This window comes from Lotus japonicus, chromosome 4 (assembly GCF_012489685.1).
Source record: "Lotus japonicus ecotype B-129 chromosome 4, LjGifu_v1.2".
In the NCBI taxonomy this organism is placed as follows: Eukaryota; Viridiplantae; Streptophyta; class Magnoliopsida; order Fabales; family Fabaceae; genus Lotus; species Lotus japonicus.
Window position 1 is genome coordinate 32,538,609 of NC_080044.1, and position 70,999 is coordinate 32,609,607.

Genomic DNA, 70,999 nt, shown 5'->3' on the forward strand with positions numbered 1-70,999 from the left:
TAATTGTTAGTCACTTGTAGGTTTCAAGTGCAGTTGTAACTCTTACCTGATTAGTGGATTGCCTTCATTCTAAGAAGGAAGAAATCACCTTAACGGGTGGACTGGAGTAGCTTGAGTGATTTATCAAGTGAACCAGGATAAAATCCTTGTGTGCTTTTCTATCTCTATCTTTTGCACTTAGTTCTCGAAAAGATTTGTTAAAATCTTTAAGGTGGTAGTTTTGTACTGAAAACGTTATTCAAACCCCCCCTTTCTACCGTTTTTCATACCTTCAAGAACACCTAGAGTGTATCTTCGGCATAGCGGGCGGAGCGGTACAACCTAGGGTGGTTGGGACTGATCTGACTATGCATGGGTTTGTAAGCGACACCCGAGCGGAGTTGTCGACACTAGGCCGGTGTAGGACAGACTCGATGGTGCCCATCCCAATTTAACTATCCGGATCATTTGAAACACATTGCAAACATACATGCACCCTAACTGGAATTGTGTGATATTTTCTATTGAATTGTTGATTAGAGCCTTGATAACATGCTAAGTATATACCTTAGGATATGCAACTGAGAACCTATATAAGTATATACCCTTTTTGTCGCATGTTGATTGTATATCTATTGTATACTGTGAGTTGACCTTCGCGCCTTGGCTTTGGTTGTATGTTTGTGTTTGGGCGGTCGGCCTGCTGCCAGACGACGAAAGGAGGTGATGTGAGCAGATGCTACTCCACGTGGAAGAACTATAGAAGACTCGAAGAATAGAGTCGGATGTAGGGCTAGAGCCTTTGGGTAGAAAAGCTTACCGTTATGGTTTTAAGCTTGCAGGATCATTTTATGATTTGTATTTGAGGTTTTGGGTAGGTTCCGGTGCATTGCTTTCCTATGGTTACCCCGTGTGGAAATCATAGGGAGTATATCGGATCTATGGAGTCATTGCATAGTGAGTCCGTTGTTGGATCTTAGTTTATTTGTCATGTATTTTATGTTGTGCCTTGATCGAGGCCTGATGTAAATTATTTACGGTTGGGAGTATGCATTACATATTTTAGAAACACTTCGAAAAGGAAAAAAAATATACTCACATTTATAAATCCCTTTTGGAAAAGATTGCATATTTACTTTAACATGTTACTACCGTGGCACCCGAAAATCGGGGTGTTACATAAACCAGCGAAGAAGAACTTGAGATCCTCCACATCCCAGTAACACATCACGCACTTTATCAGCCCAGATACAAACACTCAAAAAAACTAAACATGGTTGTCAAGAAAAACATGGTTGTCAAGTCTCAGCTCTAACACATCCATCTTTTGCCAACTTATCAGCTTTCTCATTGGCTTCCCAGAATATATGATAAAAACCAACACAATTGACCTGTTTTGACAGATAATCTATATGATTCAGGTCATTTGATAGAGCTAAAGGTCTTCGATCAGGAGAGGAAGCCCATCCCACTTCCATAGAAGAGTCACTCTCTATGACCCAATTACATTTTCCAAATTCTAGATCTTACATAATTCATCGAACAAGAAAAAAACTATTAGCATAAAATTGAAAGGAGGAAAATACTAGTTATGCCAAGTATGGATCAATGCAAGAAAAACCCTATGCTTGTAATTGTTATGAAAAGGTATTAACTGAATTTCATATAAATAAAATAACTTAAATTTTTTGTAGAATTTAAATAATTTCATGGTCAAGTACTATTTAATTGGTTTGGGAAGAAAATTCGAATAAATTCATAAAACATCAAATTTTGAATTTTTCAAGAACCCACCTCAAGTTGAAAGATTTTAAGCGAGCAAATTCCAAAATTGGTTTCCCAGTAACTCCAAAGTCTAAGAAAACTCCCAAATTCATATATATATATATTATGTTAAGTTCAAACGTATCATAACGTTTTAAAATCTAATTTTGATTATAACAATTTTTATAAAAACACTCTCTGTGTCAACTAAGCTTCTTAATTAATTTGAATTTCATGAGAAATTCAATTTGCACGAAATGCTTCAACGTTCAAATCGCCACAAAAAGAAAAACTTTAGAATTCACAAGATTGTTTGGCAAGCAAACGAACTCAAGTCAATGAACAATTGTTCTGAGCGTCCAATGCCAACTCATCAAATCAGACAAATTGAAGACAAATTTTAGGCGCCAAAGACAAAGTCAGATTGCAACCAATTGACTTTTATTCAAAAGAGATCACGTGAAGACTATGTTGCTTTTACTAAAGGCACGCTGACCAACAAGGGAAAAGGACAAGTTGTCAACATCAAATTTCTCAATTGTCTCATGTCTGAAAAGTAGACCAAGTCTATTGCCACCTACTAGCTGACAAACATAATCTTTTCGGCTAAAGGATAGACTTGATTCTGAGCATGCATTCAATGAAGCTACCAACCGAAGCCATTTGAATCAACGGATGAATCTTTTCTCTCAACGGCTAGAATAACAGTTAGATCATGTCTCACAACGGCTACAACACTAGCACTCGAGTATTTAAGGCATCTTGAAGAATGAAGACGTAGAGAATTAACGCAGCAAGCACAATAACTCAAAACATTCATTCTTAAAAGCATTCAAAGCTCAAAGTAGAAAAATTCCTAAGTGTCAAATCACAGCCACTACTTTTGCAAAGTAAAAGAGAGAACCCCGTACCTTAAAAGAGTCAAACCTCTTCATTCATTTCTCTCTTAGTGATCCAAAGTCAAATCTGAACCCAAACTAGTGCTTTAAGTTCTCTACTTCTACTCTTGTACGAAGAGAAACCTTGTAAAGCTAAACGATCTTGAATAGATTGTAGGAGAAGTCCTGAACAATACTTGTAGGAGGAGTCCTGTAGATACTTGGAGAAGTCCGTGATAATACTTGTGGGAGAAGTCCTTGAGAGTACTTGTATTGGAGAAGTCCTTGAAACTTGCTAGTGAAAATCTTGGTGGTGGCCAAGTACTAGACGTAGCCCAATCGTTTTGGGTTAACCAGTATAAATCTCTGTGTAACACCCCGATTTCGGTGGCGTCACTTTAGTAACAAAAAAGAAAACAAAGGCGGAAAAAACGTGAATATTTTTTTTCGATATTTGTTTTAAGTAAATAAAAGACTTGTCGAATTTAAAGACGTATCGACGAAAGATAAACATGACTAATATACAAATATATATACAACCCCCACAGTAAGTAACATGCTACGTCACGAGTAATCCTCCAGTGACGGAAAGTAGTGTCTGTCGGCAAATATATACAGAACAAAATATAAGGTCAGTATTCTGAATACAGTCCTCCAACGAAAGTTGGTCAGCCCAAAAACAGCCCGAAGACCTCCTAGTCCGACCAACTTCCTGTGACTCCCGTAAAGAGAACCACACAAAAAGCTAAAGGTCGGGGACCTACCCTGCCCCAAAATGAGAAAACTGAAGATCAGAGCCACGACGCTACTCCTACCCTAATCCTGACTAGAGGAGTACAACACACCACTCTCAGCTACGCATCACCATGGTCGTCGTCTGAATCTGAATCCAAGACGATCAGGTCTATGACTGCATCGGTCCTCACAGCTGGTCCTGCGGGTACTGTACCCGATCCCAAATCAACAGCAACCGCGACGGTGGGTGAGCTAGAGTCAGATGAAGTCCCTCCTACAGGCAACTCCTCCGAAGGGTCCTCCTCGTCCTCAGGCGACGGTGGTGGTGGTACTACAACTCCAGGGCCACAGTGCACGCCTGGTGGTAGGTTGAAGCTGACGGTGTAGCGTCTCAAGACTCCATGCGTCAAGTTTCCCATTCTGTCGACGCGGTCCTCCATTATTCGCCCCGAATAGATAGCTCGGTGACCGGCAGGGTCGACCACTGTAACACCCCGATTTCGGTGGCGTCACTTTAGTAACCAAAAATAAACTTAATGCGGAAAAACGTGAATATATTTTTTTTTGTCGATGATGCAAACAAGACTGAAATAAATAAACCCAAATGCGAAAGACAACAGAACTAATATACAATATATATAACAGCCCCCGCTGTAAGTAGCAACCTCGTCACGAGTAACCTCCAGTGACGGAAAGTAGAAAGTGTAGCGTCGTCTGAATCAGAATCCAGAACGACCAAGTCTATATACACTACCCGTCCTCCTCTCGCAACCGCGATGCGCTCCGGTGCTGGACTCACGGGCTTAGGGCCCGATCCATGATCATCTATAACAACAACGGTGGGTGAACTAGACTCTGCAGAAGCCCCTCCCACCGGCTCCTCCTCTGAGGGATCCTCCTCATCCGAAGATAACGGTGGTGGTGGTGGTCCTCCTACTCCTGGTCCGCAATGCACACCAGGTGGCAAGTTGAAACTGACAGTGCATCTCCGCAGCACTCCTGACGTCAAGTATCCTACCCTATCTACATGGTCCTCCATGATCCGCCCCGAGTACGTCGCTCGATGGCTAGCGGGGTCTACCACCCACGAACCGGGGTCGTCCTGGTCTATCATCTCGTATCTAATCCCCCCCGAAGGGTGGACCATTGTGAACCAGTCCGCTATGGACATCTGACAAAGGCGTTGTCCGCCAAAACACACACAGAAGACGCGAGGGTCAACTCCAAAGAATTATGTAGATAATAAACCCAATAGGTACAGATAAGAGATAGCCACTTAGGCTTATAGTTAGAGATAACATCCTAGGGTTGCATACTCCACAATGAATGTAAACAACGGTAATAACAAATAGCATGCATCAAATAGGATTAACAAGTATCAATCACACACAGCAACTAAGTCAGTATGCATGTTGCATGAAATGATATGGCGGTTAACCCAGTTAACCAAATGCATTCCGGAAGGGATGGACATCAAACGGATCAGCCCTAACACCAGCCACGGTGGGACCATTTCGGCCCGCGTGCCTCTTACACCAACAACAACGGTAGTCAGATCAGCAGTAAACCCGAAGGTCTGCCATTTCGGTCTGCTACTAAGAGTCACCTACAAGCGCTCTTACGCGAAAATCCGGTCTTATGACCATTTTGGAATCCACTGAGGTCCGAAGTCCGTCTCGTGTTAATACCTCATTAATGTTGCATGAATGCAGGATGATTAGTCAAACAACGTCTCCGACCTCACTCGACACGTCGCCACGTGTTCTAGCTAAATTAATGTCTCTAAAAGCTTACCCTAAGGTAACAGTCGATTCTGCGACAAAAGACACTTCTTCACAACAACACATAACTCATGATGATCTCCAAATCATCCGACTCATCTCCATCCGATGGTCAAAACTGCTCAACGAGCAAAGAGTATCAACATACTCGGAAACTACCCGTTTCCCGGCTTATCCCTCGGATAGCCCAACAACACAACTGCTCCCAGAGCACAAAAGTATCACCATACTCAAAACTTATCAACTTTCTCAACACTTGGATCCGACGACACTTCTCGTTTTCCAAAACTAAGATTTGACTCCTAAGCTTTCCTTCGAGATTATTATCATCATTAAAAGGTTTAAAGGTTGTTTAATGTCTTATGAGTTTTCCTTACAAAATAGTTTCCACTTTTGTCTTATCGCAAATCTTATAAGTTCTCGGGATCTCCTAATCCCAAATGACTCCAGAGAATGTCTCGATCCATGAAAAACCATAACAAGGCCCGAATCTCATTCGTCCTATCAAACTTTTCCCAAACTCTCAAAATAAAATCGGCATGACCTGCCCGCTATCCTCACTACTCAGAATCACAGATATCATTGAAAAGACATAAGTAAATCAGCACAGTCAACAAACATGTCATATATCAACACATTCTAGAATAATCACGTAGCACTTAGCATATAAAGCATGCATCACACATCCTAGATTACCCACTTAGCACGTATCATGTAATTCAATCTCAAAAACATTCAGTAGATGAATCATCTACATTGTCAGCCGAAGCCTCAGAAAACATTTTTCCAGTCAAACACAAACAAGTGCATAAACAGTAAATCAATGTCGAAAGTATCGACCCTAAGCATTAACTAAGGATTCAGTGAGTAGCCCTCACCTGTAGATTCTCCAGGGTGATCTTCGAAAGTTCCTACACAATCGATGCCTTGCTCCTCAGGAAAATCCTCAAAAGCACATTTAGAGTAAAACCACAGAAATCAATCACAATGAGTCAGAAACTCAGCAAACAATACTCACTAAGGTTACACGAAGTAGTATATACTCCGAGGTACGATAATCTAGCGCGAAAGGACAAGTTTTTGAAAAAGAAATTTTCCTCCATCCCCCCTAGGGTGCTCGGCCACTATTGGTAATTAGGTGGGTCGATTTTTCTTCGATCAAACTTGGTTCCTAGGTTATCATTAGTCGTAACTAAGAGTATTCTAAACTCGGAAAAATTATCGGATCAAAAACTGTCGCAGGGGTATTTTGGTCAATATTTTTAGCTCAGAATTTCAAAACTGAAATTTCAAAAAGCAAATTGGATGGGGACGTCACCAACGACGTTTATGACAACTAATCCTACTAGCACTAAGCTAAGACGATAGTTTTCAGCCCAAAGGACGAAGCTTTGCCCCAAAATGGGTATTTTAAGCAGAATTGAAACTCGACGGTAGTTTTTCGAGAATCGGCGGAGTATTATTAGCTAAACGTACTCAGGAGAACGTAGGGAAGATGTTTAGAATAAAAAATGAAGTTATCAGGATAGTTTTTCAAAAACCTCAAAACTATGAGCACAGAAAGACATAGAGAAAAGTTACGGAAAAGACGATCAGAGGTAAGGATTAGCGACTATACCTCGATACCTTCAAGCAGCAACTGTCGAATCAACGATCAAGCAAGAAATGAACAAAATCTTCTCTTCTCCTCCTCCTAGAAAACTCACGGCCTTCTTGGGAGCAAATGGGTGAGTTTTGTGATTTTTTTCTCATTTCCTTGCTATATAGAGGATGGAAAAACGCGGGAAAATGAAAGTTTCGCGATTCCGATTTTTCCGGCTTCATTCTCCGTGAATTCTAAGAAAGGTTTTGGCGACATAAATCCAAAACTCAAAAGAGGTTTCCTTGTATTTTAGGTGACTAATGCAAAGTCGGTGTAAAACTATTCTACCCGATAAGTTACTTTTTGCGTCGGATGTCGGAATAGAAAACTTCCTTCTGAAGAAAGATTGAAATCATCAAGAGAAATGGGTGTACGCGTGTAGAGTCTTCATTTGAAGCTCCGGATAGAAAAAGTCTTCATCATCGGTTGATTTTTAGGGTTTTGAACTATCAGGGTTTTAGTTTCGGCAAACTTCCGAGGATTGGAATCGGACGTTCATAGATCCTAGGGTTTCGCCTTGAAACGCTTGTCATGGAAAGGAATAAGAGAAAGTCTTATATTCCTTTTGAAGGTTTTTCGGAATTATTCCTATAGTGTTCCAAGGGTGGAACTTAGTCTTTTCCTAAGGCTCTCGTCCTAGGCGTAAACGAATAATACTAATCGTGTTATAACATTTTATCGACTTCGATACAATCCTTAGACTTTTCCTGAACTTTCTCCTTCATAAATTTATTTCATTTGGTCAACTCTTGTTCAGGTTTCCCTTCACGATACATCAACCCTAATCGTGAATAGGATTTTATTCACTTGACATAACTTAAAAACTTGAGTCTTACAACCACCCATGAGCCCGGGGTATCCTGGTCCAACATCTCGAACCTAGTCCCCCCCGAAGGGACGACCATCTCGAACCAATCTGCCATCGACATATGACAAAAAGGGCATACATAGCCCCCCATACACAGGTAGCACGCGCAAGGGTCAACTCAAAGAATTACATAATAGTACATCCAAGAGGCAAAGTTTAAGCATTAGCTACATAGGCTTAAATATGGATGACAGCATTATAAATTGTATATCCTGTCAACGAAAATAAATAACATTTGCTGGCAATTAACATATCTCAAACAATGTTAACAAATATCAAATACACTCGACAACTAAATCAGCATGAATGGTGCATGTAATGCAATGCTAAGGAACAAGATGCAATCCGGAGGGATGGGCACCAACGAGTCAGCCCTAACACCAGCCATGGTGGGACCATTTCTGCTCGGGCGTCTCTTATACCAAACAAAATGTAGTCAGATCAGCAGTGAACCCGTAGGTCTGCCATTTCCGTCTGCTACTAAGAATCACCGCAGTGTTCTTATGTGGAAATCCGGGTCTTATGACCATTTTAGAATCCACCGAGGTCCGGCATCCCACCGTGTATTAACCTCAAAATGAGTGCATGAATGCAACGTGATTAGCCAAACAACGTCTCCGACCTCACTCGTCACGTCGTCACGTGTTCTAGCTAACTTATTGTCTCTAAAAAGAATACCCTAAGGTAAATGTCGATTCTGCGACAAAAGACGATTAATTATAAAAAGTATCTCATGATGATTTCTCGAATCATCCGACTCATCTCCATCCGATGATCAAAAACTGCTCAGCGAGCAAAAAGTACCAATGTACTTGGAAACTACCTGTTTCCCGGCTTATCTTTCAGATAGCCCAACAACAAAACTGCTCATCGAGCAAAAGAGCATCAACATACTCAGAAACTTATTAATTTTCCCGACTTATCTTTTAGATAGTCAAACAACAAAACTGCTCATTGAGCAAAGAGTATCAACATACTCGGAAACTCATTGGTTTCCTCAAAACTTGGACTCGGCGACACTTCTCATTTTCCAAAACTAATATTCAAGTCCTAAGCTCTTATTTGCGATTGTGATCATTATTTAATGATTCAGAGGTTGTTTAATGTCTTATGAATTTTCCTTGTAAAATAGTTTTCATTTAGTTTTATCTCTAGCCTTATGAGTTTAAAAGATCCCATAATCCCAAGTAATTCCCAGAGAAGGTCTCGATCCATCAAAACAACAACAAGGCCCGAATCTCTGTTCGTCCTGTCAAACTTTCTCAAAATCTCATGATGAGTGTGGCATAACTGCCCGTTATCCTCACTCTGACGTACAACAGATATATGTGTATTTGCATAATCAAAGTAACACAATCCAACAGTCATGGCACATATATCAACACATCCTAGATTAACCATTTAGCACATAGCATGTGAATCAATATCAACACATCCTAGATTAACCATTTAGCACATAGCATGTGAATCAATCTCAAACATAATTCAAGCGATAAATGATTATCAATTGTCAGCCGAAGCCTCAGAAAACATTTTTCCCAGACAAACACAATCAAGTGCATAAACAGTAAATCAAGTCGAATTCTTCGACACCTAAATCATTATCTAGTATTCAGTGAGTAGCCCTCACCTGTAGGTTTTCCAGCTTGCTCCTCAAACTTTCCTTCACAATCTTCCTCCTCGACTCCACAAAGTTCCTCAAACGAACCTTAGAGCAAATTCACAGAAATCAATCACAATGAGTCAGAAACTCAGAAAACAATAAGTACTAGGGTTACACAAAGCATTATAAACTTCGAAGTACGGTAATCTAACGCGTTAAGACAAGTTTTCGAAAAACAAAATTTTCCTCCCCCCTAGGAGTGCTCTCGGCCACACATCACAATTGTGTGCGTCGATTTTTCTTCGATCAAACTTGGTTCCTAGGTTATCATTAGTCGTAACTAAGACGAATCTAAGCTCAGAAAAATTTTCAGATCGAAAACTGTCGCAGGGGTATTTTGGTCAATATTTTCAGCTCAGAATTTCAAAATTGGAATTTCGAAAAACAAATTGGATGGGGACGTTACTAACGACGTTTATGATGACTAATCCTACTAGCGCTAAGCTAAGTCGAGAGTTTTCAACTTAAAGGATGAGACTTTGGCTCAAAATGGGTTTTTCAAGCAGAAATGAATTTCGGCGGCATTTCGGCGACATTCGGCAAAATGTAATCTGCTAAACACGCTCTTGGGCATGCAGGGAATAAGTTTAGACGAAGAAATCGAGTTATTTGGGCAGTTTTACAAAAAACTCAAAACTTTGAGCACAGAAAGACATAGAGAAAGACGACAGAATCGACGATCAGAAGTGAGAGATAGTATCTATACCTCGAAGTCTTCGATTAGCAACGAACTGTGCAGCAATCGGGCAAGAAACGGCAAAAATCACTTCCTCCTCCTCTCCTTGGGTTGCTCGCGGGTTTGGGAAGAAAATGGGGTGAATGTTGTGAAAATTTTCATTTTCTAGCTATTTATAGGTTTTGGAAAATGCGGAAAAATGAAAATTTCGTGATTCCGATTTTTCCTGCGCATTCCTCCGTGAATTCTAAGATAGGTTCTGGCGACAGAATTCCAGAACTCAAAACAGGTTTCTTGGAATTAAATCAAACGATCCAAAGTCGGTGTAAATCGATTTTACCTGAAAAGTTACTTTTTGCAGTTGATGTCGGATGAGAAAACTTCGTTCTGAAGAAAGATTCAAAACATCGACAGAAATAGGTGTACGCGTGTGGAATATTCATTTGAAGTTCCAAATAGAAAAGGTCTTCATCGTCCGTTGATTTTAGGTTTCTTGAACTATCAGTGATTTAGTTTCGGCAAACTTCCGAGTATTGGAATTTGACGTTCGTACATTCTAGGGTTTCGTATCGAAACGCTTGTTTATAGATGGATAAGAGAAGTTCTAACATTTCTCTGAAGATTTTTGGAATTAGTTTCCATCGTGTCTTTAAGTGTAAATTAGCTATTTACTAGCGTTCTTGCCCTAGGTTTAAGCGAATACTAATCGTGCTGTAACTTTTATCGACTTTGATACAATCCTTAGCTTCTTCCTGAACTTTCTCCTTCATAAATTAATTCCATTCAATAAACACTTGTTCGGGTTTTCCTTCACGTTACATCAAATTAATCGTGAATAGGAATTTTATTCGATTTATTCTAAACTCGAAACTTTGGGTCTCACACTCTGTGTGCTGATCGTCTGCTTTATATTGCTTATATTTCCGCTGCACTAAACGGTTTATGAAAAGTTTTACTAAACGTTTTCAAGAACTAATATTCTTTTTAAAAACCTAAGTTTTAAAAAGTGATTTTCAAGTACACAATTCAACCCCCCTTCTTGTGTTATTTACTTGCATCTCCGTTTTAAGCATTTGAATCAAGGGCCTTATATTCTTTAAATTGAGTATATAATTCGAAGAGTTGTCATTGAAAATTCTTTAAACATGTTTTCCCTTTAAAAATAATCTAACCATAGTTTTCGAAAAATTGAAGAATAAGAGAAAGATACAATCTCCTTCTCAAATCATGATTAACAAACAAAATAACTGACAGATACATGTTATTCCTTAAATTTACACAGGGAAAAGAATATCTGCATAACTAAACTAAATAAAACTATTTATCTTACGATATAATAATATTTGGGTATGAATTATAAAAAAATTAAATAGACGTATGATTGTATAACTCTTTAGATCTTCCAGATTTGATTGGTAGGAACTGAATGTGTAGCTAGGTTTTCCCATTGTTTTTTTGTGATATGCCGCGATGAAATTTCAGTGGTAAAAAACCTAAATAATACCGGTTTATTAGGTATGGATAAAATATTTAGTAATGAAAATGGGCCAGACCTAACCTATCTATTGGGATCTGATTGTGACACTCGGGGCCGACGAGGGCAGGGAGTGATTATCAGTGTAGTGAGGCACGGACAAGGAGCGACTCCTGGCAGGCTTCTAGGCGGAGGGACACATGAATGAACCGATCTCGCACCCGAACAAGAGGTATTCCGAGACTGTATAGGTATGAGACTATACATTTGAGAGGGCATAAAAGATCTAATTGGTACTACCGATGACAACAAGATGCATCTTCTTTTCAGGAGCCTAACTCATAAAAACTTCAAGGTTAAGTGTGCTTGCCTTGGAGCAATATTGGGATGGGTGACCTCTTGGGAAGTTGTCGTGGGAAGTGCATAAGTGAGGACAGAGCGCGCTAAAAAGACTCGTGTTGTTACTATGAGGCCAGTCGTCGGATTGAGATGTTATGAATGGTATCAGAGCCGACCTCTCCCGGTACGGTTCTTCTGTTAATATTAAGGATATTATCCTATTAATATTTATAGGATTTCTAAAAGAAATTTATAGATAGTCCTTCAAAATTCAAACTTGATACATATTTCCTTGAAAATTTAGTGATTAAGCCAATGACTACAGATAGGACCTTTCCAATTTTTACAGTACGATGGTTAGCTGTTCATGGACTAGCGGTACCCACCATTTCGGGGACGAACGAACCAAGCAGAAGATGGTGGGCTTGTGACACTCGGGGCAGATGAGGGCGTGGAGTGATCACCGGTGCAGTGAACCATGGACAATGAGCGGCTCCTAATAGGCTTCTAGGCGGAGGGACACATGAATGAATCGATCTCGCACATGAATAAGAGATATTTCGAGACTATATAGGTATGAGACTATACAGTTGAAGAGGGTATAAAAGATTTGATTGGAATAACTCATGACAACAAGATGGATCTTCTTTTCAGGAGCCTAACTCATAAAATTGTCAAGGTTAAGTGTGCTTACCTTGGAGCAATATTGGGATGGGTGACCTTCTAGGAAGTATTCCCGGGAAGTGCGTAAGTGTGGACAAAGCGCGCTGAAAAGACCCGTGTTGTTACCATGAGACTAGTCGTTAGATCGGCATGTTACATGATTCATTAACTTAATATAGGTAAATATTTAAGAATTATATATCATTGTCAAACATTTGATCTTACATTAAAGACTATTTAAAAGTCTACTTTGAAAGAACATATTTGAAATATGACAACTAACCAACATTAAAATAGGACAATGGACTTATGTTTTCGATATTGGCTGAAAAGTTAAGGCTTAAAATATATTCTAAAAAGTATATAATTTCACTACGTGTTATATATATATAAGAAAACATGATTATTGTATTATTTATATTTCCTCAAGTACTTGATCATGTTGAAAATAAAGTTTGTCATTTTTTCATTGAATAACCCTCATATATAAATCATTGGTAACCTAAATTATTTAGAAAAAAAGATATTGATCAATTTAAGCTTAATGTTCGTCCCTTACTCCTATCCTTAATAAGATCTATTATGTTATATAATCTTGATCATTATAAGTTATGTGCGATCTTGAACTACCCCTTAATTCATGACTTGAAATTTTAACACAACAAAAATCTAAATAACAATGTATTTATATCTAAACCAACTACTTCATGCGCATCTAAAATGCATGTTTCTACCATGTTTTTCATATAGATGTGAAGAAATCTTGCTCCTTCAACCTTGGACATGGTTTTGATGAATACAACAACACTACAAAAGGAGAAAAAAAGATTAAAGGCCTCAAGCAAGAGGAGCGTGTCATACCCTAATTTTATCTGGGCTCAATATAAAAACAAAAAACTATTTCTGAAGAAGATGGGCCAAAAGCACAAAAAGATAAAAACTGATTCACAAAACTATTTCTTTAGATTGCAGATTTGAGACCATGGAATCTAGAAAATCTTCCTTCCCGTTCTTCCTTCCCCCATAGAAAGGCTCTAAAAAATTTCTCCACTTGACCTACAATGCCAATGGGAGCTTTGAAGATGCTCATCAAGTACAACAGTATTGAACATAGAGTTGACTTTATAAGGACTAATCTCCCACTCAAAGATATGTACTTTGAATTCCCAGAATGCACTTTCTTCCTCAGTTTATCTAATATAGATTCCCAGAACAACGCTAGCTGTGGATTACCTCCCAAGGGTGCCCCCAAATAAAGAATAGGAAGTTTGCCTACACTCCAACCACAAGCACCTGCAATTCTCAAACACTCTTCTTCTAGAACATTGCACCCGATGATAGTAGATTTAGACAAGTTGATCTTTAACCCGGAAGCAAAGAGGAAAGTCACCATCGTGTTGTATGATATATCTAATTTGGCCTGGTCATTTTCACAAAACAGAAGTGTATCATCTGCAAATTGGAGATGTTTGATTGATAGGTTTGGACCAATTTTAACTCCATTGAATATTGTATCACCCAACACTTGGTTCAATATACATGAGAAACCGTTTACACAAATGTTAAACAGGAAAGGTGAGAGGAGATCACCTTGTCGTAGACCTTTCTCTGTGGTGAAGAAGTCAGAAGGGGATGTGTTCACAAGGATGGCTAAAGAGGTCGTAGAGATGCAACTTGAAATCCATTTAATCCATCGTTCTCCAAAGTTCATTTCCTTTAACAAATCCAGAAGAAAGTCACAATCAATGTTGTCATAAGCTTTAGCAAAATCCAGTTTGAGGAGAAAACCACCACGTTCCCTTCTATTAAAATAATCCACTATTTCATTAGCTATTAAAATGCAATCAACAATCTGGCGCCCTTTGGGGAAGGCGAATTGGTTTTCTGAGATCAGATCTGGAATGAGATCCTGTAACCTTGATGCTAAGACCTTGGAAATTCAGTTTGTATGCGTTTTCAATTAGACTAATTGGTCTTAAATATAACTTTTCGTTCTTTCGTAGTACTAAATTTATCTATTGTTGAATCAACAATATTCTTTTAAGCAAATTTTATATCAATATATACAATAATAAATTTATGAGAATGTCATCTTCGATCTTGTTGTGAAGTCAAGTCTTAAAAAATTTCATTGCAGAAAAACCTTGCTCTGTAAACATTGTTATTTTTCCAATTTCAACTAAGCCTTGGTAAAAACTCAGATAAACTAGACATTTTTCATAAAATAAAATATCTAGAAACAACTAAATTACAATGTTTGAACTGAAAAAGTAATTTTTTTTTTCAGTTCGTAAAATTATCTACATAAATTTCACAACAAGTTTGCAGATATCAAGTCATTTAAAATTTTCCTTATAATCAGGGGCGGAGGCAGAAATTTCAGAAGGGGACTAAGATCTAAAAGAATATAATTTTAAGAAAATTTCAATTTTTATCAAATAAAGAATGTGCAAAAAAAAAAAACATAAATAGAACAAGAAAGACTCGGCAGCAAAAGCTCCCTTGTTGAAGGCTAAACTTAAAGGGACTTTTTACAAACACTAGACATGCATAATTTTTATCTCTTTTTTTCCAAAAAAAACACAAGCACCACAAATTCAATTTCATATAATCAGACCAATTAAGCAATGAAAAAGCTAAACAAACATAAACCAAAAAATGCTAACAAACCAGACCATCCTAGCATAAACCAAAGAGCCAATAAACAACCCCCTACAATACAATATCCCCAACCAAAATTCACAACGAAGGACAACAAATCAACCAAAAACCCGAAGCACGACACACAAGAGGCAAACAAGCACCAAAAAAGAAACTTCACCCCTTAGTCCACCAGAGATAGCATTGATGGGAGCACCGACCCACACAAACCAAGCAACCCCAATGAAGTGCAAATAAACCGCAAGAGATCACAATGAGGACAAGCATTCCTCTAGATGCCATCACTACTTAAAAAAAATTGTTGAGAAATTCCTAAAATTCAGGGCTGACTAAGCGGGGACAAGTCACTTTTGTCCTCTACCACTGCTTATAATCTAAAACTGAACTAAGTATAAGAAGTTTCAATGCCTCAATATTAAATATTATATTTAATTTAGATGAGCATCACAAAACGATATAACATTCTTCAATAATAGTATCTAATCATTGTATTTAGTTCTTGATGCAAAATCTAAATCATTACCTATATCATAAGAACATTTATATATAAAAACACATATAGTCGAAAGAAAAATTAAAATCCTTGAAAGCCTATTTTTTTATGCAAAATTAAAACACATTTATATGCAAAATACATATTTTTTTTTATAGGTACATCAAAAAGATAAATTACACCCTTCAAGATTTGATTCCTGGATCTCCTCCATCTAATCTAACGGTCCCTTAACTCTTACCACTTAAGCAGTTGAGTTATCATTTGAGTGTATATGCCGTGGATATACAGGTGCCCTAATGAGACGAAATTTACTTTGCAAGTAAAAAAAAAGAGAAAAAATAAAAATAAAAAAGACCAAGATGGATAGTTCCTGACCTGCACTCCACTTTCAGTTCATGGGAAATCTATCGAGGTAATGAAAGTCCATCCCGTAACTCAGTTCTAGATCTGCTTCACCTCTTTAAAGCCCACTCTCTTTAAATGCAACTTCACTCCCATATCCCCCTTTCTCTTTCCTCCACTATTACCACAGATCTATCTATCTCCTAGCTCTAGATTTTTCTATTCTTTTCACCAGCCACAACCAAACTGAAATCAAACTGTTCCCGTTGCAATGTCCCAATACGTGTTCGCGTTCGTGTTCGGATAATCCTATGTAGTTTGTTAGTTCTTGTTTGTTTCAGCAATAACCGTAACCGTAAATTATCACCGCCGTTAGGGTTTTGGTTCCTTACTATGGATTACGGTCGAGACGGGAACGTGGTGCAAATTATCACCACCGGCGGCGGTGGCGGAGGAGGAGGAGGAGGAGGAGGGGGAGATAGCTGGCCGGGGGACCAGGCGGATTGGGCGACGGAAGACGAGTACCGGTACTGGAACGGCAACGAAGACACGGCGCCTTCGAACGGTGACGGGAGGCAGTCGCAGTCGCGGTCGGGGAGCGAGCCGCCGAGCAAGAAGGCTCGGGGCTCGTCTGCGACGTCGTCGTCGGCGTCGCAAGAGCGGTCGAAGGCGATCGGGAAGATGTTTTTCAAGACGAAGCTGTGCTGCAAGTTCAGGGCAGGGACGTGCCCGTACGTCACCAATTGCAACTTCGCCCACAGCATCGAGGAGCTCCGCCGTCCGCCGCCGAATTGGCAGGAGATTGTGGCGGCGCATGAGGAGGAGAAGGCGGTTCTCATGTCGGAGCCTAGGGAGGAGTTTCAGATCCCCACCATCGGGTCCTATGCAGGGGACGTGTCGCAGAGGTCTTACAAGGGGCGGCACTGCAAGAAATTCTATACGGAGGAAGGGTGCCCCTATGGGGATAGCTGCACTTTTCTTCATGATGAGCAATCTAAGAACCGCGAGAGCGTCGCGATAAGTTTAGGCCCTGGTGGTTATGCTGGCGGCGGCGGTGGTGGTAGTGGTGGTGGTGCTGGTGGTGGTTCTGGTAGTGGTGCTGTTACTCCTACTGGTGCTGCTAGTGCTGCTGCTTCTTCTGCTGGGAATGGAGCTAATGTCAAGCCTTCTAATTGGAAAACCAGGATTTGTAATAAGTGGGAGATGACTGGGTATTGTCCCTTTGGCAACAAATGCCATTTTGCTCATGGTGCTACAGGTTTGATTTCTGCCTTCTCCCTTCAATTTCCCTCTTTTTGAAGCTTGTTGCTTGCTTTGTTTTTGTCAGTAACAAACTTTTTAAAACCATTTGAATACAAAATTGAGGTATTGATGTTAGATTACTTTTTGTTTATGAATCATCCATCAGTTTTTTGATTGAGTTGTGTGGCATGACAACAAGTGTCAGTTTATTTTGGTTGATAATAAGAGGCATAATAATCTTTATGTATATATGTTTCATTAAGCATATCATCGAATCCTGTTGTTATGTTACTCTGATGTAGTTATCAATTGCAAGTTGGCAGCTTAAGTAATCTCTGTGATGCTTCATTAAAGCATAAATGCAAACTGGACAAACGTAATTATGATGATAGATATGCAAGATTCCGTATATTTTTTATTCTGAGCAATTAAAGATGTAACAAACTAGTCAAAATTTGCAGCAGAGGAAGAACTTTTATGTCTTGCCTATGGAAATTCGTATCATATTTTGCCAGTGTCACTTTATAATAGGTTTCCTTATTTGAGATTGTGTTACTTTTCCTGCGTACGTCTTGTACTTCAATATCTATGGCTCTTTTTTGTGATTAAAGAAGGCCTAAGCTGAATGAGGTGAAAAAAAACAACACTTTTTAAGTGGGGGGTTCCCAACATTACAGAGTAGATTACACCCTGTAGCTCTCACTGAGATCTAATGTAGATGGGGTGGAAGAAATTAGAGTTTACCCTGATAATTTTTTTGCCAATTGCTGTGTGAACCGTGGAAGGCACATTAAAGGAAAGGAAACTTTGTTAAAAGATACACATACTGACAATCTGTCATTGGAGGTATACATTGAAATGAACCAATGCCCAGATGAGAATAAGTTGATTTAGTTAAGATCCCAAATTTTGGGTTCTGTCCGACTAAGCATCTGTTTGTGATGGCTTCCAAGACCATCACACACTTATATTTCTGAAATAAATATATTGGAGGTTTTTGAATTACGCCTGTCCTGAGGCAGGACAATGCCTTTCCGAAATCCAAAAATTCTATAAAACAATAGTATCTCTTAAGATACATTTCGTGCTAGGTCATGTAAATGATTGCAATACCATTTCATAGTTCATCCTTTCAAAGGATTGATGCTTGGCCTTGTGCATGGAGAACATTTTCTGTGATGTAAGCTCATACATTTTAATTGGCTTAATTTGTTAATTTGTTTCTCTCATCTAAATCTGACTTTGATATTCTGACCACAGAACTGCACAGATATGGTGGTGGGCTTATGGAGGGAGAAAGCAGAGACACTGCATCCGCTATTGCGGCTGACACTAAACAGGGTGTGCCTTCAAAGACTCTTGCTGATAATGTGGTTGCATCAGCTACTCCTATTGCTCACTCAGATATTTATCATATTGGAGTCCCATCACAGAGGCCTTCCATTGTGCTGCAGAGGCCAGGGCAAAGAACTCTTCAGAAGTGGAAAGGTCCCGATAAAATCAGTAGAATATACGGTGACTGGATAGATGACATCGAATGAAGTTATTAACCCTGTCTTCAGAACGAGGAAAATGAGTGATCCTCGCTTGATGTATTACCATGGAACAAAATATGCCAGGATTTCGATTCCCATCTTTAGGTAGTGTCTTGTGATTCTTATCTTCCAACCCAAGTAGCACTTTGTTCAATTCAGGGATATACCTGATCTGTGCTTTTATGTTTGGCGGAAGGGTTCACCTTTTTAATAGGTATGTTCTCTGCCGTCTGAATGTATCTGCACCTTGTATTCGCACCAGTTTTGTGTCCCCTAGTTGTTCATTAGTGAGGACTTGTTCATTAGCATTTTTTCGACTTTTCGCACAGGGAAATTAAAACTCTTTTATGATGCCATAGAATTTTAAAAGGGTCTCCTAACCTATGTGCTGTTTGGATGCATGACGTGACATGGAGAGGAATGAAATGTAACAATCGAAGGGAATAAAGTTTTCATAATTTTATTTTATCATTTATCTAGAAACTAGATGGAATGGTATGGCTTCCCATTTACAAACCTCAGTATTTGCTGGTTTGGTTCAGTGATGAATGGATTAATTCTAATTTATTGACCGAAGTTTTAACTTAAATTTTACTTGTACTCAATCTTTTTTTTTTTGAACAGACTTGTACTCAATCTTTAATGTGATGGCAGTACATGTCAATGGTTATGGTTACCAATATCACCTACTAATGAAAGCGCTACGAATTCCTTGAAGATTTTTATAAAATTTGGATTGGCACCAAAATACCCACTTCTAAGTAGCGTTTGGTGACGGAACAGGACAGAGCAGAACGGAACAGGACAGAACAGTATGGAACATGACAATAATATTTTGTGTATTCTGTTTGGTAACTTCAAATCATTAGAACAGAACTATAAGTTCAATTACATATATAACCTTGTCATGTTTTACCTATCATAAAAAATTGATCAAAAGTTGTATTGCCATCCTGACCTATCCACCATAAAAAGGGTAGAAACACATAAGAATTGGAATAGGAGAGAGAAATGAAACATTGATGAGTTTTTTTTATAAGCCATCATTTATTGAATGTACTACAACTCAATACAAGAAATAAGAAAAAGAAAGAAAGAAAGGAAAAAAAAAAACAAAAAACCACCCAAGTTAGAAACATCAACCAAAGACAGAAAATTAAAAATAATGAGCCCCCCTCCTAAGCCAAGACAAAAACACGAAGCCCCTATCGACATGTTGAGTAGACGTTCTAATTCAGCTGATCAACATTTCATGTTGTTTTGGCATTCTGGTTCAATGGAGTTAGCAGCTTCTGAATCTTTCAACGACTTCTTGGAGAGTGCTGATTTCTTAAGAACGTTTGATTATAAGTTCTCTAGGAATCAGAGGTTGAACCTAGAGAATTGTTGAGTAGGACTTCCTTCTGGTGTGGTCGTAGAAGTTCTTTGTCTTCTTCTAAGTAGATTGAAGGGTTGAGATTTTGAACAATCTATCTTCTGATGACACATTTGAAAGACATTCTTCTTCATTCTTCTTATTCTCCAATCCATTCTTCAGATTAACTCTAGAATGAAGAATGAATTGTTGAAATATTTAAGATTGCTCGATATGTTGAAATATTTTGTCTCTCAATCTCTCAAGCTCTCCGAGTAGTTGATTTCGTTGACCAAATTAACTCCTTGGAGAGCTTAAGAGATTGTTTTCCATTTAATCTTCGAGAATTAAATGATGTCGAATGGGAGCTTTAGAGATATATTTTCCATTTAATTAGTATCTCTTCAATTTATCTCTCTAGTGAAGATTCTTCCTCTTGAATATCAATTCCTCTTGTTTTGACTCTATTCAGAATGCTGAGGCGGGTTCTTTGGGATTTCGCTGCTCTTGAAGCTTGTTCTTTGTATACGTGGAGTCCTTTCTCCGTGGACAATGAAAGATCTCCTATGCATGCCAAATTTCAATCTCTTCTTCTCTTGATCTGCTCCTCTCTTCTTCGATCAACAATTTGAGTAGCTTGGTATCGATTTTGAAGTGTGTTTCTTGGCGTTGGCTCGACTTCTTTCTTCATGAGTTGATTATAGTTTTCTTCTAGTAAGTTTTTCCTTTGAGAGATTCCTGCAATCAATTCTTCAAAGAGATGATGACAACAAAGTTAACTCAAGTTTATTATCATCAAAACTTAGGGACATTAGGTCTCAACAGCTAGAATCGCACTTTATGGCTAAAATTGCCACAAATGTCATGTTACTTAGTGTCTCACATCAAACTAATGATATTTCAATTCCCTAAGGGTGGTTGTTAGTAACCGCCGGTCCGCCGCTAGTAATCCACAAAACCATCACCAATCAACCGAATTGTAGTAATGTAATAATTTGAGTATATATATTTTTTAATTTTTAAAATATAAGAATATATCAATTACTATTTTTAATTATAAACAAGGGTCCCCTAAGACTATCTCCAATGGTTTCAACATTCAACACCCTCAACACTCCACTTTTTCTCTTCCCAACACTCCACATCACCTTCTCTCTCCAGTTCAACACTTCATTCAACTTTTACCCACTCCAATGGTTTTTCATTCAACACCCTACCCCCTACCCCACCACTTTTATTTCATATTTTGATTTAATTTTATATTTTTCTTTTTATGATTTCATAAAATTAAAATTTACGATAAAAATTAAATTAAATAAACTATTATCGATTTAATTTAATTTAATGTTTTTTTATTTATTTAAATTAAATTAAATTAACGTAATATTTTTTTAACGTAAATTAAATTAAAACACTTAAAAAAATATACACAATAATTTATTTTATTTTATTAACTTCAAATGGAAGAAAAGAAACTAAGCACACAATAATACATTTTATTTGCTTAACTTAAAATGCAAGACAACAAACTAAACACACAACACACAAATAACGTAATTAGTACGATACAAAGCATATTTAATCATCATACATTCCAAACTTTGCCCAGATGTGCTTCACTAGATCTGCTTGTAGTTGGTGATGGACATTTGGATCACGGAACTCGGATCTAGCACGCACATGATCCGCAAAAGCGGGTAACACCTCGGTCGAGTATGGTTGCGGTGTACTAGATCCACTTCCCTCAGCTTGCTCAAAATCGGTCCAGCGTTGAGCATATGAATCTCGTTCATCCTCAACAATCATATTATGTAATATGATGCATGACCTCATGATGATACCCAAATCAGTTATGTCCCAGAAGCGAGCTGGTTCACGGATGATTTTAAAACGAGCTTGAAGCACTCCAAATGCACGTTCGATGTCCTTCCGACATCCCTCCTGATGTTTTGCAAAGCACTTATCGGGTTCAGTTTGAGGAAGTCTAATAGACTTGACGAAAGTTGGATAAGAAGGGTAGATACCATCAGCTAGATAGTATGCCATATTATAGGGACGTTGGTTCACGATGAAATTCACACGTGGAGCGTTTCCCTGTTCCAATTCATCAAACACTGGTGACCGGTCTAGAACGTTTATATCGTTCAACGTTCCCGGACATCCAAAAAAGGCATGCCAGATCCAAAGATCAGGAGATGCAACTGCTTCAAGAATATCTGTGGTGGTTCCCTTATCCCCTCTAGCAAATTGACCTTCCCATGCTTTAGGACAATTTTTCCACTCCCAGTGCATGCAGTCAATACTCCCGATCATGCCTGGGAACCCCCGCATTTCACTAACCTGTAGTATTCTTTGCAGGTCCTCTTGGGTTGGTGCTCTCATGTACTCTTGCTCATACAATCGTATGATTCCTTTACAGAATCTACGTAAACACTCCAATGCTGTAGTCTCTCCTATTTTGATGTACTCATCGACTGCATCTGCTGACACACCATATGCTAACATTCACATTGCTGTGGTGCATTTTGCTAAGGGCGATATACCTTCTTTCTTCGCTGCATCGACTCGCTGGGTGAAGTAGCTATCACTACTTGAAAGGTCCGCAACGATTCGAAGGAACACATGTTTTTGCATCCGGTACCGGCGACAGAATATTCCATCGTCGTATGTAGGCTCATTGGCAAAGTAGTCGGCAATTAGCCTTTGGTTTGCCCCTGCATGATCTCTACTGAGATGTTTTCTACCACGAGGTGCGCTAGCCTCCAATATTAGATTTCGACGCTCCCTAAAGTGGTTGAGTATATAAGTGTCTTCTCTCTTGCTTTTTTCAAGGTAAGCTTCGAGATCAAACTCTGGTGGATCCATTTTTTGTGAAATTTGAAGTAGATGGGAAGAGATACATTGAATGGTGGATCTATGAGTCCATATATATAGATAAATTGAATGGTGGACATTGACGGATTCGAAATAATATGAACTATAGTTAATTATCAGATAAGGACTAGATTCGAATTGAGTGATGCATATTCAAACTCGGTAACCCATACATTAAAGCCACTGACAACACTGACAAATTATTAAAGTAAACAGTACAGACTTGACAAAACACTGACAAATTATTAAAGCAAACACTACAGACTAGACAACACTGAAAAATTATTAAAGCAAACACTACAGACTTGACACCACTCGAAAAATAATAAAGCAAACACTACAGACTCGACAACACTGACAAATTATTAAAGCAAACACTACAGACAATTAATTTCCAAAGAGCTCTTGGGACAACCGCTTCAACAGCTCTTTCTTGTGGTCACTAAGATGCTCCGCTTCAGTCTCCTCTTTCCTCAATCTATTAGTCTCTTGTTGCATCGCCGCCATCTGCTTCAATTGTTCAACCTCTATCTCCTTGACTTGTTTGTATGCAGCCCAATCTTTCTCCATCGCCTCCAAGGCAGTTGTTGTGCTCTTCTTTTTACCCTTTTTTTTAGCTGCATCCCTACCCATTGGACGGGGAATCGATCCTATAGAGTTTGAGCCACATGCATCACTCTCGCGAGATCTCTTAGATCCACTACTTCCTGAGCCAACACTTCCTCCTGCTTGACTACAGTAACGTGGTTGATCACGGAGAGCCTCCCATTCTGCCATCAAATTAAATTGACCCTTCTTCCCATCTGCGTATAATTCTTGCGCTTGGGTCAAAATAACATTCTCCGACCAACCGCTTCGTTGCATACGCTTAGCGCCTTCATAAGCGCCAATCCATTTATTTATTTTCTTGCTCATATAATTATAACGGTTTCGGCATGCATTTCCATCTCGCGGAGGATCGAATGAGCAATGCTGATTACAATACTCAGCAATTTGACCCCAAAATATTTCTCCTTTTTGGTTTCTCCCGACAACACTGTTTGTTCCATATTTAAGCCACCCACTAATTAACACCTTATTTTGATCAGTGTTCCATGTTGGTAAGTGACTTCTCCTGCTCGTAGGAGTTGAATCCTCATAATTTGGAGTGGCTTCATTACCAGCTGTCATGCCAACAAGATTCATTTGTGTTGAAAACTCGAGAAATTCAGGTGCACCATCATTAGACGGCGGTGTTGGAGATGGATATCTGAACATAGATCCATGATGAGGATGAGGACGTTGGTTGAGATATGGATTTGGATCTTGAAAATTGTTGTGATTTTGGTAATTGGATTGATTTGGATCTTGATAATTGTTGTGATTTTGGTAGTTGGATTGATTTGGATCTTGATAATTGTTGGAATTTTGGTAGTTGGAAATTTGATTTGGATGTTGATAAATGTTGGGATTTTGGTAGTTGGGAAACTGATTTGGATGTTGATAATTGTGGGGAATTTGGTTGTTGGGAAACTGATTTGGATGTTGATAATTGTTGGGAATTTGGTTAGAAGAATTTTGGGTGTTGAAATGGTACTTGTTGGGATCCATTTCAAAGCAAATGGGATAGTAGAAAGATAATAAGATGAATAAGATGATGGAAAACATGGTTTTTTTTCTGTGTCCAAATCAAACGAACCAAGTCTCTATTTATAGAGAAAAAAAATCATGAATTTTGGTAATTTTTTTATATTTTTAAAATTTTTTTTTGAATGAAATAATTGAGTTGGAAAGATTAGGATAAAAGAAAATCGCCCAGACCAATCAAATCATGACACGCGTCACTCCTCAGACCGTCTCTCTCTCTCCTCACGCGCGTGCCACGCGTCCCACCACCGGATGGGTTGGGACCTGCCTGCTGCCACGGCCTGCAGAGACGCCCCTTGTCTGCGCGTGTGTGGCACGCGCCTGGCATTCGCCAACCCGGCCTGCCACGTGTCACCGCGGGCAGGTTTCAGCTGTGTTGAAAATTTTCAACACCTCTCTCCTCCTTCCAACTTTCAACACCCACTTTCAACACCATTAAAACCCCATTTCAACTTTCAACTACCCACTTTCAACACCATTGTGGGTAGTCTAATGTGCACCAGTTGCTAAGTGGTGCAAAATTACACCTTCCCATTTCACTGGTGATAGTAGGTCACAAATCTTAAATTAGAAAAGAAAAACCCATGGAATTGGGTTGTAGATGAACAGGAGGCTGGGGGCGAACCCCCACCACCTCATCACCCACCGCCACAGCAATCAGATTTGTAACAAAATCACCACCAACATCCACCCTAAGTCGTATCCCCAATACCCCCACCTCTTCATCACCCACCCCAAGAAACCAATCCCACCGCCAACAACAACCACAGCCATAACAAAACCACCCCCAACATTCACTCAAAAAACCAAATACAACTTTTATGCTATTGTTGATGAAGACACAATCACTGTCACCACCAAATGGTTTTTTTTGCCTTGATGCAATTCACCGATTTACCATGGGTTTTCATGATAGTGTTGAATCAATCGGGTTTTAATTCACCATAAAAATAAGGAGAACACGATGGTGAGGGTGGAGAAACTGCGCAATGAAGTAGAGGAGGGCGGAGACTGAGTCGCACTTGACTTCCAAAGCGGAGTTTTTGGGGTGGAGGCAATGGTGAGGGAGTGGCTGCTGGCAGAGCCGTGTACATAAATTTTGGGCCTAAAGCGAAAATGCTGAAATGAGTTTTTTTTATGAGAATCTTAAAGAGACTTAATATACTATATACAATATCAATTTTTATATTAACTTCTACTTTTTTTTAGTTGCAAAATCATTTATCAAGAGTTTTATAATTAAACAATTTTAACTTAGGTGGTTGTATCACGTTTTCACAGTTGTCAATATTATCTATAGGTAGTTGTTCCATCACATTTTCACAATTATCAGTATTATCTATAAGTAATTATACTATCATGTTTTCACCCATTTTTTATAGGGTTAAAAACTATAACCGTCCCTGAACTTTGAGCGAGGTTTGAAAATCGTCCCTCGCCGGAAAATTATCTGAAAACCATCCTCAGACTTTTAAAAACAAATTTGACTCGACCCTCCGGCAGCCTCAGGTCCAGCAAGCACTGACTTGGCCGTCCACGTCAATTAATGAGGACCTGACGCGGATTTTTTTTAAATAATTAATATTTCCTAATTATTTTTCCTAATTAACCCTGAATCCCTAACCTCTTCTCTAAACCTAAATCCCTAATTTCTTTTCTTTCCATTAATTTTTTAATATATTTCCAAATCTGATTTCTTGTTGTTAAAAAAATCAAATTCTTAATCAAAATAACAAAGCTTCATCATCAGATTAGCGTAAATCACAAAACATAAAGAAATAACCTTTATCATCATGTAACACCCCGATTTCGGTAGCGTCACTTTAGTAATAAAAAAGAAAGTAAAGCGGAAAAACGTGAATATTTTTTTTCGATTTGTTTAAATAATAAACTTAACGACTTGTCGAAGTAAAGACTCTTTAGCGAAAGATAAAACATAACTAATGTACAATATATTTACAGCCCTCGCTATAAGTAGAGAACCACGTCACGAGTAACCTCTAGTGACGGGAAGTAACCGAAAAGAGTGCCCGTGGGCAGTATGTACAAACCAAGTGAAAGGTCAAGTGTTCGCAATACAGTCCTCCAAAATGAAAGTAGGTCAGTCCAAAACGGCCTGAATAAGACCTTCTAGTCCAACCAACTCTCTGTGATTTCCAAAAAGAAAACCACACAAAAAGCTAACGGTCGGGAACCTACCCTGCCCCAAAATACGAACATGAAGACAAGAGCTATAACTCTACTCCTACCCTAATTCTGTCAAGAGGAGTACACCCCAGCACACACAACTACATACTGGCGTGGTCATCGTCCGAATCAGAATCCAGGACGACTAGGTCAATGTCTGCAACCATCCCTCCTCTCGCTGCTGCAACAAGCTCCTGTGCTGGTCTCACGGTTCCAGAACCCGAACCAAGGTCAGCAGCAACGACAACAGTAGGTGAGCTGGAGTCCGATGGAGTCCCTCCCACAGGCTCCTCCTCCGAGGGGTCCTCATCGTCAGAAGACGACGGTGGTGGTGGTACTCCTACACCGGGTCCGCAGTGCACACCGGGTGGCAGGTTGAAGCTGACAATATAACACCTCAGAACTCCCTCCGTCAAGTGTACCAGATTGTCGACACGATCTTCCATTATTCTCCCCGAGTAAGTCGCTCTGTGGCCAGCGGGGTCGACCACCCATGAGCCGGGGATCTCCTGATCTAGCATCTCAAACCTAGTCCCCTCCGAAGGGTGGACCATCGTGAACCAATCCGCCATGGACATCTGACAAAGGGCGTAGTCCGCCAAAACACAAGCAGAAGGCGCGAGGGTCAACTCCAAAGAATTACATAAGTAATACACCCAGTAGATAAAGTTTAAGGGATAACTACTTAGGCTTAGAAGTATGTGATAGCACTATAAATTGTATATCTTCCAATGAATATGAATGAAAATTAATGAAAATTAACATGTGTCAAATAAGATTAACAAGTATCAATCACACTCGGCAACTAAGTCAGTATGCATGGTGCATGAATGAGATGACGAGGAACAAGATGCAATCCGGAAGGATGGACACCAACGAGTCAGTCCTATCACCGGCCAAAGTGGGACCATTTCTGCTCGGGCATCTCTTACACCAAACAAAATGTAGTCAGATCAACAGTATACCCGTAGGCCTGCCATTTCTGTCTGCTACTAAGAATCACTGTAGTGTTCTTATATGGAAATCCGGGTCTTAGGACCATTTTGGAATCCATCGAGGTCCGACTTCCCGCCGTGTATTAACCCCAGAAATGTGTGAATGAATGCAGCGTGATTAGCCAAACAACGTCTCCGACCTCACTCGTCACGTCGTCACGTGTTCTAGCTAACTTATTGTCTCTAAAAAGAATACCCTAAGGTAAATGTCGATTCTACGACAAAAGTCAATTAAATATAAAAATTGTATTATCTCATGATGACTTCTCGGGTCATCCGACTCATCTCCATCCGATGAGTAACAATGTACTTGGAAACTTATAGTTCCCTGACAAAAGTCAATTAAATATAAAAACTGCTCAGCGAGCAAAGAGAAACAATGTACTTGGAAACTTATAGTTCCCTGACTTATCTTTTAGATAGTCGAATAAATAAACTGCTCATCGAGCAAAGAGTATAAAATACTCAGAAACTTATTAGTTTCTCGGCTTATCTTTTAGATAGCCAAACAACAAAATTGCTCATCGAGCAAAAGAGTATTAAAATACTCAGAAACTTATTAGTTTCTCTAAATCTTGGATTCGACGACACATCTCATTTTCCAAAGCTAGTATTCAAACCCTAAGCTTTCATCTGAGATTGTTATCATTATTTAAAGGGTTCAAAGGTTGTTTAATGTCTTATGAATTTTCCTTCTGAAATGGTTTCCATTTAGTTTTATCTCTAATCTTATGAGTTTGAAAGATCCCATAATCCCAAGTAACTCCCAGAGAAGGTCTCGATCCACTGAAATATTGTTAAGGGCCCGAACCTCGGTCCGTCCTGTCAAACTTTCCCAAAATCTCATGATAAGTTCTGGCATAACTGCCCGTTTATCCTCTCTGACGTGCAACAGATATATGTGTAATTTCAAAATCAAAGTAACACAATCCAACAGTCATGGCACATATATCAACACATCCCAGATTAACCATTTAGCACATAGCATGTAAATCAATATCAACACATACTAGATTAACCATTTAGCACATAGCATGTAAATCAATATCAAAAACAAATCCAGCGATAAATGATTATCGTTGTCAGCCGAAGCCTCAGAAAACATTTTCCAGTCAATCACAATCAAGTGCATAAACAGTAAATAAAGTCGAATTCGTCGACACCTAAAGCATTATCTAGTATTCAGTGAGTAGCCCTCACCTGTAGCTCCTCCAGTGTGATCCTGAAGCGTTCCTTCACAATCTCCTCCTTCCGCTCTTTGGAATTCCTCAAACGAACCTTAGAGCGAAAACCAGAGAATTCAATCACAATCAGTCAGAACTCAACAGACAACAATTACTAAAGTTACACGAAGCATCATAAACTCTGAAGTACGATAATCTAACGCGATAAGACAAGTTTTCGAAAAAAGAATTTTTCCTCCCCCCTGGAGGTGCTCTTGGCCACACACACTAATTGTGTGCGCCGATTTTTCTTCGATCAAACTTGGTTCCTAGGTTATCATTAGTCGTAACTAAGACGAATTAAAGCTCGGAAAAACTATCGGATCGAAAACTGTCGCAAGGGTATTTTGGTCAGTGTTTTTAGCTCAGAATTTCAAAATTGGAATTTCGAAAAACAAATTTGATGGGGACGTCACCAACGACGTTTATGACAACTAATTCTACTGGCGCTAAGCTCAGTCGAGAGTTTTAAGTCTAAAGGACGAAGCTTTGGCCAAAAATGAGTTTTTCGAGCAGAATTGAAACTCAGCGGCAATTCAGCGAGATTCGGCAAAATGTAATCCGCTAAACATGCTCTTGGGCATGCAGGGAATAAGTTTAGACAGAGAAATCGAGTTATTTGGACAGTTTTACGAAAAGCTCAAAACTTTGAGCACAGAAAGACATAGAGAAAAGCGATAGAATTGACGATCAGAAGTAAGAAATAGCATCTATACCTCGAGGTCTTCGAGTAGCAACGAACGGTGCACCGATCAGGCAAGAAACGGCGAAAATCTCTTCTTCTTCCTCCTCCTCCTCCAAGCTCGCGGGTTTGATGGCTATGGTGTTGGAAAATTTTTGATTTTTTTCAAGCTATTTATAGTTTATGGAAAATGCGGAAAAATGAAAATTTTGCGATTCCGACTTTTCCTGTGCCATCCTCTGTGATTTCTAAGATAGGTTCTGGCGACAGAATTCCAAAACTCAGAATAGGTTTCTTGGAATTAAGACAAACGATCCAAAGTCGGTGTAAATCTATTTTACCCGAAAAACTACTTTTGCAATTGATGTCGGATGAGAAAACTTCTTTCTGAAGAAAGATTAGAAACCTTGAAAGAAATAGGTGTACGCGTGTGGAATCTTTGTTTGAAGCACCGAATAGAAAAAGTCTTCATCGACCATTTATTTTAGGTTTCTTGAGCTATCAGGGGTTAAGTTTCGGCAAACCTCCGAGAACTAGAATCAGACGTTCGTACATTTCAGGGTTTCGTATCGAAATGCTTGTCATGGAAAAATTAAGAGAAGTTCTAACATTTCTCTGAAGATTTTTGGAATTAGTTTCATCGTGTCTTTAAGTGCAAATTAGTCGTTTACTAACGTTCTTGTCCTAGGTATAAGCGAATACTACTTGCGCTATAACTTATATCGACTTTAATACTATTCTTAGCCTTTTCCTGAACTTTCTCCTTCATAAATTTATTCCATTTGATAAACACTTGTTCAGGTTTTCCTTCACGTTACATCGAAACTAATCGTGAATAGGAATTTTTTTCGGTTTATTCTAAGCTTAAAAACTTGGGTCTCACATTACTACCCTCCAAAAAGAAAGTTTCGACCTCGAAAACTTAAGGTTCAGCAAAAAGTTCCAGATACTGTTCCTTGATCTTTTCCTTCAGCTCCCATGTCGCATCACCAGTGTCCTTGTTCCAAATGACTTTCACCAACACAATCTCTTTACCCCTCAACTGTTTTATCCTTGTATCAACAATGCTAATTGGCGGCGTCTCGAATGACAGATCATCCTTCAACTCGATGTCATCAAGTTCGATAACATGCGTCGGATCCGCAATATACTTCCTCAGTTGTGATACATGAAATACATCGTGAATGTTTGATAGAAACGGTGGTAGTGCAATCTGATAAGCAACTGGTCCTACTCGACGGGTAATTTGATAAGGTCCAATGAACTTTGGCGTAAGCTTCCTTGACTTAATCGCTCGTCCAACTCCCGTATTCTGTGTAACTCGCAGAAATACATGGTCTCCTTCTTCAAATTCTAGAGTTCTGCGCCTTTGATCGGCATAACTTTTTTGTCTACTTTGAGAAGTCTTCATTTTCTCTCTGATCTGTTTGATCTTCTCAGTTGTCTGTTGCAGAAGTTCTGGTCCAACTAACAAATTCTCTCCATCTTGATACCAACACAAAGGTGTTCTACACTTGCGGCCATACAAAGCTTCATACGGTGCCATACCTATGCTCGTATGAAAACTGTTGTTGTAAGTGAACTCAATCAATGGCAGTAGATCATCCCAACTGCCCTTGTTGTCTAATACGCAAGCTCGTAGTAAGTCTTCCAATGATTGAATAGTTCTCTCAGTCTGTCCATCAGTCTGTGGATGATAAGCAGAACTTAATCTCAGCCTTGTTCCCAATGCCTCTTGAAGAGCTCCCCAAAAATGTGAAGTAAACTTTAGGTCTCGATCGGAAACAATACTAGTCGGTACCCCATGAAGGCGTACAATCTCAGCTATGTAAATCTCCGACAGTTTCTCCACGTTGTAGGTAGTTCTCACAGGTATAAAGTGAGCCGACTTGGTCAATCGATCCACTATTACCCAAATCGAATCATATCCCTTCTGAGTTCTCGGCAAAGCCACGACAAAATCCATCGATATACTATCCCATTTCCATTCTGGCACATCACTACTTTGTAGCATACCTGAAGGTTTCTGATGTTCCACCTTAGCTTTCTGACATGTTAAACACGCAACTACATACTCAACCACTTGTCTTTTCATTCTTGGCCACCAAAAATTCATCTTCAAGTCTTGGTACATCTTTTTCATTCCAGGATGAATGCTCAACTTGCTCTTGTGACCTTCGTCCATAATCAACCTCCTCAAGTCAGGGTTGTTAGGTATGCAAACTCTATCCTTGCACCGCAGGATATTGTCACTTCCTACCTTGAATTCTGGGTCCTTACCCTGAATTACCAAATTTCTCTTCCCGAGTAGAAATTCATCTTGTAACTGTTGGTCTCGGATTTCTTCCATCAATCCATTGGCGATTCTGATCATACCGAACTTCAGTTCACCCTCGGACGATCTCACATCTAAGCACAAATCTTGAAATTGTTCTAGCAGTTGCAGCTCTTTAACCATCATCGATGAGATATGCATCTTCCTGCTCAAGGCATCAACAACAACATTAGCCTTTCCAGGATGATACTGCAGAGTAAATTCATAATCCTTGATAAATTCCATACATCGTCGTTGTCTCATGTTCAGCTCCTTCTGCTCAAACAAGTACTTCAGACTCTTATGGTCACTGAATATGGTAAAGATGCATCCATATAAGTAATGTCTCCAGATTTTCAGTGAAAATACTATAGCAGCTAGCTCTAAGTCATGAGTCGGATAATTCTTCTCGTGAACCTTCAGTTGTCGTGAAGCATAAGCCACTACTTTCCAATGTTGCATCAACACACATCCCAAACCTTGATGCGAAGCATCACAGTAAACCTCATACGGTTCCTCTGGTTGTGGTAGAACGAGTACAGGTGACGTCGTCAAACGTTCCTTCATCGTCTGGAAGCTAGTTTCGCACGCTTCGGTCCATGCAAAAGGTTGATCCTTCCTCGTAAGTTGAGTCAAAGGTCCAACAATCTTGGCGAAGTTCTCGATGAAACGACGATAGTATCCCGCCAAACCGACGAAACTTATGATTTCAGTCACAGTCCTTGGCTGTTCCCATTTCAACACGGTCTCTACCTTTGCTGGGTCCACAGCTATACCCTCTTTAGAGATCACATGGCCTAAGAATTTGACTTCTTCAATCCAAAATTCGCACTTGGAAGGGTTGGCGTACAACTCCTTTTCCCTTAGCACTTGTAAAACCTGACGCAGGTGCTCCTCATGATCCTTAGCATCCTTTGAGTAAATTAGAATGTCGTCAATAAACACCACGACGAATCGATCTAAGAAAGTATGAAAAGTCATGTTCATGTAGTCCATGAAAATAGCAGGTGCGTTCGTCACCCCAAATGACATCACTAAATATTCATAGTGTCCGTAGCGAGTTCGGAATGCCGTCTTCTGGATATCCTCAGTCTTTACTCTGATCTGATGGTAACCCGACTTCAGGTCTATTTTTGAGAATACCGCAGCTCCTCGAATTTGATCCATCAAATCATCAATTCTAGGTAACAGATACCTATTCTTGACGGTTGCTTTGTTAAGTTGTCGGTAGTCGACACACAATCTAGATCTTCCATCCTTCTTCTTTACCAATAAAACTGGCGCTCCCCAAGGCGAAACGCTTGGCCGGATAAATCCTTTCGACAGAAGATCCTCTATCTGAGACTTCAATTCCACTAACTCTGCAAGTGCCATACGATATGGTGCAATCGAAATCGGCCTTGTTCCCGGTACGATGTCAATAGCAAACTCGACGTCGCGTACAGGCGGCAATCCAGGTACATCGTCAGGAAAAATATCAATGAAGTCTCTCACGACTGGAATATTGTTCACTTCCGGATTCCCTTTACTCTCTAAGTTTAGCAATACAGAGTACTCTTGAGATCCTTCGTTCAAAGAGACACTAATGTGGTTGGCAGATAGATACTCGAAAGATCCGAGTCAGGAAATACCACTCTCTTTCGATTGCAGTCCAAAAGACAATGATAATGAGATAACCAATCCATTCCTCGGATAACATCTAAGTTCTTGAGAGTTATGCATACTAGGTTAGCATGAAAGATTCTATCTCTATATGTCACCGGACAGTACATGCATGCAGCATTAGCTAGTAGGGTTTTAGCAGGTGTGGTAACAATAAGATCAAAGCTCAAAGCAGTAACAGGAAGTTTCAATCTGGTCACACATTCCCTCGAGATAAACGAATGCGTTGCACCGGAATCGAAAAGTACAGTTAGAAGATTACCGTCAATCTCGCAATTTCCTCTGATCAGACCGTCAACTCCTTCAGCCTCTTCACCATCCATGGTGTAAACTCTTGCTTTCGCAGCAGGGCGCTTTCCTCGAGCAGTTCCAGATGATTCACATTTGGGCGCCTTGCATTCCTTGCCGAGATGCCCCAGTTGGTTACAATTGAACCATCGCTTCCCTTTGTCCTCGCACTTATCAGCATAGTGACCAATTTCCCCACATCTGTAACATGACACTTGTTTCCTTGCCCCTCTAGCTATGGCAGGAAACTTGCCCTTCATCTTGTTGTCAAACGGTCCCGCCTGGAACGTTCTATAGTTCACGGCCAAATGTCCACGTCGTTTGCACTTGCAGCATTTTGGTCCAGTCACTGAGCACTGAAAGGCGTAGTTTCCAAGTTTCCCACAACGGTAGCATGACACAGCCTCCTGGCAAATAGTTGCGGTCGTTGACTTGCGTGATCCTGGGGTAGGGTCTCTTCCCTCGGGATGCTGGTATGGCTTCCACTGCCGGTACTCCTGAGAACCTGATCTCACTGGTCCTCCAGTTCCAGCTCGGTCCAATCCACTATGCTGGTACTTGGACGCCTCGATTAGCGGTTGAGGTTGCTCACGTGCAGCCTCCTCAGCGCGTCTGTAAGCGTCCTCAGTAGCCTAATTCATCATTGCCTCAATCATTGTAGCTATTGCCTTCGCCATTCGGTCAGGGCTCACCATCCTATGCTTAGTCAAACAAACAGTTAGTACTCATCATAAGATAGCATCTAGCATAACTAGACAATATGATTAAGCAATAACTTCAATCAATTCTAAGCGAAAAATCGCTTGCAGACAATCAATTTTCACTCTTTGCAGAGTCACACAACCTAGCACAGAAGACCTATTCCCCAAAGACTCCCGAAAGACTCGACAAGCTCTGATACCACAATGTAACACCCCGATTTCGGTAGCGTCACTTTAGTAACCAAAAAGAAAGTAAAGCGAAAAAACGTGAATATTTTTTTTTCGATTTGTTTAAATAATAAACTTAACGACTTGTCGAAATAAAGACTCTTTAGCAAAAGATAAAACATAACTAATGTACAATATATTTACAGCCCCCGCTGTAAGTAGAGAACCACGTCATGAGTAACCTCCAGTGATGGGAAGTAACCGAAAGTAGTGCCCGTGGGCAGTATGTACAAACCAAGTGAAAGGTCAAGTGTTCGCAATACAGTCCTCCAAAATGTAAGTAGGTCAGTCCAAAACGGCCTGAATAAGACCTCCTAGTCCAACCAACTCTCTGTGATTTCCATAAAGAAAACCACACAAAAAGCTAACGGTCGGGAACCTACCATGCCCCAAAATACGAACATGAAGACCAGAGCTATAACTCTACTCCTACCCTATTTCTGTCAAGAGGAGTACACCCCAGCACTCACAACTACATACTGGCGTGGTCATCGTCCGAATCAGAATCTAGGATGACTAGGTCAATGTCTGCAACCATCCCTCCTCTCGCTGCTGCAACAAGCTCCTGTGCTGGTCTCATGGTTCCAGAACCCGAACCAAGGTCAGCAGCAACGACAACAGTAGGTGAGCTGGAGTCCGATGGAGTCCCTCCCACAGGCTCCTCCTCCGAGGGGTCCTCATCGTTAGAAGACGACGGTGGTGGTGGTACTCCTACACCGGGTCCGCAGTGCACGCCGGGTGGCAGGTTGAAGCTGACAGTATAACACCTCAGAACTCCCTCCGTCAAGTGTACCAGACTGTCGACACGATCTTCCATTATTCTCCCCGAGTAAGTCGCTCTGTGGCCAGCGGGGTCGACCACCCATGAGCCGGGGATCTCCTGATCTAGCATCTCAAACCTAGTCCCCCCCGAAGGGTGGACCATCGTGAACCAATCCGCCATGGACATCTGACAAAGGGCGTAGTCCGCCAAAACACAAGCAGAAGGCGCGAGGGTCAACTCCAAAGAATTACATAAGTAATACACCCAGTAGATAAAGTTTAAGGGATAACTACTTAGGCTTAGAAGTATGTGATAGCATTATAAATTGTATATCTTCCAATGAATATGAATGACAATTAATGACAATTAACATGTGTCAAATAAGATTAACAAGTATCAATTACACTCGGCAACTAAGTCAGTATGCATGGTGCATGAATGAGATGACGAGGAACAAGATGCAATCCGGAAGGATGGACACCAACGCGTCAGTCCTATCACCGGCCAAAGTGGGACCATTTCTGCTCGGGCATCTCTTACACCAAACAAAATGTTGTCAGATCAACAGTATACCCGTAGGCCTGCCATTTCTGTCTGCTACTAAGAATCACCGTAGTGTTCCTATATGGAAATCCGGGTCTTAGGACAATTTTGGAATCCATCGAGGTCCGACTTCCCGCCATGTATTAACCCCAGAAATGTGTGAATGAATGCAGCGTGATTAGACAAACAACATCTTCGACCTCACTCGTCACGTCGTCACGTGTTCTAGCTAACTTATTGTGTCTAAAAAGAATACCCTAAGGTAATTGTCGATTTTGCGACAAAAGACAATTAAATATAAAATTGTATTATCTCATGATGACTTCTCGGGTCATCCGACTCATCTCCATCTGATGGTTAAAAACTGCTCAGCGAGCAAAGAGTAACAATGTACTTGGAAACTTATAGTTTCCTTACTTATCTTTTAGATAGTCGAATAAATAAACTGCTCATCGAGCAAAGAGTATAAAATACTCAGAAACTTATTAGTTTCCCGGCTTATCTTTTAGATAGCCAAACAACAAAATTTCTCATCGAGCAAAAGAGTATTAAAATACTCAGAAACTTATTAGTTTCTCTAAATCTTGGATTCGACGACACATCTCATTTTCCAAAGCTAGTATTCAAACCCTAAGCTTTCATCTGAGATTGTTATCATTATTTAAAGGGTTCAGAGGTTGTTTAATATCTTATGAATTTTCCTTGTGAAATGGTTTCCATTTAGTTTTATCTCTAATCTTATGAGTTTGAAAGATCCCATAATCCCATGTAATTCCCAGAGAATGTCTCGATCCACTAAAATATTGTTAAGGGCCCGAACCTCGGTCCGTCCCGTCAAACTTTCCCAAAATCTCATGATAAGTTCTGGCATAACTGCCCGTTTATTCTCTCTGACGTGCAACAGATATATGTGTAATTTCAAAATCAAAGTAACACAATCCAACAGTCATGACACATATATCAACAAATCCTAGATTAACCATTTAGCACATAGCATGTAAATCAATATCAACACATCCTAGATTAACCATTTAGCACATAGCATGTAAATCAATATCAAAAACAAATCCATCGATAAATGATTATCATTGTCAGCCGAAACCTCAGAAAACATTTTCCAGTCAATCACAATCAAGTGCATAAACAGTAAATCAAGTCGAATTCGTCGACACCTAAAGCATTATCTAGTATTCAGTGAGTAGCCCTCACCTGTAGCTCCTCCAGTGTAATCCTGAAGCGTTCCTTCACAATCTCCTCCTTCCACTCCTTGGAATTCCTCAAACGAACCTTAGAGCGAAAACCACAGAATTCAATCACAATCAGCCAGAACTCAGCAGACAACAATTACTAAAGTTACACGAAGCATCATAAACTCCGAAGTACGATAATCTAACGCGATAAGACAAGTTTTCGAAAAAAGAATTTTTCCTCCCCCCTGGAGGTGCTCTCGGCCACACACACTAATTGTGTGCGCCGATTTTTCTTCGATCAAACTTGGTTCCTAGGTTATCATTAGTCGTAACTAAGGCGAATTAAAGCTCGGAAAATTTATCGGATCGAAAACTGTCGCAGGGGTATTTTGGTTAGTGTTTTTAGCTCGAAATTTCAAAATTGGAATTTCGAAAAACAAATTTGATGGGGACGTCACCAACGACGTTTAAGACAACTAATCCTACTGGCGCTAAGCTCAGTCGAGAGTTATAAGTCTAAAGGACGAAGCTTTGGCAAAAAATGGGTTTTTCGAGCAGAATTGAAACTCGGCGGCAATTCGGCGAGATTCGGCAAAATGTAATCCGCTAAACATGCTCTTGGGCATGCAGGGAATAAGTTTAGACAGAGAAATCGAGTTATTTGGACAGTTTTACGAAAAGCTCAAAACTTTGAGCACAGAAAGACATAGAGAAAAGCGACAGAATTGAAGATCAGAAGTAAGAAATAACATCTATACCTCGAGGTCTTCGAGTAGCAACGAACGGTGCAGCGATCAGGCAAGAAACGGCGAAAATCTCTTCTTCCTCCTCCTCCTCCAAGCTCGCGGGTTTGATGGCTATGGTGTTGGAAAATTTTTGATTTTTTTCAAGCTATTTATAGTTTATGGAAAATGCGGAAAAATGAAAATTTTGCGATTCCGAGTTTTCCTGTGCCATCCTCTGTGATTTCTAAGATAAGTTCTGGCGACAGAATTCCAAAACTCAGAATAAGTTTCTTGGAATTAAGACAAACGATCCAAAGTCGGTGTAAATCTATTTTACCCGAAAAACTACTTTTGCAATTGATATCGGATGAGAAAACTTCTTTCTGAAGAAAGATTAGAAACCTCGAAAGAAATAGGTGTACGCTTGTGGAATCTTCTTTTGAAGCTCCGAATAGAAAAAGTCTTCATCGACCGTTTATTTTAGGTTTCTTAAGCTAACAGGGGTTTAGTTTCGGCAAACCTCCGAGAACTAGAATCAGACGTTCGTACATTTCAGGGTTTCGTATCGAAATGCTTGTCATGGAAAGATTAAGAGAAGTTCTAACATTTCTCTGAAAATTTTTGGAATTAGTTTCCATCGTGTCTTTAAGTGCAAATTAGTCGTTTACTAACGTTCTTGTCCTAGGTATAAGCGAATACTACTTGCGCTATAACTTATATCGACTTTAATACTATTCTTAGCCTTTTCCTGAACTTTCTCCTTCATAAATTTATTCCATTTGATAAACACTTGTTCAGGTTTTCCTTCACGTTACATCGAAACTAATCGTGAATAGAAATTTTATTCGGTTTATTCTAAGTTTAAAAACTTGGGTCTCACAATTCACTTTCAAAAAAAACCTTTATCATTCTTCATTCTTATTAATTTCAAACCAGATTAATCATTCTTCTTCTTTTCATCATCCTCCTCCTTCTTCTTCATCATAATTTCAGCTCTCTTCACCATGTAAGAACCTAACCAACACCCAACAAACCACCGTAAGATCGAAGCCCAAGGTCCTAGATCGGCAACATCCACCACCCAAAACCCCATAGAGAAGGAACGAGGTCACAAATCGGAGTCATGCAGAAGAAATGATGGTTCTAACTCGTAGATCTGCAACCTCCCCTCGTGGCTTGAGATGGGCATACGATTCTGTTTTTAATCTGCTCTGAAAAATCCGGTATTTCTTTTAATCTCTGACCAAATCTGAATCTAGATATTGAAATTCTTCACTTTGATTCGAATCTTTCTTCCTTTGACACATACCCATCTCATTCTGGGTTGCTGTGGGTGGGGGTTATGGGCTTCAAAAGAAACAACCTTTATTCTGGGAGAAGAAGAACTAATGGAACCCTAAGCCATCATATAAATTTGGGGAAAAGGGCTCAAATTGGGTGTTATGACTTTGTGTTGATCTAGGGATTTAGGGTTAGATTTAATTTTGGGTTAGATTAAGGGTTTAAAATTAGGAATTTTTCAATTTAATTAAAAAATAAATAAAATTACACGTAGGATTCAAATTATTTAGAGTTAATTTGGGGATTTAGATTTAAATTAGAGATTTAGGGTTAATTAAGATAAATAATTAGGAAATTTTTATTATTTAAAAAAAATCCACGTCAGGCTCTGATTAATTGACGTGGCCAGGCACGTAAGCGCTGGCCGGACTTGGGGCTGCCAGAGGGACGGGTCCAAATTGTTTTCAATAGTAGTTTGAGGACGGTTTTCAGATAATTTTCCGGCGAGGGACGGTTTTCAAATCTCCCTCAAAGTTCAGGGACTGTTATAGATTTTAACCCTTTTTTACATTTTAGTTGACTAAAGTTTGTTAATAATTAGTAACTATTTTTTTTAGGCCTAAGAATTTTTGTGGGGGCCTACGTAAGTATTTTCTGGGGTGGAGGCCATAGGCCATTGCCTATTTGTCTTAAGGCTCTCCACGGCCCTGGTTGCTGGGGAAAAGGGAGGAGGGAGCGGAAGAATCAGAGATGGGGATGAGGAGGGAGAGGAGGAAGAAGAAGAAGATGAGGGTGGTAGATCGAGGGGAGTTGACGGTGGGATTGATGAGCAGTCAGTATTGTAGAAAATATTTTAATGATATTTTTTAAAATAATACTAGGATGATGAACTACTATCACCTATTGAATTGGAAGGTTTAATTTTGCACCACTTTCCAGCTGGTGGAGAATAGAGAGACTCTAAAAAAAATCTTACAAAATTTTTTATTCTAATTTCTCTTTGATGCAAAAGTAAAGGTGTATTCAAGTATTAAATAATCCAAAATAACAGATGTCTTTTTGTAGTTTTTCAAGGTATTCTCATAGCCGATAGCTATGAGACATATCCCCCAGCACTCTGAAATCATGTTAAGTGAGTAGATCTTTCCAAAAGAATAAATGTCTTCGATGGTCTTTTTACTAGAGTAATGATTCGTGAAAAGTAATTCATACACACTTTAATTACATTTGCACCTATAGAGACTCCCTCCATTTTAAAATAAGTGTTCAGAAAGGAAAACAAAACACAAATATCAAGAAATGCGATTAATACTATTAACTTTTTAGAATGTATAATTTTTTCTTCCTATTGTATCTTTCAAAATATATTTTTATATCTTCTCATTTATTCTTCTGATATATGTATTATATGGAAAAACATCAATTAATACTTCATTGGAATTGCTGTCAGTATGGTTTTTTTATGTTGGTCCCTTTAAAAGGATTTGATCCTATCCTTTTTTTTAGGTGGTTTGGCCTGCCAGATATTTGATGATTATTCAGAAGTATAGCATTAAGTGGGTTTTGATCTTCATCCAGACGTGTTATTGAAGGAGAGGGTGGAATGTCAAATGAGATTGTGGAGGACAATTTTGCTGGTGTGGAGTAGTGACTTTTTTTACTGTAATATTAGTGGAAGGATTTCAAGCTGGGGCAATCTTGTGATGCTTTTAGATTTAGCTTTAGACTTATATATATTTTTATTTTATTTTTGTATCTATCTACTTGTATTGGGTTGAAGTACCCCTTGTACTTCACTTCAATATATATTACATTGCTTATAAAAAAAAAAAGTGGACAGTCATTATAAAACAATTTTTCCTAACTAAGTGGATGGTTATTTTTATATGGATGGAGTATAAGTGTGAAAGATAAAGAAATGTGAGATATGGTATATGTGTGATCGAAAAAGAAGCGTGAGAAAAGAGAGTGAAAATTAGATGAAAATGAATGAGAGTGAATGCACCAAAAGTCAAGTATTCAAGCATTAAATAATCCAAAGTAATGTTATGGAATTTTAGAATAGAGGGTGAAAATTAAATGATACTCAGCGCTTGCCTATTCGTAAGGGTTGACTCCTCAATAATTGCATTTTTTTCTCGCCAAAAGATTCAAGAAGTCACTCCGCTTTATAGGATGGAGAAGTTTCCTTTTATTCTATCTAATGAATACGGCTCTAGAAAGACTTTCTTCAAAGTGAATATATGTGAGCGCAAATGTATTAAAACTCATGATATGATGAATAATGTGTGTTCACAAACCAAACATACCAGCACCTATATGAGATATATGAAGAAAATAGAGAAATATGAGAGATATGGTAAATAATGTGATGAAAATAGAAAAGAAATATGAAAATAATGAGAAAGAAATGAGATAAAATGGAAGTGAAGTGAAAAATGAATATGGTATATATGTAAGGATAATGAGGACTAAAATCCAATCCACCACATTACCGTCACATATTAACCCACCATCAAACCAGAACTCACAACAGCGTGACATATCTCCTTGATTCACTCTTCACGTTTAGCCCCTCAGAACCCACCTAAAAATAAAACTGGCAGCAATGAAAGGGAAGGGAGAAAATAATAGCACCATCACTTCACAATCACCAACTAATACCATCATTTTCCCCCCTTCTTTTTTCTTCTCAAACCTCTCCCATCCATGCAATGAATCAATTACGGTTGAAGGTCCGGAACACCCCACTCTCCGGTCATCTAGAGGAGCACCAACCCAATCACCGCAATGTCTTCGCAATCGCAATCGCAATCGCAATCGCAATCGCAATCGGACTATGTTGACACGCCGGCAGCAGTGGTCGCATACAACACCCCACCGGCACTAATAGCACTTACCCTCACCGTCCTTGTTGTTTGCTTCGTGGCTTTCAGCATCATCTACCTCTGCAAATACTGCTGTGCAGGTGTTGTTCACACGTGGACCTTCGAACGCACCGCCTCCGGTTCCCTCATCCGTCTCTCCCCGGTGAGGTCACCGCCGAGAGGCCTCGAACCTTCCCTTCTCCAGAGCTTCCCAACCTTCCTCTACTCCTCCGTGAAGGATCTCCGGAAGGATAAGAAAAACTACAGCCTCGAATGCGCGATTTGCCTTTTTGAATTCGAGGACGACAGCTTCCTCCGCCTCTTGACCGTGTGCTGTCATGTCTTCCACCAAGAATGCATAGACCTCTGGCTTGGTTCCCACAAGACCTGCCCCGTTTGTCGAACCGACCTTGCCACGCCCGTGTCCCTCGCCTGTGACGAGGTCCGCCTCGATGTTCCAGACGAGGAAGACACGGGCGATGGAGATAAAAAACGAGAACAACATGAAGGAGATGAAAGTGTGCAGAGGTTGGAGAGGGCGCACTCAACGGGACATTCCATTGTTATGATTAGAGGAAGGGGAGGAGATGATGAAGGTATTACTTATGATGACGATAAATATACTCTGAGATTGCCGGGGCATGTAATAAGAGCAGGGCACAACTGCACGAGGAGCTTGGCAAGTTACAAGGACATGGAAGGGCCTGCGCCTTGCAGTAATTGTGGATTTGTTCAACCGGTGTCTGCTTCCACTTCCCATGCTCAACAATCTTGAAGCGTGTTGTTCTTCAGCATTAATTCTTGATTTTGTATATTTTTTTTGAAACGTTTCTTCCTAAACCATTTGCTGTTTATTGTTGTACACTAGTACTTGTAGGTTGAAATAGAAGATACTTCATACTAGGTTAATTTATTCTTGTAGTGTGTAAGTGATAGAATAGACTAATATGAATAATTTATTTATTCTATTTACTGTAATTACGTTTGTAATTAGGTTTAGTCATTATTATTTAGTCAACTGCATTTTGTTTAAATACCCTATCTAGTATCAATAATAGGCACGAAAAATATTTCCTTCATGGTATCATTGAGCAGGTTCAGATCCCTCTCTATCTAACCTACCTTTTTTAGTATTATTTTATTTCCTTCTTCTCCTTCACTACTCTCAGCCGCCGCCGCAGCTTCTTCATCGTGCGACCGCCGCCGAGCCACCGGTTACAGCTAGCCCCCGCGCCTTTCCCAGAAGCGTCACTGCTCGCACCGCCGGTTCAGACGCGTCCAGATCGTTTCACGATCTCCCCTGCAGCCCCACGCGTCCAGATCCGCTCGGATCTCCCAGGCCCGCGCCTCCTTCGCGCCGCCACACCTCCGCCTGCCCAAGGACGACCGCCGGCCCGTCGCGCACGCTCCCTTCTTCCAGCAAGGAGCAGCGCCGCCGCCGTAGGGTTTGCATCCCCTTTAATTTGCAACCCGCGGCCCAGGATCTCCCTCAGAATCCGACCCACTAGCTTCTCAACCCAAGAAGCCTTTCCCAGCGGCTCAACTGGCCAGCGGTTCAACCGAACCGGTTCACAGCCACAATAGCAAAAAAAAAAAAAAAAATTCTTTTCCCTTGCAGGTTCTATGGCTGATACTAATTCTACTACTGGTTCTCGCACTGGTGACACCACTATGGTTCCCACGCCAACGACGCCGTCGTCCTCCCCTGCCAAGCCGGATTTTCATCCGGCCCTTACTGTCACAAATATCAAAAACAACATTCCTTTCAAACTCGAGATTGACAAGGATCATTATGCTCTATGGGCTGAATTGTTTGAAACTCATGCTCACGCCACTCAGGTGCTCCACCACATCATTCCTCAAGCTGACATGGAGCCTCCTACGCGCACCGATGCTTCCTATGCCCGGTGGGCTACTCTTGACTCTACCGTCAAACAGTGGATTTATTCCACCATCTCCTTTGACCTTCTCGCCACTGTCATGGAGAAACGTTCTACTGCTATGGCTACTTGGAATCGTATAGCTTCCATGTTTGAGGACAATCAGAACTCCCATGCTGTCGCTCTCGACCAGGATTTCATCACCACTCGCATGGAGGATTTTCCTAATGTTTCGGCCTACTGCCAGCGTCTGAAACATATCTCTGATCAGTTGAGGAATGTTGGTGCCCCAGTTAGAGACCATCGTCTTGTCCTCCAGTTGGTCTCTGTTCTCACTAAGCCTTTCCGTGGTGTTGCCACCCTGATCCGTCAGAGCAAGCCTTTGCCTCCTTTCCTCAAGGTCCGCTCCATGCTGATTCTAGAGGAATCCGGTCTCGCCAAGATGTCAGGCCCTGCTTCTCAGACTGCTTTGCACACCTCTGCTTCCCATCCACGGGACTTTGAGGACTCTTCTCAGCAGCGCACCACCCACCGCAACAATCAGGGACACTCCAACCACCGTTCTGGGTTAGGGCAAAATCGTAACTATTAGGGTAGTTCTGGTAAACCTAAAAAGAAAGGTGGCTCCCGCTATACTGGATCCTCTGGCTCTTCTGGTTCCCCTGCTGCAGCTCCTCCACCATGGCGCCCGCCTCCGCAGGAATCCTGGAATAATCCCTGGGGTTGGGCTACTCCCCCTGGTTGGGCTCCTTCCCCTTGGGGCATGCCTCCTTGTCCTTACCCCACATCTCAGTGGTCGCGTCCAAGCTCTTGCACCAGTGGTCTTCACTCCTGTTGCTTCTGATTCCACTCAAGCTCCTCACTCTGCTCAGAATGTTCCCTCTACCTCTACACAGCCAAGTTCTTCCAGACTTGACATCATGGAACAACGTCTCAACTCTCATGAGACTCTGCTGCTGGAAATGAAGCAAGCTCTTCAAGAACTTCTGCGTCGCTCTGACAAGCCTTAGTTTTTAGGATTTCTTTCGTTTTTCCTTCTTAACTTAGTTTATTTTTATTTTTATTTGTCTTATTTGCTATGTTTTGCTTACTCGTCGTTTATCATTGCATATATATATATATGACATTGTGTTTGCAAAATTTTTTTATTCATGATAATTCATGTTTATTACATCATACATTTTTATTCCCTAAATATAGAATGGAGGATCCTTCCTCATTCTTCTGCACTCCCGGCGTTGCTCTGCTCTTTCCTTCTCCAGCCGATCACGCGTATACTCTATGTTGCCAAGCTTGATGCTCAGCTCAGTCTTCTCCAGACTATCTTCTATAGTCTTGAGTCTTCTTTCCACTGACTCCTTCTCTTCCAGAAAGTTCAGTTCCAGCTGGCTGAGTTCCTGAATTTCCTCCACGAAGCCAAGGAATTCCCTCAGATCTTTCTCCAGCTCTGGACCAAGATCTTCTTCAAGCAGTGTCTTCGTCAGCTCTTGTATCGTTCGTGTACCATCAGGGTGCCGGATGTTAAGGAACATGTCTTCCTCGAAGGCCTTCCTTCTGAGCTCTTCTAATGTCATTCTGTATGATGCCATTTTCTCTTAATTGGTATTGATCGAGTTGTGAAGCTTACCCTCTTCTAAATCGCTTTATATAAGCTTCATTCTCTCCTTAGAAGTTATTGCTCCCACAGTTTCTCGAGGTTAAGTCCTTGGTAACTGAAGCTTCTCTTTACTTCCGTGGCCGGTGGTAAACGTTCTTCTTTTGCATTAACTCCCTTCTTTAATTCGCTTAACTCTCATTCATGCATCGTTTATTTCTCCATCGTTTTTAAACTTAGACCTTCTCTAAGGGGGAATACCTTGTACTTCAAGCTAAGTTTTTAACACCCCTTACTTTTTGCTTATGACAAAAAGGGGGAGTACACCCAGTTTTTGATGTGTAAGCTGTGTTAGTGTGATTTATTTTTTCTTTTGGAGAATTTAAGAGTTCCACCTTTATGACCATAGATGTGTCACTGGGCAAATACAAGGAATACATTTCACTTCTTCTGAAGTGATTTTATTTGACTCTGATACCCTGCTTGTGACTCTGAATACTTATGCGCTCTGATTATTTTATTTCATCTATGTCATGCGTCTTCACTCTGAACTTTACATTATTTAGCTCAGAATCTAGACATTTCTAACGTTTTCATTAAGTCTTAGATTCATGGGGAACTATGCTCAGAATCAAGCTGTGACTTGGATTCAGAATGAGCAAAATAAACTATTCACATCAGGATAAGTCTTATTTTATCTCTCTAAACTCTGAGTGAATTCAGCTTATTGTTTAAGAATTGTTCATCAAAATACTTGGTTCTGTCATCATCAAAAAGGGGGAGATTGTAAGATCAATTTTTGATCGTGTAGTACAACTCTATGTTTTGATGATTACAAGTTAACATTTTAGTATGATCAATTATGGTACTCTAACGTGTTTTTCTGAGTGTGCTATTTACAGGCTCTGACCTCAATTTAATCTCACACAAATCAGAAGCACTGTGCTTAAAGAGAGACCCAAGCAACGCTTTCGCAACATCTATGTTCACTCTGAACAGTAGAATCACTTCAGAAGATCTGAAGTCATACAAGCTCTGATATGGACTCAGTCACTTGAAGTTCTGAAGATCCAGACGTTCTGACAACCCAGACACTCTGAAGGTTCAGATGTTCTGATGGTGTAGAAGACTCTGAAGATCCAGAAGCTGAAAAGTGGAAACTCTGATGTCCAGAAGCAAGATGACTCTGAAGACCATGTACTTCCCTCTGAGTTCAGAATCAGAAGATACAACGGTCAGAGGATCTCTGCTTCCCTCTGTCTCTGATCAACGAGCTTCACAAGTTCCAACATGGAGCATTCCCCTGATCAGAAGTATACTAGGTTTAAAGGTCAAGTCACTATCCAAGTACAAAAGCAAATGTACTATCCTGACGACCTACCTAACATTCCCAGCCACAGCAGAAGCTTGAATTTCCAACGGTAGCATTCTCATGCAGCGTTCAAACCCTAATCCTTGGAGTATAAATAGAGACTGAAGATTGAAAGATGCGTTTGGAAGAATCTCACACGCGCAAGCTATATTCAAATCTTCTAAGCATTCTTTCATCTGAATTCATTGTGTTTACTATTAGCTTTTCAGAAGCAAATTCTTTGTAAACATTCTTTCTTAAACAGTTGTTTAGTTACCTTTAGGAGATCAAGTTTGATCGGATCCTAGAGAAGACTAAGAGAGTGAATCTTAGTGTGAGCTAAGTCAGTGTATTGTTAGTCACTTGTAGGTTTCAAGTGCAGTTGTAACATTTACCTGATTAGTGGATTGCCTTCATTCTAAGAAGGAAGAAATCACCTTAACAGGTGGACTGGATTAGCTTGAGTGATTCATCAAGTGAACCAGGATAAAATCCTTGTGTGCTTTTCTATCTCTTATCTTAAGCACTTTGTTCTCGAAAGATTTGTTAAAATCTTTAAGGTGGAAGTTTTATTCTGAAAACGTTATTCAAACCCCCCCTTTCTACCGTTTTTCATACCTTCAACTTGGTCTGCCTGAAGAGGCAGGTACAAAGAATACTTGTTTTGTCTGAAGAGGCGGGGGTCAAATAATACTTGTATGGAGAAGTGATTGATACTTGAGCTTAGTGATATCTTTGCGATGCCAAGTGTTGGTAAATCCGCAAGTGTACGAATCCACCCAGTTTTAAATATCGAACCACAGGGATTGTGAGTGACTAAATTCAGTTTAAGTCTTGAGTATGAAGGTTTGTTTTATTGAAATAGAGATATGTCGATGTAGTAAAGATAAAATAAACAAAAACTCAGAAAAGAACATGCTTTGAGTTCTTGCTCAACTAGTCAATTCAAGCACATCATTCTAAGCACATGTTCTCATGAATCTCTCCTTGATGTTATAGCCTAGTTACTCACTTATTGATTCCTCACATAAGCAATTCTCCCATACTAAAAGCTAAGCCCAATTCCTTGTGTACTTAGTCATTTATATGAGGTTTTAGATCATGCAAATTAAGGCCAACAAACCCCAACCCTTCCTCTATTCCTAGTAGCCAAGATAGAAGGGGTAATCCCAAATCGGTTCCCTAATCTATAACAAACTTCCGTTCTGATTATAGAATAGCATAAAGAAAGCATGCATACAGGCTTGGATTGAAATTCAGAAAATGGGATTCAAGAAAAGAAGAAGAACATGTGGGAAAGAACTTAAGATTATAACCCAAATATGAAAAGTCTTACATGAAAACCAAAGCATAAGAAGAGAGATTAGCTAAGCATGGCAAGAGAGCCATGCTTGGCTAAGAATCTGAATTACAAGCTTGGAAGCCTCTCTCTCACTCTCCTAGATGATTATCTACCTCTGAATTTTACAAAGTATGAAAAGATATCAAAGATTCCAAAATAAAATGACTAAAATCCTATTTATAGGCAAAATTGGTGTTTTTCTGCTGTGCTGGGCGCTCGAGTGCCAGGCTAATTTTCTTCAGCATTTGGCTTCTGCCTCCCTGGCGCTCAGGCGCCCCAGGGCAGCGCTTGAGCGCCCCAGCTCGCCTGAAAACCTCTTCAACTTCATTTTAACTCCTCTTTAATGCCTCCTTCAAGTCTCTAAACCCCTTGGCTTTCTTCCTTCAGCTGTTACAACCTGATTACTTGAACAAGAGTATAAAATCAACTAGGAATTAAACTAGACCCCTAAACTCTACTAAAATACCATTAAAGACCCCATAAAACTATGAAATTACTAAAGCATTGCAAAAACACTAGTAAAGATAAAAATGCATGGAAATGCATGAAACACTACATGAGACACAAGAAAAAGATTCAAAACCTACAACGAAATGACCCTAAAAACACTACTAAATCCGGGTCATCACACCACTATACTCAACGACAGCTCACCATCGAGCGTCACTAAGATTAGCTTGCCCTCAAGCACAAAGAATTACTCCCAACACACATGCCAAAAGAGGGATACATTTAGAAAACCGGGGGACTAAGTGAATGTATTTAGTTCCAAGAGAAAGATTCAACAATCAACCTTGTGAAACTCTTAGACAAAGAAGAATTAGAGTTCACTATGAGAAGCATTTAGAGCTAACATCCTAGCATGAGACAATTGTTTAGTGCACTGAGCACACAAGCAAGTTCATAGGTTCTGAGAATCATTCCCTCAAGAGCAACTAAAGTTGACAATGCATTATTCAGTGAGACTTCAAAAGGGGTATAATGTTGGCTAGGTAAGGCACAAGGTAGGTGGTCCCTAAGGAAGACTAAGGCTGCACAAAATTTGAGTGTGGTCCTTCATGAAAACCAGAGCTTAAAGCAATTGATACTTAGCACACAAGTCTCTCAACCCCCTTTTGTTTCAGAATTTTTTCTTTTTTTTGGAACTCCACCTTTGCACTAGAGTTCATTTTTTTTGACTTCTTTTTGGATTTCCATCCGGGCCATGAAGTTCATTTTCTCTTTTGAATTTTTTCAATTTTTTTCTTTGGGGTAAGAGACAATTGCATTTTTAATAAACTAGCTCCATTAAGAGTTAAGAACCATAACTCCCCATTGAATCCAACCAATCATCCAACCCAATAAACAAGGTTACAATAGAATCTCCATAAGGCTCAAAAGGGTCGACTAGGGACAAAGATGTTATAAAAACAAATTCCGAAGTCCAAGAAAACCTACCAATCTCAAAAATGCAAGTCTCATAAAGCTACTCCCAAGGGTGCGAGAAATGAAACACAGAACCAAGAAGTGCAAGTGAGTCAGGATCCTCCAGGGAAATTATATAGTGAAGGGTCAAAGATGGACCCTTGTGGACTCACATCAACTCTATCCTCAAGACAACACTTAGAAGATTGAAGTCTCTCCCTCTCTTTCCCAAACATACAATCACTCCCCAAAAGAAAGCGCAAAGTATCCACTTAAAAATATTTTCAAAACCAGCATCATGTAAGTGAGCAAGACTTCGGAACTTATCATTTGAGTAAAGGGCATAAAGACCAAGGTATAAAAGACTCTATAAAACAATGCATGATCGAAAAGGATAAACAAAATCTATAAAAGAAAAAAAATATGCTAAAAATGCATGGGTTAAAACTCAGAGTAAGGAAAGAACCTCCTTTCAAGTGATTAAGTGCCTCCAAGTGTTCTCCACCTTTATTTCCTGAAAAACTAACAAAAGAAACAAAAACGTAAACCTGAAAAAAAAAAACATGGGTTGTCTCCCATTCAGCCCTAAGTTATAGTCTTAGGTAGACTATACTTCAAACTCGTAACTCAAACCAAAAACCACAAACAATCCCCGGCAACGGCGCCAAAAACTTGTTGGTAAATCCGCAAGTGTACGAATCCACCTGGTTTTAAATATCGAACCACAGGGATTGTGAGTGACTAAAATCAGTTTAAGTCTTGAGTATGAAGGTTTGTTTTATTGAAATAGAGATATGTCGATGTAGTAAAGATAAAATAAACAAAAACTCAGAAAAGAACATGCTTTGGGTTCTTGCTCAACTAGTCAATTCAAGCATATCATTCTAAGCACATGTTCTCATGAATCTCTCCTTGATGTTATAGCCTAGTTACTCACTTATTGATTCCTCACATAAGCAATTCTCCCATACTAAAAGCTAAGCCCAATTCCTTGTATACTTAGTCATTTATATGAGGTTTTAGATGATGCAAATTCAGGCCAACAAACCCCAACCCTTCCTCTATTCCTAGTAGCCAAGATAGAAGGGGTAATCCCAAATCGGTTCCCTAATCTATAACAAACTTCCGTTCTGATTATAGAATAGCATAAAGCAAGCATGCATACAGGCTTGGATTGAAATTCAGAAAATGGGATTCAAGAAAAGAAGAAGAACATGTGGGAAAGAACTTAAGATTATAACCCAAATATGAAAAGTCTTACATGAAAACCAAAGCATAAGAAGAGAGATTAGCCAAGCATGGCAAGCTAAGAACCTGAATTACAAGCTTGGAAGCCTCTCTCTCACTCTCCTAGATGATCCTCTACCTCTGAATTTTACAAAGTATGAAAAGATATCAAAGATTCCAAAATAAAATGACTAAAATCCTATTTATAGGCAAAATTGGCGTTTTTCTGCTGTGCCCGGCGCTCGAGCGCCAGGCTGATTTTCTTCAGCATTTGGCTTCTGCCTCCCTGGCGCTCAGGCGCCCTAGGGCAGCGCTTGAGCGCCCCAGCTCGCCTGAAAACCTCTTCAACTTCATTTTAACTCCTCTTTAATGCCTCCTTCAAGTATCTAAACCCCTTGGCTTTCTTCCTTCAGCTGTTACAACCTGATTACTTGCTCAAAAAGACTAGAAACAAAGCCAAGAAACTCAAAGGTTAATTTGCACAAGAGTATAAAATCAACTAGGAATTAAACTAGACCCCTAAACTCTACTAAAACACCATTAAAGACCCTATAAAACTATGAAATTACCAAAGCATTGCAAAAACACTAGTAAAGATAAAAATGCATGAAACACTACATGAGACACAAGAAAAAGACTCAAAACCTACAACGAAATGACCCTAAAAACACTACTAAATCCGGGTCATCACCAAGGATTGGATGTAGCCCTATCATTCGGGGGGTGAACCGGGTTAAAATTGTTGGTGTACATCGTCTACTTCCCTGCTATACATTTCCGCTACACCAAACGATCTCAACAAAGATGATGAATCTTTAAATTGTTTGGAAATCCAAGTTTTTGGATGGCACAATTCAAACCCTCTTTTCTTGTGCTACTCTGATCAACTTCAACATGCTCAAAAACTAGTGAAAAATTCGTCGCACTATAACTCAGATCATGAAATACTGTAAAGTCTACATGAGTTCTCCCTCTAAGAAGAACATATTGTGAGACCCGAAGTTTTAAGTTTGGAATAAACCGAATAGAATTTCTTTTCGCGATTAAATTGATGTAACGTGAAGGAAAATCTGAACAAGTGTTATTCGGATGGAATAAATTCGTGAAGGAGAAAGTTCAGGAAAAAGCTAAGGATTTTATTGAAGTCGATAAAAGTTATAACACGATTAGTTTGATTTAAACCTAGGTCAAGAACGCTAGAAAATAGTTTATTTACGTTTTTAGACACGACGGAAATTAATTCCAAAAATCTTCAGAGAAATGTTAGAACCTCTCTTGATCGTCTTTAAACAATCGCTTCGATGCGAAACCCTGGAATGTAAGAACGCCCAATTCCAATACTCGGAAGATTGCCGAAACCGAAACCCTGATAGTTCAGAAACCCTAAAATCAACGGACGATGAAGACTTTTTCTATTCGGAGCTTCAAATAAAGATTTCATCCGCGTACGCCCTCTCTAATCGACGTTCCGAATCTTTCTTCAGAAGGAAGTTTTCGCATCCGAGGTCAAAAGCATAAAGTGAATTTTTAAGCCGGTAAACATTAAAAACAAGCCTCGAAAACCAAAAATCATACTGATATTTCTTTGGAGAATTAGAAGATTCCACCCGCGTTCGCCTTCTTCTCTTGATATTTCTAATCTTTCTTCAGAACAAAGTTTTCTCATCCGACATCAACTGCAAAAAAGTAGTTTTCGGGTAAGACCGATTTACACCGACTTTTGGTCGTTTGATTAAATTCCAAGAAACCTGTTTTGAGTTCTGAAATTATGTCGCCACAACCTATCTTAGAATTCTCCGAGGATTACACAGGAAAAATCGGAATCGCGAAATTTTCATTTTTCGAAATTTTCCAAAAACTATAAATAGCGGGAAAATGAAAAAAATGGAAAAACTCACCCATTTCCCCCATTGAACCCGCGAGCTTCCAAGAGAGGAGGAGGATTTTGATTTTCGCCGTTTCTTGCCCGTTTGCTTCACCGATCGTTGCAAATCGAAGACCTTGAGGTAGGTAAACCATATCTCTCTTCCGATCGTCGTTTCTGTCGACTCTCCTACGTCTTTCTGAGCTCAAAGTTTTGAGGTTTTTGTAAAACTGTCCAAATAAGTTGATTTCAGTGCCTAAACATCTTCCCTGCATGCTCCTAAGCGTGTTCTGCGGATTATATTTTGTCAAATGTCGACGAAATGCCGCCGGGATCAATTTCTGTGGAAAAAACCCATTTTTGGGTAAAGCTCCGTTCTTTACGTTAAATACTTGCGACTTAGCTTCGTGTTAGTAGGATTAGTTGTCATAAATGTCGTTGTTGACGTACCCATCCAATTTGTTTTTCGAAAATCCAGTTTTGGAATTCTAAGCTGAAAATAATGACCAAAATACCCCTGCGACAGTTTTTCATCCGAAAATTTTTCCGAGCTTAGAACCGTCTTAGTTACGGCTTATGATAACCTAGGAACCAAGTTTGATCGAAGAAAAATCGATCCCCCTAATTAGGGAAAGTGGCCGAGAGCTCCATTAAGGGGGGAGGGAATTTCGGTTTTTCGAAAACTTGTCTTAACGCGTTAGATTGTCGTACGTAGGAGTTGGTAATGTGTCGTGTAACCCTAGTGCGTATTGTTTTGCTGAGTTCCTGACTCATTGTGCTTGATTTCTGTGATTTGTCCTAAGGATCATTTGAAGAATTTTGTGAAGTTCCAGAGGAAGATTGTGAAGGAAACTTGGAAAAGCAAGCTGGAAAACCAACCGGTGAGGGTTTCTCACTGAATACTAGCTAATGTTTTAGGTGTCGACTAATTCGACTTGATTTATTGTTTATGCACTTGTTTGTGGTTGGTTGGGAAAAATGTTTTCTGAGGCTTCGGCTGACAATTGATAATCTTTTATTGCTTGATTGCTGTTGAAGTTGATTCACATGCTAAATGCTACCTGGTTAACCTAGGATGTGTGATATTTGCCCTATATGCTATGTGCTAAATGGTTATTCCTCAATATGTGTTATACGTGCCATGATTGTTGGATTGTACTGTTTGGAATATGCAAGTCCACATATATCTGTTATTCGGCAGAGTGAGGATAACGGGCTGTTATGCCAACTTTTATGGTGAGATTTGAGAAAGTTTGATGGGACGGACCGAGGTTCGGGCCCTTGAAATTGTTTTGATGGATCGAGACCTTCTCTGGGGATTGTTTGGGATTATGGGATCTTTTGGAAACTTATAGGACTTGGGATAAAACTAAACGAAAATTATTTTACGAGGAAAATTCATAAGATATTAAATAATCTCTAAACCTTTGATTAATGATTACAAATTCCATTAAGAGCTTAAGACATGAGAGATTAGTTTTTGGAAAACGAGAAGTGTCGCCGAGTCCAAATTTTGAGGAAACTAATGAGTTTCCGAGTATGACAATACTCTTTCGCTCGATGAGCTGATTTGTTATTTGACTATCTAAAAGATAAGTCCGGGAACTATAAGTTTCCAAGTACAATGGTACTTTTCGCTCGCTGAGCAGATTTTGACCATCGGGTGGAGATGAGTCGGATGATTCGAGAAATCATCATGAGTTACTTTTTATAATTAATTGTCTTTTGTCGCAGAATCGACATTTACCTTAGGGTAAGCCTTTTTAGGGACAATTAGTTAGCTAGAACACGTGACGACGTGACGAGTGAGGTCGGAGACGTTGTTTGGCTAACCACTTGCATTCATGCACTCATTGAGGTTAATACACGGTGGGATGCCGGACCTCGTTGGATTCCAAAAATGGTCATAAGACCCGGATTTCCATGTAAGAACACTGCGGTGATTCTTGGTAGCAGACGGAAATGGCAGGCCTGCGGGTTTACTGCTGATCTGACTACACTTTGTTTGGTATAAGAGACACGCGAGCGGAAATGGTCCCACCGTGGCTGGTGTTAGGGCTTACTCGTTAGTGCCCATCCCTCCGGAATGCATCTTGTTCCTTTGCATATGCATTGCATGCACCATTCATGCTGATTATAGTTGTTGTTTGTGTTTGTTACCTGTTAATGTTTTGATATATGTTTTATGCCAGTAAATGTTACATATTCCTATTTGACAGGATATACGATTTATAATGTTGTTGTACATAATTAAGCCTATGTGGCTACTACTTATATTTTGCCTATTGAATGTACTATTATGTAATTCTTTGAGTTGACCCTTGCGCGTGCTACCTGTGTATGGGGGGCTATGTATGCCCTTTTTGTCAGATGATGTCTATGTCCGATTGGTTCGAGATGGTCGTCCCCACGGGGGGGGGGGACCAGATTTGAGTTGCTTGACACAGAGACCCCGGGCTCGTGGGTAGTAGACCCCGCAGGTCACCGAGCCATTTACACGGGGCGTATCATGGAGGACCACGTGGACCGATTTGGGAACCTGACGCAAGGAGTGCTGAGACGCCACACCGTTAGCTTCAACCTACCACCGGGCGTGCATTGTGGCCCTGGAGTTGTGGTGCCACCACCATCGTCGTCGGAAGACGAGGAGGACCCATCAGAGGAGTTGCCGGTAGGAGGTGCTTCGTCTGAGTCCAGCTCACCCATCGTTGCGGCTGCTGCCTTGGGATCGGGTACAGTACCCGTGGTACCTGCTGTGAGGACCGATGCCGCTGTTGACGTGATCGTCCTGGATTCCGATTCAGACGACGATCATGGGGATGCGTAGTTGGGCGTGGTGTGTAGTACTCCTAGAGTAGGGATTAGAGTTGGAGTAGCGTCGTGGCTCTGATCACCAGTTTTCTCATTTTGGGGCAGGGTAGGTCCCCGACCTATAGCTTTTTGTGTGGATCTCTTGACGGGAGTCACAGGGAGTTGGTCGGATTAGGAGGTATTTTGTGGCGACCTACTTTCTGGTTGGAGGACTGTATATCAGGATACTGACTCTATATTTTGGTGTTGTACATATTTGCCGATAGGCACTACTTTCCCGTCACTGGAGGCTACTCGTGACGTGGTTTACTGTTTAGTTGTGGGGAGTGTATATATTGTACATTAGTTCTGCTTACTTTTAGTCGATGTTTTTTAAGAATTGCCGAGTCCTTATTTTAAAAGAAAAAAATAAATACATCGAAAAAAAATATTCACGATTTTTACACTTTAATTTCTTTTGGTTACTAAAGTGACGCCACCGAAACCGGGGTGTTACACATATAATCTAATATGTTTTAATGAAGACAAAAAAATCAAGACCGTGACAAAACAATGGAGACCAAGACACAATAATTGAGACTAGCAGAGGCTTCAAAAAGACAAGGAAAAGCAAAGAAGACCAAAACAAAGCGGAAAGGAGAACGGTAAACCTTCAGGACATAAGGAAGATCAACATGAAGAACATGGAGATCAAGACAAGATGTTGAAGACAGTGACAAGGCAAAGATGATTGAGATAAAGCAAAGGAGTTCAAGACAAAGTTCTCGTAGAAGATCAATACAAGATGTTGAAGACTGTGACAAGGCAAAGAGGATTGAGACAAATCAAAAGAGTTCAAGACAAAGGTCTCATAGGAGATCAACAAGAAGAATTGAGAAGACAAGCTCAAGAAAGAAACATTGAAGACTTGAATATGAGTCGATTGGAACCTTGGATATTGTGGTGTTGCTGTTGTTTTTTGTGATGAAATGCCTTGATTGTGGAGATTGATCATAATTCTTTGTATCTATTGAGGAGTTTGAGAATTAGCTTGTGTTTACATAGTTAATAGAGTCAATACGTATAGAACTCCTAGAACATGAGTTAGTAAATTAAGTCAGTTAGTAACTATGTCAAGTGTACTTGGGAATGGTACAAAGAACGTGAGTGCATTGCGTTAGAGCTAAAGAATGGAAGGAAGCAAGCGGACACAGAGAGCAAAGACGTGAGCAGATTAGAGTCGCAACTTAGGAAGGAAAACACATAAGGTGAGGGAAATTTTCCGTCTATTAGCTATATACTTAGTATTGACTTATTGTGTGATTGATTGTTATGTTAGTTTCTATTGAAGCATGTTGATTGGGATATTGATCGCTATTGAAGCATGTTGTTTGAGATATTGATTCCTATTGAAGCATGTTGTTGAGATGTTAACTGATATTGATGTATGACTGAATGAATTGTATGCATGTGAAAGTGCTACAATAAATTTTTAATTATGCTTGAGAACTAATTGTTTATTGACTATAAACACCGAGTATTAATGAGTGTTAGTGAGTAGGTTATGACGAGATCAAGATCTTCCTTGAGAAGATTCTCCTTGGGAAAAATGAATCTTTAGAAAATGATAAGTTTTGGAAATGTAAGAAAAGACTTAAAGTTTTGAGAATTAAACATCATAGTTAAAATAATCCAAGTGATAACACTTTTATGACTTTAGAGAATTACTTTGAGAAGGAAAACATAGGACCTTGGAAAGAGTATCGAAACAAGAAAGATCGATGATCAAAGTGTTGAGAAGAGGAAGAGAACTGAGTTCGATCATCAAGAGGATGGATTGTTGTGCTGCGAGAAACCACTAAGGTGCAGAAGGAATTCCTTGTTAGTTAAGAACATGGTTCGGGAAACCGCCATTGTTTAAGAGGTAGAGACAATAATTGTTAGTTACAGACGCATATCCTTGTGAGGATGTTCTGCTACGTGGCTAACTATGATGCATTCATGCATGCATACCTATTGAGGTTGGGAAAATCAAAAGATAGGGCCTCATGAAGGTTGAGACGATTGCAGATTGGGCCTTCAATGAAAGCCTACCAAGAGGGTACTGGCTTCCGGCATACGCGAGTCTGCGTGGCCAGCTATTTGGTGGATCGATTTGCAAAGTTTAGGTGGTAAGTGGCACCCGCGTCTGTATGATCAATGTTGTTTTGAACCGTCTGCGAGGTGCACGACCAATCAAGTGGCCATTCCGTTGTCTTGCCTCGTTTACCTTGAGAGGTGGCGTATTATCTAGATCATCTTTTGAGCATCAATCGAATGAGTAATGTGATATGATTATATGCATTGTGTTGCATGTGGTGACCACCTCAAGCATGAACTTTTAAAAACTTTTCTTCCAACTCTCTCATACAACAAGTCTCATTCTCTCGCACACTCTTATACACTTAGTTTTTCTCCTTATCACAATACAAACTCCTACCATTTTTCTCAATCTTATCTACATTCGTGGATCACTTAATGCCACCCTACGCTAATCTCGGATGTCCTCTTTCTGACATACACTTATCTTTGACATCCTTACTCCGTGCTTTTCTACTCATCGATGAGTGTGTTTTTCTTCAAAATCTAAGGCACAAATTCTGGGTAAGAAAAGTAACGTTTTTTATCATCAAATGAAGAATCAGAGGTTTGGAATGAACTCAGAAGGTCAGAAACTTACAGAATACAACTCTTGGGACATTATGAGCAAGTTATGAATTTTCCGGCAAAGGTCTCGCCGGAGAAGATGACCGGATGCGGCGGAGGTGCGGCGGCGATCGGAGCTTGGAACATGGTTGGATTCTCGTCGCTTCTAGAAGAACCTAGGCTTTGGAATCGTCTCAATCTGAGGTCGGACGAGGGGGAGTGTAAGACCTGGATTTGCAGAACAAGTTAATTTCCGACTCACGCGTAGAATCAGGGTAAGCGTGACAGGAGTTTGATATTTGAGAAAGATTAATGAAGAAGAAAGTTCAGGAATTCCTTGAGGAATGTTGAGTAGTTGCTTTCGAAGTTAGTACGAGTCGTCTACACACCTGCTTTATGGCGAGCGTGTCCAGAATCGGCTATTTCGCTTTTAGAGCAACGTATTAAGTGAGATTTCGAATCCTTGGAAAATTTAAAGATTCTCTTTATTTTTCCTTCGACCAGCGTTTCATTTCGGAACTCTGGACTGTACGTACGATAGTATTTATTTTTTCGGAAGTCCGCCGATGCTAATTTCTTTGCTTCGAAACCCTATTTTCGAGCGATGGATGAAGACTTTTTCTATTCGGGACTTCTAACGAAGTTTTCGTCCGCGTAGTCAGATTTGTTTCGACATTTCCAATCTTTTTCCAGTACAAAGTTTTGTCGTTTGAGCATCACAGCAAAAAGTAGTTTTTCGGGACAGACTAACTTAAACCGCTTTTGGGATTTTAGATATCGTTTTTCCCAAATCATAGATATTTGTTTTGAGTTCTGGAATTCTGACGCCAGAATCTCTCTTGGAATTCCTCGGTGAACGTGCTGCAAAAATCGGAATCGCGAAATTTTCATTTTTCCGCGATTTCACCCGCCTATAAATAGGCGAAAAAGCAAAATATCTTCATTTTCTTTCTATTTGGGCCGCGGTTTGAGGAGAGCAAGGGGGAGAACGTTTTTCGCCGAAACTCGACCAATCTTCGCGCAGTTCGTCCCTACTTCTAGGTATCGAGGTAACTAGCATGAATCCTACCTCTGATTACTGTTTCTGTTGCGTTTCTGAAGTCGTTTCTGTGCTCACAGTTTTGAGCTTTTTCTAAAATGGTCAGATTTCTTCGATTTCTTGGTTGGGTTATGTTCCTTACGTTCCCATGAGCCTAAAACCTCTGTCAGTAATCGCCGATTGCGATTCAGTTGTCCAGGATCTGAAAAACTGTTTCAAAACCTTTTTGTCTCACATTTTGAAACTTTATTGTCGAAAAGTCATAATCTGACTTCGTGCCTTTAGGATTTGTTGTCACGGATGTCGTTAGGATCATTGCTGTCAAATTTGTTTTCAGAACTGATAACTTTGAAGTTTTGAGCCTTTATTTTGGACCAAAATGCCCCTGGATTGTCGTATTTCGACCCGATTGTCCGAAAATTGTTCTGACAGTTTCTTTACCTTAGTTTTACCTTAAAACTACCTTGTGAATTGATTTGATCGAAGAAAAAGAGCCGAAGCCCTTTTTCCTTTAGGGCCGTGGGCTATTTCCTTTAGGGGGGGAGTTTTTCGTTTTCGAAAACTTGTCTTTTCGTACCCGGATGTCGTATTCTGAAGCTTTAATGCTTTGTCTATCGTTTATGTATTGTATTGCGATCGAACTAATCGATTTTGTGTGGATTCTGCTTTGTTTTTCCTCCGAGGTTCGGTTGAAGGAACTTTGGAAGTTTCAAGGCATTCCTGTGAAGGAGATTTGTTTTGCGAAGCTGGATCAGCTCGAGGTTAGGGCAACTTACATATATTAGCTATGATTGCATGATAGGCGTCGATAAATTCGACTTATGCTTTATCTGATGTTGTTTATGATGATGATTTATTCGTTATGATTGTTTTCATAACTTATGATATTGATGATGTGATGAATTGGGCGTTCTGACGCAACTTCGGAGTGGAGATTCATTGATCTGGTGATCTTTGACATTTTGGGTTGGATGAACAACCCTAGGCAAGTCCAAACGTGGGGTTTGAGACTTAGCCATTCATTGGTATTTGTTCGTATTCTTAGACTTTCCCCGGGAAACTTCTTTTGGGTGGTTGGTTTTCGGAAAACCTAGAATGAATAGAATTTCGAAAACTAGAGATTTTGGGAGACTTAAACTTTGAGAAATAAACTCATAACCTGATTAATCCAATTCGAAACGTTTTTACTAAACGAATAATCATAGGAGAACTAAAGGGGAAAATATTTACGAAAGACGGGGAAAAGTCGACTTTTGTTGTGGGTTTGGAGAGTTTTGGAATTGGGGAAAGCCACTAAGGTGAGCTATGGAGATGATTGAAAGTCATCGAGTACTCTAGTACTCTTGGGAGTGTTGTTCGAGTCGTGTTGTATTGACCGGCACAGACTCTGGGCTTTGTTTGTGGGTTTTGTGGTGGGAGTTGTGTTGTATTGACCGACACTAACTCCGAGTCGTGTTGTATTGACCGACACTGACTCTGGCTTTGATTTTGGGTTTTGTTGTTGGGGCTGTGTTGTATTGACCGACACTAATCCCTTGGGTTATCTTGTTGTTGGAGCCGTGTTGTATTGACCGACACTTAGTGCTCTTGTTGTTTGGGCTGTGTTGTATTGATCGACACTAGACCCTTGTGTATTCTTGTTGATGGAGTTGTGTTGTATTGACCGACACTTACTCCGAGTTGTGTTGTATTGACCGACACTAACTCATGGGTTTGTTGAGATTGGGTTGTGAGCTAAACACTTTCGTGGTAAGGGCGATTCGTTGTTTGGCTAACCATATTGCATCAATCGGGTGAATAACGGGAATGGTTCACCTGTGCATATCATGGTGAATAACGGGAATGGTTCACCTGGCATAAATGATGAATAACGGGAATGGTTCATCATATGGTGAATAACGGGAATGGTTCACCAAGGATGAATAACGGGAATGGTTCATCCAGGATGAATAATGGGAATGGTTCATCCATAGTGAAGAACGGGAATGCTTCACTTGTGGCGAACGGGAACGCGTCACAAATCCGGATTCATATTGTCCATTTCACGCATACATTGATTCTGACTTGAATTGTGTGCTGTTTGATTTATTGAAGCAATGTTAGAGCCATAACATGCTAGGATTGTTTATATATATATATATATATATATATATATATATATATATATATATATATATATATATATCAACATATATCTATACCCCATATCACATGTTGAGTGTATATCTACGTATTTCTGTGAGTTGACCCTAGCGCCTTGGCTTTGGTTGCATGTTTGTGTTTGGGCGGTCGGCCTGCTGCCAGATGTCGACGGTGGATTGGATTTCGATGGTCTCTCCCTCGGGGGGGATCAGGTACGAGTTGGTGGTTCGTGATGCCCCCACCGCTTGGGTGATTATTGTTGCTGGTCATCAGGCGACGTACCGGGGAAGGGTCAAGGAGGAACGGACTGACGAGCGTGGACGTTTGACGAAAGGAGTTCTACGACGCATGGACCTGAGCTTCAACTTGCCGACTTCAGTTCGCTGTGGACTCGGTACTGGAAGGGTAGGTTTAGGCTGGCGTCATGTTTTGTGTAGAGCTCTGATTCGTTTTGCTTTTGGGACAGGGTAGGTTCCCGACGCATGACTTTTTGTGTGGTTCTCTTACTGAGGGATCATAGTGAGTCAGTCGGACCATAAGGGTCTTTGCTTAGGCCATTTTGAGGCCGACTTTCTCCTAGTGGGTTGTAATTATAAACTTTCTTGCTCACACTTCTGGTTTTGTATATACTTGCCTGCGGGCACACCACTTTGGAGTCACTGCGAGGGCGCGTGACATGGGAGTGCAGCTGAGGCTGTACATGTGTATATATTTGTATATTGGTTAGTTTAGTGGTTGGGCTATGCCTTTACTTCCTATCGCTTTATTTAAAAGGAATCAAACGAAAAAAAAAATTACCCGTTTTCCGCGTAAAGATTATTTTGGTTACTAAAGTGACACCTGGAAATCGGGATGTTACAGGGAGGAAAACACGTTTTAAGGCGCTGATTTTCCGGTATGGTTGCCGGAATCTTCAAGCTGAAAAACGGCAACCAAGAACAGCCCAGAAACTGTCCAAATGAGCCCAGAAAGACGCCAAACTTTCCAGATATCATATTTGGAAATCCAGAAGCATGAATATCAAGTTTTTAGAGGGATTTGAACATGTTTTGTGATATAATCAAAGGGGGACAGATTTGGTGATGTTTGAGTATAATGGTGGCTGCTATGGAAGGGAGAATTTTGTGGCTTTTGGGACAAAGAGAAGAGAAGAGAGAGGGGGAGAAAGCTTCTGCAGAGTGGGAAATGGGAAATGGCAGAGTAACAAGAGGAAGAATTGAGAGAAGTGAAGGTGTGAAAACTTCATGACTTTGCTCACCTATTTATAGAGGATGGAAGAGGATGAAGGTGATTGCAGGTCACCATGGAGGGGAGGACAAGTGATTGCAGATTGCCATTCAGAAGAAAGAAGAGAATACGTGGGAGAGAAGGAAGGAAGTGATTATTCATCACTTGGAATTTTATGGTTTTGCCACATAGCCTAAAATGGGTATACATTGATTTAGGAAGTGTAGGATCTAACACTTAAAGCTATAGAAAAACTATTGTGAAGGTTAATCTTTATTCTAAATGTAAACTAATACTATTTTGGATAAATTTACGTGATCATAGAACTAAATATAATTTTTAATCTTTTATTTTAGTTTCATTTTCTTTTTATTCAATTTTCTAACCATGAATATATTAAGAAATTATATTAAAATTACTTATAAAATTTATTCTAAAACCTAAATATTTAGTTATTAAATTTAAATTATCACCTTATTTAGACATAACTTAAGCAGGTGAAATCAGGGATGTTACATTGCATGTGTTTATCAATATAATCTATTGTGGTTATGAAATATACATTATTGTGCTATTATATACTATTATTTGAAAGTTAACCCCCGCACGCAATTGTTTTTATGTCTATGCTTGGGCGGCCGACAACCGCCAGGTGTCAGAGGGTGGAGGATGGAGGTCATTGTGGAGGTATCTCGGGCAGCGCCACCAGATCATGAAGAGTTCAAAGATGAGGATCTGTCGCACGATATCCTCCGAGCATGAAGAAGTGGAAGTCGAGGATAGAGTTAATCGGCTCGGACGAGCGAGAGAGCGCGTAATTCAACAATGGACTAGTCGTTGTAGAGTCGAGGAACATGGTTGACATGTTTTCTCGGGTAGAGTGTTGCCATGTTAGTGCAATACTTGTAGGGTTGGATTAACAGATCAACATATCTGTATTTTGGGGTAGGGTAGGTCTCCAACATATTGCTTTTGGTTTGGTTCTCTTGCGGGGAAATCATATGGAGTAGTCGACCATATGAGTCAAGGCTGGAAGCCATTTTGGGCTGACTATTTCTTTTCGAACATTGTAAATACTTATGTACTATATTATGATGACTTGTCACTATTTCCTTTGGGCTTGTGTATATATATGTGGTGGGTTAGTATGTATTTATGGTCTCTATGCATAACATGTTTAAAAATCTCTTTTGCTTTGAAGAAAAAAAAAGTACTTGCTTCAAGAATTGCTCATGAAATCTATTGCATATTTATTTATTAAAAGGATATTATTGTGACCCCGAAAGTTTGGGCATTACAACAAGAGTGTCAGCTAGCCTACTTATAATGATAAAAAGACTTGTTCATCAAGAAACAATTCCTTGTTCACTAAGTCTTTTCAAATCCAAGCCCACGAAGGAGTAAGTTGTTGAGTACTTTAGGAATCTGCAGGTCCCACAAATGGTTGAATATTTTATTGAGGTAAACATGGGATTTGTATCTCTTTAAGTTAGCTTTATGTGCCTTTTGATTTTTCCCAATTCCGAGTTCTGAAGCCCAAGATTTGATCGTTTTAGTGCATGTTGGTCCAGACTCGCAGGACTGGCGACAACAACTTTGCAAGGAAACTCTGGCCAAGTTAGAAATAGATTCTCGATTTTTTTCTAAACATGATAGTTGGAGGGCTTTGAGTAAGCTTTCCAACGAAATATTAGTCGCCCTATTCAACCTGTTCTAGTGCAATGGGTCATAAAAGCTAAAAAGAAAGAATCAAGCGTTTTCCATCAAAAATCCAAATAGGTGTGACATATTTTTTTTATCAAGAAAATAGGTGTGAAATGTTAGAATTCATCTAATTCACCCAAATAATGCATAAACTTAATTAATTCAAGCTCAGAAAATCACAAATAATATGCATGAATTCTGTATTGATAAACAGACATTCAAGTTACTAGCCACGTGGGTATAGGGACAAGTACGAGTAATTTTTTAAAACGGGGGTTTGAGGAAGGCTACTATGGTACCCTGCTCAGACTTTACCCATTTCCATCCTTTTCTTAACCACATACTCGCGTTCTGCTTCTTGCAAGGACTCATAAATCGTGGAATGCTAGTGCTTTATCTCTCTTAGTCAACTAGTAAGCTTTTGTTTGAATGTTCTTCTTTACTTTGACTGGTCCAACTATGGAAAACTAACTTCCCTATGATCAAGGAACTGAACCTGTTGCCACTTTGCACGTGAAAATATTCTAGAAGCTCCAAAATATTTTCTTTCTTCTTCCCTAGTCTTTGAATCTCCATACAAACTTGCCTCCATTTAGTCACTTCAGCATGTTATGCCAATGACAATTCTCATGTCCTCGATTGTACCCCCAATGCTTAGTTTCTATGCTACGGTTGTATTTTCGGCTTCCTGAACTAGGCGTTACAATTTTTGTGGTTAACAATTACGAAATAATTTTAGCAGACCTAGCACATCACCCCAAAAGAGATGTATGTCTCAATTATGTGAATTAGGATTACTTTAGAAAATCAAAGATATTTGGATAACACAATCTTATAAGGCATCTCATATCTGTAGAGATTGCATCCAATATCATGAAAGATTCGTTCTAGGTTTAAACCAACTATTCCATAAATATGGGAAAGGTTAACAGTTTTGAGGTGCATCTTCTTTTTAAACCCTAGTCCTTATTCTCTTTCTCAATCTCACTGATAGGGGGCATCTTTTAGGTACTCACCATTGGTGTACAATGCCAACCATTTTTAAGGAAGGAGGATACAAACGCAAATAAGAAAAAGACATCATAATCAAAGTCCATAGACATTTTATATCCGAACAAATAGTCCAGTAAGAAAAAATTATATTATATGAATTAAAAATATGTGTCTGGATGAGAACAGAATAATCAATTAAGTATATACTCAAGTTCAATATTTTATATCCGAACAAATAGTAATTAAGTAAAAATTTACATTGTCTTGACTTGATTTAATGAATGAACTAAAAAATGTGGCTAGATGAGAAGAGAATGTGATCTATATAAAAATTAATTCCACTATTATTGTTATTGTTACAATAAGTTTCAAACATAAAATTCTAAATCTAATAAATTTGAAACTGAAATCGATATAATTCTGTAGTTCCAAATACAATCATGTATTTTTACAACTATTTTGTTGGTTTCAAGAAATTCTTGAACCATTCCACAGATTGTTTGGGGTATCTCTTCTGGTTGTCTTTGTAATCAACAAAGTACAGACCAAATCTACAAGTGTATCCAGCAGACCACTCCCAGTTATCTAGTAGTGACCATGCAAAATATCCTTTCACATTGCAACCATCTCTGCAGTTAGCCAAATCAGTACTTCATTAGTGAGTTTATTTTCATCAAAATAGTCGTGGACTCTAATGTAGCAACAAGTAATAACAACTACTACATACTTGATAGAAGCCAGAAGGAAGATAAGTAGCCATTGTAATATCTAATCCGTTTCTCATCCTTTAGAGCATCCTTAATGGAGATAAATGGATTATTTGGATCATCCATTCCTGTAACAGCCATGAGAATGAAGATTTAGCTCAAATTTTATTCTTTGCTGGAACTTTCATGTTCTTACCAATAACACATTAAGTGTTGGGCAGGCTAGAAAAAAATGAAAGAAGAAAAATATCTTCTCTCGCAAATTATGCAGCATGAAAATACACAACTGTGATGTCAAAGTACTAGAGAAACACAGAGAAAGGTTTAAGCTTCTACTATTTAATGTTGAAAATTGAAATCATATTAGCTAGTCCCTAAAAATTACTATTATACATCAGTGCAAGCTAATAAATGTTATATTTTATCATAAAAGAGCATCTATTCCCGTTGTGCTTATACAGATTTGGATTCTCTGCTGCCTCAAAAATCTTACATTTACGCAGTCAAGCATTTTGAGTTGCCGGATTTTAATCAGACGATTCTCATTTTAAGTTGTAATAAGTAAATTGGAATATGAGTCATTAATCTTGATCAGACCACACAAAATGCTTTAATGCGTGAATGATGGATGACCCTAATTGTAGAATCCAAATCCATGATTATACACTTAACTTTTACTCTCCCATAAATTATATCATTTTCAAATAATTGTAGGTAAACTTTTTTTTTTTAAAGTTATATTGATTTTGCAGGGTGTTGTCAGAGGTATAAAATGGTGATAGGGGAATAGTGTTTTTCCTTATCGTAAAACACCCAATAGTGACTATGTTTATTCTCCTACACTTAAATTTCTTAATACCAAATTGCACTCTAGAATCTAGACAGATTGTAAGAATTTGAAGGTTACCATTTTCGGTGATAACAACAAGAGGGTTCCCATACTTCAATGATATATAGACTATGTGAATGTTTGAAAATCCTTTTACAATTGATTGTAATCCCAAAATCAATTCTGGGATGCACTTTAAGTGAGTAGCTTCTAGGTTCCATAATTGATTCCAGGAAAGAAAAACTGATCAAAACATGTTGTAAGCTTAGTATCTTTCAAAAGCAAAATCCAATCTGATTATGTTTTATTTCTTAAGCCAACAGGCAATGAGTAATCATTACAGTAAATCAATGAGACAAAATATGTTTCACATTAGCAAGAGGAAACAAAGGGGAGGAAAATAGTCACTTAGTTGCATCACCAAAGGTCAAAATTATAGCTCACACTGATAAAGAAATTGATGGCTGGAATAATGTTTGGTCTAAAACTTACGAAGCGTGACAGCACCGGAGTCTGCAATGGTATCATTGAGCACGATCCCAATTAAATTCGAAGAATTGTGTCGTGCATAAAATGTGGTGTAATGATTGATTCCCACAAAATCTATTGAACCCTTGAGAGAAGCAGACTCCGATGGAGAAAATTTTGGTAGCCTGCTTCCTACTCTACTTCTCATTGAACTTGGATAATCTCCAAACATCAATGGATCAAGAAACCTGTCATGAAGACATTTAACATCTCAAATTTGGTTAATATTTACATTTTATTAATCTTTACATGTAAATATGATTGAGACATATTGGAGGACTTATTTTGAGTTGTTGTCTTTAATACAAATCTGCATAGAAGGTGTCCCTTTCTTATTCTTATTCAGACATTCGTCAATTCCCACAGTAAAACATGTAAGTTTGACGCATGTCTGGGTAGATGGTGGAAAATCACAGTGGATTCAAAGTCACAATGGACAGGAGCAACTTCCTTAACCGTCGCGACTGTCCACCATGAGTTTGCCTCACTGTGCTTTTCCCCAATGTACTATGTGAATGACGTACCAGCCCAGCTGAAAATCTTGAGCTCTCTGAGCTGCTTCAATGTCTTCTTGTTTGTTTGTTGCTGGCTGAAACCAAATGACATCAAAAGCTATCCCTAATGCTCCACCCTGTGTATTCTGAGGAGTAATAGAGTTATTTTAGTCATTTTAATGAGCTTTAAATCAATTCAAGAACTTGTATAAGCTTCATAAGAAAAATGATTAAAATATCTAATACCAATACTATACTAAAAAACTTCCCCAAAAATTCAAGTTTTAGTAAAACAAGATTTCGCCTAGTTCGTTAATATGATCCATTCTATTGCTTTCGACTGTGTTTGCTTCTCTATTAGCTTCGTCCCTAATATACATTCGCGGGAATTCTGAGGTTCAAAAGCCAATAGATTTGAAAGGTTGGATTGAGCAAATGTTCGTTTAGATTCACTCAAAATTCAAACAAAAACCAATAAGATTGCAACTTTAAAACTACAAAAGTAAATTTCATTTAACTAATTTAAAGTCTCCACAATATTTATATCTTTACAGCTTTACCTTATATTTTTTCCTGTAAATCTCTGCGGCTGCTGCATGAGAACGTAGGACATTGTGACCAACAATGTAAGGTTCCGTAGCAGAGTTCCCTGCCCTACAAAGTAGGTACATTCCATGATGTACCAAACATTTGGCACATTCCCCTTTTACTTAGAGTGAGTCTGTAATAAAGTTTGGTTCCATTAAGATTTCTTGCTTTGGTTTATATTTTGTTTAACTCTCTTCATGATTAACTGCTATTTTCAGAGTCAAAATGCTCACCATTCAATTCTATAGCAGCTTAACTTACTCAAGTGAGCTCTTAATTTGTCTTTTACTTGTTTTCCTCTTCAAAAATATAGTGACAATGGGAAACATCATTCTACTTCACTTTTTATAATTTTTTCAGCCGCGCCACACCTCCTGATTTACAACAATGGACAGCGATGGCAGATTCCTATGATAATCTTAATGAATCCGTTAGTACTATGTCTATATGTGTAGTTTGCATTGCTCTTTCTAAACTTTTCATGAAATATTGTACATGAGAATGAGATCATTTTGAAATTTACTGGTGGGAAAATATGTTTGGTTTGACTGATTCATATTTATCTGTTGTAAAGGCGTGTTCTATTTTCCATTTGATATTTATCAGAAGAATAAGAGGATTACAATATATGTTATGGAAATTTTGAGTAAAGATTAATATATTTACTATGTTGCTGTCAATTGGTTTTGAAAATGTGATGTCATTTTCAATCATCTGAGTTATGAATGCAGTGACTGCGGTTGAAGCTTTTTTTTGGGTAAGCAAAAATGGTTTTTGGTGACAACAAAATACAAATCCTATGATCACAAAATTGGTTTTTGTTTTCATGTGATTACTGCTTTCCTTCTCTTTAATTTTTGATTTCATGTTTCATTAGAAATAGGGATAGAGATATAGACCTGTTTCACATATGTTTGTTAAAAAGCATATAGCTTCATTTTATATTCTTTGCACTATGACAGCCTGAGATAAGATGCATATAGAAGTAGCTTGCAAAATTTAAGGGAATGATTTATAGAAGTAGCTTGCAGTCACATCTTTTGGTTTCTAATTAGATGAATTCAGTTACATCTTTATTAGAAAGAATATTGCATCCACTCATCTTAATTGAAGAAGGATATATAACAAACTGTGGCTAATGGGCGGGTTAAACCGTGGCAATAGAGTCCATATATTGTCACGGTTGAGGAACCGTGACAATATATGGACTCTATTGCCACGGTTCCTCCATACACCGTGGCAATATGTGGACTCTATTGCCACGGTTAAGTACGTAACCGTGGCAATATGTGGCCTCTATTGCCACAGTTACCTTTTAAAAAACCGTGATAACAGCGAATCAATTGCCACGGTTCCGCCTTTAACCGTGGCAATTGAGCAATTGCCATGCACGCTATGCAACGGTTAAACCGTGGCAAATGAGCGGGTTTAACCGTGGCCAAAGGCCTTTTCTGTAGTAGTGAGATATCCTTGATAGCTCCACTGAAACACCAATCATGGTATCTGGACAGTGGATGCTCGCGTCACATGACGGGAGAAAGGCGTATGTTCCAAGAGCTAAAACTTAAGCATGGAGGCGAAGTTGGCTTTTGGTGGCAACGAAAAGGGTAAAATTGTTGGTACTGGTACTATTTGTGTAGATAGTAGTCCCATGCATTGACAATGTTTTTATTGGTAGAACGGCTTAACTCATAACTTATTGTCTATAAGTCAATTAGCTGACAAGGGTTATGATGTTATCTTCAATCAAAAGTCCTGCCGGGCTGTAAGTCAGATCGATGACTCTGTTCTGTTTATTAGCAAGAGGAAGAACAACATTTATAAGATCAGATTATCTGAGTTGGAGGCTCAGAATGTGAAGTGCCTTCTGTCTGTTAATGAAGAGCAATGGGTATGGCATAGACGGTTAGGGCATGCCAGTATGAGAAAGATTTCTCTGCCTGAGTAAGCTAAACCTTGTCAGAGCTTACCCACTCTGAAGTTCTCTTCAGATACTCTTTGTGAAGCATATCAGAAAGGCAAATTCACAAAAGTCCCTTTCAAGGCAAAGAATGTTGTCTCAACCTCAAGGCCGTTGGAACTTCTGCATATCGACCTGTTTTGGACCAGTGAAAACTGAGTCTATAGGTGGCAAGAGATATGGGATGATCATTGTTGACGACTATAGCCGCTGGACATGGGTAAAATTTCTAACCCGCAAGGATGAGTCTCATGCTGTGTTCTCTACCTTCATAGCCCAAGTGCAAAACGAGAAGGCTTGTAGGATTGTGCGTGTCAGAAGTGACCATGGTGGAGAGTTTGAGAATGACAAGTTTGAGAGTCTGTTTGATTCCTATGGAATTGCACATGATTTCTCTTGTCCCAGAACAA

At 39.5% G+C, this 70,999-nt stretch overlaps 4 protein-coding genes and 1 long non-coding RNA gene across 5 annotated transcripts; 3 read left to right on the forward strand and 2 right to left on the reverse strand.

Moving 5' to 3' along the window:
- Nucleotides 1-15,984: 15,984 nt before the first annotated feature.
- On the forward strand, nt 15,985-19,206 carry LOC130711960 (zinc finger CCCH domain-containing protein 12). Its single transcript, XM_057561764.1, has 2 exons — nt 15,985-17,219; nt 18,464-19,206. Exons 1-2 carry the CDS (start codon nt 16,355-16,357, stop codon nt 18,742-18,744), a joined length of 1,146 nt encoding a protein of 381 aa, XP_057417747.1. The 5' UTR covers nt 15,985-16,354; the 3' UTR covers nt 18,745-19,206.
- Nucleotides 19,207-42,014: 22,808 nt separating this feature from the next.
- LOC130714293 (RING-H2 finger protein ATL29) lies at nt 42,015-43,267 on the forward strand. The gene has a single exon (XM_057564198.1). The coding sequence runs from the start codon at nt 42,165-42,167 to the stop codon at nt 43,014-43,016; it is 852 nt and encodes a 283-aa protein (XP_057420181.1). The 5' UTR covers nt 42,015-42,164; the 3' UTR covers nt 43,017-43,267.
- A 597-nt stretch (nt 43,268-43,864) lies between these two features.
- LOC130712630 (uncharacterized) lies at nt 43,865-44,713 on the forward strand. Its single transcript, XM_057562453.1, has one exon. It carries the CDS (start codon nt 43,865-43,867, stop codon nt 44,711-44,713), a length of 849 nt encoding a protein of 282 aa, XP_057418436.1.
- A 21,074-nt stretch (nt 44,714-65,787) lies between these two features.
- LOC130713555 (uncharacterized) lies at nt 65,788-66,762 on the reverse strand. The gene is made up of 2 exons (XR_009010927.1): nt 66,211-66,762; nt 65,788-66,112 (listed from the first exon to the last, which is right to left on the reverse strand). It is a non-coding gene; the product is annotated as an uncharacterized LOC130713555 (long non-coding RNA).
- A 737-nt stretch (nt 66,763-67,499) lies between these two features.
- On the reverse strand, nt 67,500-68,712 carry LOC130712631 (beta-glucosidase 40-like). Its single transcript, XM_057562454.1, has 3 exons — nt 68,602-68,712; nt 68,072-68,187; nt 67,500-67,735 (listed from the first exon to the last, which is right to left on the reverse strand). The coding sequence occupies exons 1-3, from the start codon at nt 68,710-68,712 to the stop codon at nt 67,501-67,503; spliced, it is 462 nt and encodes a 153-aa protein (XP_057418437.1). The 3' UTR covers nt 67,500.
- Between the last annotated feature and the right edge of the window lie 2,287 nt (nt 68,713-70,999).

What these genes read in the sequence shown, in the direction of transcription:
- LOC130711960 (XM_057561764.1), top strand. Translation starts at nt 16,355, where the DNA reads ATGGATTACGGTCGAGACGGGAACGTGGTGCAAATTATCACCACCGGC. An exon ending in TTTTGCTCATGGTGCTACAG is followed by an intron (nt 17,220 to 18,463) that starts GTTTGATTTCTG and finishes TTCTGACCACAG; the next exon opens with AACTGCACAGATATGGTGGT.
- LOC130714293 (XM_057564198.1), top strand. Translation starts at nt 42,165, where the DNA reads ATGTCTTCGCAATCGCAATCGCAATCGCAATCGCAATCGCAATCGGAC.
- LOC130712630 (XM_057562453.1), top strand. Translation starts at nt 43,865, where the DNA reads ATGGCTGATACTAATTCTACTACTGGTTCTCGCACTGGTGACACCACT.
- LOC130712631 (XM_057562454.1), bottom strand. Translation starts at nt 68,712, where the DNA reads ATGTACCTACTTTGTAGGGCAGGGAACTCTGCTACGGAACCTTACATT. An exon ending in TTTACAGGAAAAAATATAAG is followed by an intron (nt 68,188 to 68,601) that starts GTAAAGCTGTAA and finishes ATTACTCCTCAG; the next exon opens with AATACACAGGGTGGAGCATT. An exon ending in CAAGATTTTCAGCTGGGCTG is followed by an intron (nt 67,736 to 68,071) that starts GTACGTCATTCA and finishes TCTTCATGACAG; the next exon opens with GTTTCTTGATCCATTGATGT.